Raw genomic sequence first — 72,089 nt, 5'->3', positions numbered from 1 at the left:
GCCACCCAGGGGTGAGCAGGAGGAATGGAATACGAAGGCCAATCGAGTTCAAGGATGCTGGTAAAAAGAGTCGTTAGCTCTGCCTGAGCTCCCATGAGGCTGAAGACAACAGAGTCCATCCCTTCCACCCAACCGAGTTGGCGCTGTTCAGTTATAGCAGGGACAGACTCATTGATAGAACCTTTCAATACATCCAACTCTGTTGGCAGGAGTCGGTCGGGACAGCTGATGCGGTCGCCGTGCAATGAAGCAAATCAAAAACGTGGTGCATAAGGGTTCGGTTTTAGAGACCCTGACAAGGGATACTGGCCTCAACTTGATGAGAGGACAGCTCAGGCCTTGAGGGCGAACAGAATCACCACCTGTGTTGCTGAGCCTTGTGAAGTCTGTGGGAGTACAGGATCGGCAAACCGGTCGGCTGTGTAGCGGTGCACAGGAGTGATTCCTTTACTCCAAGGGAAATTCCTTCTGTTGTCTTTGATGCCCCCAGGCCTTGGGAGTACTTGTACAAAGCACAGGCACAGGCATTGCAGTGAGCTTGCAGGACGAGGAGGCCAGGAGCAGCAGGAAACTTCCCTGATGTGGTCTCCTGCCAAGATTTAATTTCAGCAGAGTCCAGAGTACCCAGACGGTGAAGTAGAAAGGGAGTTGGACCTGAATTGAATCTAGGGACCCACCCACATGTAAACCCTTAGGTAAACTAAGGACAATTCAGGGGTCCCTCCCAGAGGAGGAGTCGGACACTGGGAGGATGCTCCCATGTCCGTTGTCCAGTTTTGCACCAGAGTGGTGAGCCAACGGCTCCATAATCTAGTTTGCACCAAATGTGCCTTTCCAGCAGACTATGTGGCACTGGCAAGTGCCCCACCCCAGCCCAAGACACTAAGTCCTGTCTGGGAGGTGGTGACACCTCCCTGTAACAAGAAATCCATTGTCCTACCTTCCTCTGCTCTGGCTTGGCCCAGCAGCAGGAGGGCAGAATCGTGTCTGTGGTCGGCAACAGCCCTAGATTGCTGTCAAGATTTGTAAGATCAATTCCAGGAGCATGGAGACCTCCCCGGAGGGGCCAAACCATGGATGGAATCATACCTCCCGGTGTTGGGGTATGATTCCAACATGTTTGATACCAAACATGCCCAGGTTCGTTCCAGCCAGTTCTGAGGTGTTCATTGCGTAAGGACGCATTGCCCCGCTATATCGTAATGGCTGATTCACTCACAAAGCCTGGATAATGCACTCTGGGGTTTGTATAATGCAGGGCCGCCCTCACATTTAGAACTGAGCACCCTGCCTTTAGTACTGAAAGGCCTGCTAGAGGGGTGACTTAAAGCTTCCAAGTGTAGTGATGGTAAATAAGGACACATATCTTTTGTGAGAGGTGCATATACCAACTCCCACAGGCTGCAATGGGTGGCATAACATATGCTGCAGCCCATGGGTGATCCCTTGTGTACCTAGGCCCTAGGTACCTTGGTACCATATACTAGGGACTTACTAGGGTATACCGACAGCCAATTAGGAATGTACCAAGATACTTACCATAGCCAATTTAGGGAGGGATCCTGATTATCAGTACCCCAGTCAGACTAGTCAGAAAAACAGTATGACACCAGCAAAAAGTAGGGGTCACCATGAAAGCAGATCCCCGCTATATCGTAATGGCTGATTCACTCACAAAGCCTGGATAATGCACTCCGGGGTTTGTATCATGCAGGGCTGCCCTCACATTTAGAACAGAGCACCCTGCCTTTGGTACTGAAAGGCCTGCTAGAGGGGTGCCTTATAGCTTTCAAGTGTAGTGATGGTACATTTAAGGACACATATCTTTTGTGAGAGGTGCATATACCAACTCACACTGGCAATTTAGGAAGGGATCCTTATTAGCAGTAGCCCAGTCAGACTAGTCAGAAAAACAGTATGACACCAGCAAAAAGTAGGGGTAACCAGTAAAGCCGATCCTACTTTCCTACAGCTGCCATCCTGCCAAATTAATCTCTTTGGAGATAACGTCAACAGCTAGCACCAAGAACCTACAACGACAACAGAGATAGCCTTCCTTTTCCCAGTTTTCTATGGGAGAACTACAAACAAAATAAGAGCTGGATATCGCACAGTACCTTGAGGATTGTGGATGACGTGTGCAGGAGGACAACAAACCAGCCCAGCAGTTAAGGGGTAAAAAAAAAAATCCTGGTCATTTACATGAATTGGTTTTCGCCTCTCAGCTCTTGGCTGTTCTAGTTTATCCAAAAGTAAACAAATGGCCAATGCGTGTGACTTTTTTCTAAGAAAGGTGGCAAACCTAGTTACCCGTGTGATTTTGGTGATTTTGGTGAACCAAGGTAAATTTGGTTGTGTTATAAAATTCACCAATTGTACAGTTTTTTAAATGTCATTGGGGTAGAACCCCTTCAAACCCTGCCAATAAATAATGATTGCTTCGGGACCTCGCTGCCATGTGTGGCTATGGGTCCCCAGGGCTATGAATGAAACTGTGAGCCTTGAAGTGTCCGAGCGCCTACATGAAGCAAACCAGTGCTCAGGGAGGAGAGGCCGGAGTTTGACCAGAGTGAGCGCAAAGTGCACACATGCACGGTTGGAGACATTTGGAGGAAAAAGATAGAGGTGAGAGCAGTGGACACAAACAAAAAACAATGCCTGCTGCAACTCAGTGTCCCTAGCAGCACCGTCCACTAAAAGGCCAGACGAGAAAAAGCAAGGGACTTAAAGGCTGGGTTCAGCTGCTGCCTCTGGCCCTTGAAACTTTGCACTTTTATATTTTATAGAAAGCTTTATTCGTATTTTCAGCAGATTTACCATAAAAGCCTGGGTGAAGACATAAGAATGTGTATCTTAAGTGAGGTACATGTCATTAGTTTCTATAATTAACCCCCTCCTCTATAACAGAGTATTATGCAGCTAATAGTAAAGATGATCAATAGCAATACCTCAAGATGCACATTAAAATTGTCGAGCTCAAAGTGTGATTTCTAGGGACCCCATAACTTCTCATGCTTCTGATGACACTCTCTGGCTTCTTAGAATGGGGGTTCAGTGGTTTTGATTTTTGCATTGTGTAAAATGCATTGTCACCTACGAGTTACCATGGGTGGCAACCAAACTTGTAAAATATGCCTTCTGTCTTTCACCAACCCTAGGGTAATCAAGCTTTCACAATAGCTATTACACACACTCTCTTTTTCTCTCTCGGCGTGCAGAATTAAACTGCTCCCTAGGCTTGGGGAAGCTGGTTGTTGGCCAAGTTGGTCAATCTGCTCCTCCTATGTTATGCAGATTTTTAGAGCACACTATCACCCCGGAGGGTATCCTGGTGTTGAGCAGGTGTGAACCTAGCCAAGCCTAGGGCCTGGTGGGATCTGCTTTGTTCGCCATAAGATGGCAGGGTATGCTCAGACGTGAGTCCCTTGCTCACTTTGCCACTGGATTCAAGCAAGCCGGGCTGAACACGGCTGTAATGCCAGAAACCGGTCCTCGGAAGCTTGTTTCCGGTCCAGGGAAGGCATGGCTTGGCAGTTCGGGCTGGACAGTTCCCATGAGGCAAATGGTCAGACTGATTAGCATATGGCCATGTCTGAACTGGGGTGGCAGAGTGGGCTAAAGAACGGTGATGGATTAAACCCAGATCTGTTGACTGGGTGTGAGTGTTTGATTGGTTCAGATGCTCGGTCCATCACCACCTCCTTTTGTACCGCTTTGTTCGCCATAAGTTGGCAGGGTATGCTCAGACGTGAGTCCCTTGCTCACTTTGCCACTGGATACAAGCAAGCCGGGCTGAAGACGGCAGTAATGCCAGAAACCGGTCCTCAAAGCTTGTTTCCGGTCCAGGGAAGGCATGGCTTGGCAGTTCGGGCTGGACTCTTCCCATGAGGCACAGGGTCAGACTTATTTGCATATGGCCATGTCTGAACTGGGGTGGCAGAGTGGGCTAAAGAACGGTGATGGATTAAACCCAGATCTGTTGACTGGGTGTGAGTGTTTGATTGGTTCAGATGCTCCGTCCATCACCACCCCATCTTGTACCGCTTTGTTCGACATAAGTTGGCAAGGTATGCTTAGACGTGAGTCCCTTGCTCACTTTGCCACTGGATTCAAGCAAGCTGGGCTGAAGACGGCTGTAATGCCAGAAAGCGGTCCTCGGAAGCTTGTTTCTGGTCCAGGGAAGCCTTGGCTTGGCAGTTCTGGCTGGACTGTTCCCAAGAGGCACAGGTTCAGACTGATTTGCATATGGCAATGTCTGAACTGGGGTGGCAGAGTAGGCTAAAGAACGGTGATGGATTAAACCCAGATCTGTTGACTGGGTGTGAGTGTTTGATTGGTTCAGATGCTCCGTCCATCACCACCCCCTATTGTACCACTTTGTTCGCCATAAGTTGGCAGGGTATGCTCAGACGTGAGTCCCTTGCTCACTATGCCTCTGGATTCAAGCAAGCCGGGCTGACGACGTCTGTGATGCCAGACCCGGTCCTCGGAAGCTTGATTTCAGTCCAGATAAGGCATGGCTTGGCAGTTCGGGCTAGACTGTTCCCATAAGGCACAGGGTCAGACAGATTTGCATATGGCCATGTCTGAACTAGGGTGGCAGAGTGGGCTAAAGTACGGTGATGTATTAAACCCGATCTGTTGACTGGGTGTGAGTGTTTGATTGGTTCAGATGCTCCGTCCATCACCACCCCCTTTTGTACCGCTTTGTTTGTCATAAGTTGGCAGGGTATGCTCAGACGTGAGTCCCTTGCTCACTATGCCTCTGGATTCAAGCAAGCCGGGCTGAAGACGTCTGTGATGCCAGACCCTGTCCTCGGAAGCTTGTTGTCAGTCCAGAGAAGGCATGGCTTGGCAGTTCGGGCTAGACTGTTCCCATGAGGCACAGGGTCAGACAGATTTGCATATGGCCATGTCTGAACTAGGGTGGCAGAGTGGGCTAAAGAACGGTGATGTATTAAACCTGATCTGTTGACTGGGTGTGAGTGTTTGATTGGTTCTGATGCTCCGTCCATCACCACCCCCTTTTGTACCGCTTTGTTCGCCCTAAGTTGGCAGGGTATGCTCAGACGTGAGTCCCTTGCTCACACTGCCCCTGGATTTAAGCAAGCCGGGCTGAAGATGGCTGTTATGCCAGAAAACGGTCCCTGGAAGCTTGTTTCCGGTCCAGGGAAGGCATGGCTTGGCACTTCGGGCTGGACTGTTCCAATGAGGCACAGGGTCAGACTGATTTGCATATGGCCATGTCTGAACTGGGGTGGCAGAGTGGGCTAAAGAACGGTGATGTATTAAACCCGATCTGTTGACTGGGTGTGAGTGTTTGATTGGTTCAGATGCTCCGTCCATCACCACCCCCTTTTGTACCGCTTTGTTCGCCATAAGTTGGCAGGGTATGCTCAGACGTGAGTCCCTTGCTCACTATGCCTCTGGATTCAAGCAAGCCGGGCTGAAGACGTCTGTGATGCCAGACCCGGTCCTCGGAAGCTTGTTTTCAGTCCAGAGAAGGTATGGCTTGGCAGTTCGGGCTAGACTGTTCCCATGAGGCACAGGGTCAGACAGATTTGCATATGGCCATGTCTGAACTAGGGTGGCAGAGTGGGCTAAAGAACGGTGATGTATTAAACCCGATCTGTTGACTGGGTGTGAGTGTTTGATTGGTTCAGATGCTCCGTCCATCACCACCCCCTTTTGTACCGCTTTGTTCGCCATAAGTTGGCAGGGTATGCTCAGACGTGAGTCCCTTGCTCACACTGCCTCTGGATTTAAGCAAGCCGGGCTGAAGATGGCTGTTATGCCTGAAAACGGTCCTTGGAAACTTGTTTCCGGTCCAGGGAAGGCATGGCTTGGCACTTCGGGCTGGACTGTTCCAATGAGGCACAGGGTCAGACTGATTTGCATATGGCCATGTCTGAACTGGGGTGGCAGAGTGTCTAAAGAACGGTGATGGATTAAACCCAGATCTATTGACTGGGTGTGGCTGTTTGATTGGTTCAGATGCTCCGTCCATCACCACCCCCTTTTGTACCGCTTTGTTCGCCATAAGTTAGCAGGGTATGCTCCAACGTGAGTCCCTTGCTCACTTTGCCACTGGATTTAAGCAAGCCGGGCTGAAGACGGCTGTAAGGCCAGAAACCGGTCCTCGGAAGCTTGTTGCCGGTCCAGAAAAGGCATGGCTTGGCTGTTCTGGCTGGACTGTTCCCATGAGGCACAGGATCAGACTGATTTGCATATGGCCATGTCTGAACTGGGGTGGCAGAGTGGGCTAAAGAACGGTGATGGATTAAACCAAGATTTATTGATTGGGTGTGAGTGTTTGATTGGTTCAGATGCTCCGTCCATCACCACCCCCTTTTGTACCGCTTTGTTCGCCATACGTTGGCAGGGTATGCTCAGACGTGAGTCCCTTGGTCACTTTGCCACTGAATTCAAACAAGCCGGGCTGAAGACGGCTGTCATGCCAGGAACCGGTCCTCGGAAGCTTGTTTCCGGTCCAGGGAAGGCACGGCTTGGCACTTCAGGCTGTACTGTTCCCATGAGGCACAGGGTCAGACTGATTTGCATATGGCCATGTCTGAACTGGGGTGGCAGAGTGGGCTAAAGAACAGTGATGGATTAAACCCAGATCTTTTGACTGGGTGTGAGTGTTTGATTGGTCCAGATGCTCCGTCCATCACCACCCCCTTTTGTACCGCTTTGTTTGCCATACGTTGGCAGGGTATGCTCAGACGTGAGTCCCTTGCTCACTTTGCCACTGGATTCAAGCAAGCCGGTCTGAGGACGGCTTTAATGCCAGAAACCTGTCCTCAGAAGCTTGTTTCCGGTCCAGGGAAGGCATGACTTGGCAGTTCGGGCTGGACTGTTCCCATGAGGCACAGGGTCAGACTGATTTGCATATGGCCATGTCTGAACTGGGGTGGCAGAGTGGGCTAAAGAATGGTGATGGATTAAACCCAGATCTGTTGACTGCTGACTTTACATAGTAGACATTCTCTGACTTCACGTTCAATTTCTAAATCCATACCGGGCCTCCAAAAACTAGCTCTTAACCTTTCCTTAGTTTTAACTATACCTAAATGGCCCTGATGAGTTTCCTCAATTAATCTCTTTCTTAGTGACAATGGAGAAATCAACTTATCACCTCTTAACAAAATACCATTGTCTATAGACAATTCATCTGCAATCATGCGCCAGATTTTTGTTAATGAACTGTCACGTGTTATTAGATTGAATCATGTCAATAACTTTTGCTAACTTTGAATCTTTTTCTAATTCTTCTTTCCATTCTTTTTCATTAACAATACCAGAAATTATTACACACACACTTACTTCATCCTCAAGATTCTTATCGAAATCTTGATCTTCTTTTACATTACAAACCAACCGAGACAGACAATCTGCTGTTACATTCTCTACTCCCGAAAGATGTTCAACATCAAAATCAAAATCCTGTAAACCAATCACCCAACGCCTTATTTTTGATGAAATAAAATCAAGACCTTTCTTCTTAAAAACTTCTTTAAGAGGCTTATGATCTGTGCATACCTTAAAATTAGTCCCCCAAATAAAATTTCTAAGCTTATTGAGAGCCCAGTAGATAGCTAATGCTTCTTTTTCTATGACGGAGTAATTTAACTCCACACCTCTTAGACTCCTAGATGCACATGCAATAAGCTGTTCCTTTCCATCTCTTCTTTGTTTGAGAATCGCACCCAAGCCTGTTGAACTAGCATCTGTAACCACAGTAGTCTCTACACCCGGTATAAATGCCTGTAATTTGGGTGCACTTCTCAAATTTATTTTTAATTCTTCAAACTTGTTATTTTCTTCGACATGCTGCTGAATCAGAGACTCGTTAGAAAAGTCTCAGCTTGATGTTGAGGTGTTTTTCTCTATTTCTCCAATTTCACATCCCGCAATCGTCGCCAGTGTAATGTTCTTAAGAAATGAAGAACACGTAGTTATAAGTTAACATGGGAGTTTAATCCTTTACGCCTCAGCCACCAGAAGCCAGTTAGCAATTGACTCCAAGAGAATGCCCACAACATCAAACCATGTTCTATATTCTATAGAATCTTGAACGAGGAAAATGGAGAAGGAGAATACCACACCACGTCTTCAGCTTTATGCGGAATTCAAGAAGTGAGGAGGAGGCTGTTATGTGTAGTGGCAGGTCGTTCCAGGATTTAGAAGCAATGTAGAAGGATCAACATCTGGATCTGGTTTTCTATATGTGTGCAAGTAGGAGTCTGGAGGAGCCCGCTTTTCTGGAAGGCTTGTGAAAGCTGATGTGTTTGTTGAGGTATACTGAACCAGAGTTATGTAGTACCTTATAAGTGCGGGTGAGGAATTTGAATTGTGGTCATTTGTGTATAGGGGCCAGTGGAGCTCCTTCAGGTGTGGTGAGTTTTTTGTTGATCCCAGCATAGATGATGTTCTTGTAGTTCCACTTGGTTTAGACCAGGGCATGCATGGCAGTTTTCCCTGTGCTGATTACAAGTCATTTGGAAATCTTCCTCAGCATCTTCAGGATATGGAAGCATGAGGCGGTGACAGCATTCACAATGTCATCTTTTCTGTTGATAACGATCCCAAGGTTCTTGGTGTGGGTGGTGATGGTGGGTGTCAGACCTAGCTCTGTTGATCTCCAGGTAGAGTTCCAGGGTGAAGTTATCATCCAGAAAATCATGATTTCAGTATTGTCGGTGTTTGGGTTAGAAAGTTCGTCTTCATTCAATAGGCAATTTCAGTTATGCAGGCATTGAACTTGATCTGGTACTGGGCTTCTTATCTGTGAGGGAGAAAATAAACTGTGTAGGAAAGAGCATTGATCTCGTTGGAAGGGAGGATAAGTTGATGAGGTTCGGGTTCAGGCAGCATCCTTGCAGAACTCCACAGATGAGATTGCCGGAATCCAGGTGTACAGTGCCAGGCTGACTGTCTGGGTCCTTCTAATCAGGAAGGAGCAGATACATCTGAGTGCATGTCCTAGGATTCTGATGTCCTGCAGATGCTGAATGGGGATAGGGTGGGAGAACATGTCAAATGCTGCAGAGAGATCCAGGAGGATGAGATTCACTGTGTCTCCTCTGTCAAGAGTCATGCTGAAGTCATATGTGGTGGGATGAGAACAGTTTCCAGGCTATGCTATGCTGAAACCAGACTGAATGGTATCAAGAGGTTTGTGGATGTTGAGGTATTTGGTAAGACGTATGTTGATTTTCTCTCAGACGTTGTCCAGGAATGGTAGCAGGGAGAACGGTCTATAGTTGGTGAGCGGTGGGGGGCTAATGGAGGAACTTATTCAGCAATTTAGCAAGGGCTGGGAAGTGTTCAGGTGTCTGGGTATGTCCCGGAAGTGGTTGAGACATTCAAAATGGGTGTTATCATGGTGGTGATGGGTTGCAGTTCTGTGAAGAAGACATGGCGGAGGCAAAGGTCTGATGGGGCCCCAGGGAGGATGGATGTCATGGTACTCCTACATGAGTGGTGCAGCACAATCCCAGATGACCCCAAGGTGCAGTCACCCACTGTTGCTTCCGATTTCACTACTATGGGCCATGGTATTGATTGTTATACTGTGAGTCTCATATTTGTGGACTGACAATGTCTTCAAGCGTGCACAGGTATATTCATTGCATGAAGGTCACACTGTGAACCTCTGTCAATGACAGATTAACCAGGTCTCAATGATTCTTTTGCTTAGCCTGTTCATTTGAACATCTATCATCATGCACAAAAGTTCTCCATAAACAAAACAAGGACTTTTACCCTGTTTGTTGTTAACCACCACTATGCCACTCTGCATGATTTCTGCACCGATGAACTACAGCTAGTCTGATCCCATGATGTTTGCACCTATGACCCACCAAAGGACAGACACTCATCACTTCTATGCTAAAGATCCACCACTAGACAGCCCACCATTAGTTCAGCACCTATGAACCACCACCTCACTGACCCTATGATTTCTGCACCTATGAACCACCACTACTTGCATCCCCATCCCTTCTCTACCTATGAACCACCACTAGAAACCACCCCATTATTTCTGCAGCTGTGAACCACCACTAGCCTGCCCCCCACAACACTAGACAGACCCCACACCACTAGACAGACCCCCCACACCAGTAGAGAGACCACCATCATGTTTGCACCTATGTTTTCACCTCTGAACCACAAATAGAAAACCCCCATCATTTCTGCACCTATGGGCATTTAAACGTATGGATTTCTAGAGTGAATCCTGACTAAATAAATAATGTAGACTGGAATGAGGAGGCAAAGGTATTTTTGTTCCAAATGTTCCTGTTTGAAAGAACTTTAAACTGTTTAGGAGGATATCCTTAGGCGTAGACGTTTACCATCGATAGAGGATAATAGTGCTCCTTGTGTACCACTTGTGTGAATAATCAATATCTAATTACACAAGTATTTATCGATTTATTTTTTATTGCGGCGGGTACTATATAGTCCTGTTTATGCTTGATCCGTGTATGAGTCAATTATAGCTGATAAGGTGTCACTGCTTATTATTACTTGTTGCTAGGGGTTTGCCCAGCCATAGGTTGGCGACAGTCATTCTTACTTAGCCATCTGTGTGCTGAATGTGGTGTATTTAAGCTGACTACGCTGCAGACATGTTTCAGCTTGAAGTTGTTGCAGAATAGGTTAAGTAAGGGTGGAGAAGTAAATCAGTGAGTAAAAGACTGCGCTAATAAAAGCCAAATCATAGGCCATAAACTGTGCTCTGGCTGGTACCAGTTTCTGCGGTTAAATTCGAGAAGGAAGGCGTTGGCTGTATTTTTCAGCAAATGCTCTGACTCAGTAAGTAATTAAAATAGGTGTTGGTTTAAGGTCAAGTACTCATCCAATTAAACAAACTCTATGCTTTCGAAAGTGAACAGTTTGGGCCCGATTCACAGAACTAACTTAAGACAAAATCCTAAACTTACTACTTTTGGTATTCAAAGAAGTTAGGATTTTGTCTTAAGTTTGTTTTAAGACAGACTTAAGACAGACTTAAGACAAAATCATAACTTAAGTCTGTCCTAAGTCTGTCTTAAGACAAACTTAAGGCAAAATCCTAACTTCTGTTAATACCAAAAGTAGTAAGTTTAGGATTTTGTCTTAAGTTAGTTCTGTGAATCGGGCCCTTTGTGTATTGGCTGAAATTGTAGAATTATTGAGATTCGAATGACCACAAACTCATTAGACATTATACTAATTTAGTGTGTATCTCTTAGTTCTATTAAAATTCACATCACAGGACTAATTAAAGCCTTGCATTCACTGAAGGCAATAAGGCATTTAGTAAACATGATATTCTGCAATGCCTGTATTAAAAGCTGTCTCCAACTTCTGTATATTGGAGGCTTGTGACACACCCAGTTGCCAATTACAATCAAATGATGTCAGACCTCAACTATACTAACTTCAGGGGCGGCTTTAGGCATGTGCAAGCTGTGCACCTGCACAGGGCCACCAAACCCCAGGGGCCACCACGCCAATATATATCCTTAATATAATAATCCTCTGAGGATGTACACATATTTGCGTGGCGGCCTCTGGCAGGGATTTGGCAGCCTCCGGCTTTGTTCCACTTCCAAACACCCTGACCCCCCACGCCCCTCTTCACTGGCCTCCACGCTCCGCCCTGCCCTGACCCCCTCTTCCGGGGCCCCCTACCTACGCTCCCTGCCCAGGGCCGCCATGAGCCTAGAACCACCCCTGCTAACTTATTACATTTGAGTCTTGATCTCACAATGCCTGCGGCCAGAACCAGCAGCCATGCCTAAGGCGGGTCTGGTCTTTTTTTCTAGCTGTATAGTCACAAGCAGAAAGGAGATATTTATAGCAATATGTTTATTTTTTCAATTCCCTAGGTAATTACCGAAACATTTGAATCTTTCTGCATGTATCTACACATTTCGAGCTATTGTGCCTTTAAAAAACAACTGACTCACAATTAACTGAATCTAATATTTTTTAGGAACAAATATATGAGCTTTTAAACATGCTTTCTCTTTCATATGAACGTGCTACACATCAAGAAGCTAAGTGGTTTGTGGGAAATGTGATGGTATTATATGGAATAAAGTACCCCTTGCTGTAAATATAAGGATATTGTAAGTCACCGCCTCTTTCCATAGCCTTCTAAAGAAACTCAGCCTTTATCTTCTTTCCTCCACATTGCCATGGTGCACCTCAGTGACTTACAATAACTTTATACTGTACGGCTGGGGGGAAGGGGGTACTTTATCCCATTTATAGTACATGAGATTTCTGCAAAGCGATATTTCTGCACAGATCATTTAGTGAAAATGTAGCATCTACACTGGCTAAATGGTGCATGTTAATGTTTAATTACACTTGAACTAGTGCAATCGATGCAATTTGTAAATGTTAGTTTAAAAATGCTTGACCACAAATGCAATCTATGCAAATCTAGTTGTATATGTATTAAATGTCATAGTGCACAGGTGCCTACATGTCCCATTCTTTCTTGAAACTCATGGCACAGCAAAAATAGGAAGAGTGTGGAAACCAACAAAAACAAAAAAATGCAACACTCTTGGCACTAAAAAGGCAGAAAAAAGATCCACAATAGTTGTTGTATAAAACAAAAACACATAACAAAACAGGCACATCTTTAGGACCTTGCAGAAAACAAATGTGTATCCAGTGTTAATAAGTTACAAAGCCAAGGACATGATTAGAGTTTGGAGGTTGGTGACGGAGTACCCTGTCTGCCAAAACTCTCTGTACACACCCCCTATCTTGAGTCAGACGGATAGCCAGATTTACACAGATAGAGCAAAATGTACTTAATCGCCGCAAACCTTCCCCAACAGCCCAAGAGAGTGCGGACCATCGAATATCAGCCATTTATGGTAGCCATTAGGATGGCTTTTGTACTGTCCATCACCTCCAGGCATATTCTGAAGGTTCTAAATTTGGCAGATGGGGTAAAGGCAGTGTGGCAGACATGACGTCTCCACCACCCTGGCAGCCTGTGCTCTATCTGCCAATGGTCCTTGGATGCTTGATTCCGGTCTGGGAAAGACATGGCTTGGTAGTTTGGACTGGACTGTTCCATGAGGCACAGGGTCAGAACTGATTTGCATATAGCCAGTGTCTAACCCAGGGTGGTGTGGAGTGCAAAAAAACGATGGATTTAGGCCCAGATCCTTGTACTGGGGTGAATGTATGACATTGTTCTACATTCTGTCCATCATCTGTGTTTTTTGCTATCTGCCAATGGAGCAGGCTTTTACTAATGAAAGGGGTGAAACTTTTCACAGAGCGAAGAGCAGGCTGGTGTGTATGAAAGTACTACGTATTTTTTGAAAGGTTTGTGTGACTTCAGCCCTGATTTAGAGCTTGGCTGACAGGTTACTCCATCACCAAGATGATGGATCTCCCATCAGCCCTATTATTAATGCGCTGCATCCTATGGCACTTGCAATAAGATGGACGGAATATATATCACATTTGTGGAGGAGTAACTTCTATTCCAAACTTTAAATAAGGCCCATAGTTTAGAAGTAAAATAAGCTTGGTCTAGGATTTTTTGTGGTGTTTTATTTGTCTGGGAGGGGATGGGTTTTGTCTATTACTCAGCCAGGTCACAATCCAGGTGGCTGTCTATAATGCAATGTTGAGGACATGAAGATGTGTTAAGTTTATGCTATTTTCAACATGTTAATGGTGTGTAAGTTAGTACGGTGTGTGACATTGATTTAACATTCCTTTGACAACTTCATGCTTTTGGTTCTAGTTTGTGAACATAATGTGAGAAGGTTCTGTCTAGCCTGGCAGGGGCAGCTCTAGGCTCATGGCGGCCATGGGCAGGGGGCGTAGGTAGAGGTCCCTGCCTGGCCCCCGCACCATTTCTTAAGAGCCTCAGGGGCCCCGGCCGGCGCCCGCACCATTTCTTAAGAGCCTCAGGGGCCCCGGCCGGGGCCACACACCATTTCTTAAGAGCCTCAGGGGCCGGGGTCCCGCACCATTTCTTAAGAGCCTCAGGGACCCCGGCCGGAGCCTGCGCACCATTTATAAGTGCCTCAGGCCTGGCGGCCCCTTGGTTTGGCGGCCTTGTGCAGGTGCACATGCCTAAGGCCGCCCCTGAGCCTGGGTAATATGAGCATGACCAGTGGCAGGCAAGAGTGAAACAATGGTGTGCAGTGTTCTTGCAACATATAGATGTCAAATGTGAGCCCAAGTATGGCATACCTGATATCTCTCAAATGTGCAGCTTAATCCCTTAGCAGGAATCTTGCAAAAATGTCTTTAAGGAGTGACTTGGATTTCAAAATCAGATGAAACTTAATAGGGAAGAGGGGAAATAGGAGAATAATCTGAGATTCTCTTGGGCTCCTGGGCAGAGCATCATCTGCGACTATCTGGTCGGCCAGCTCCATGGGTATGCAGCCTGCTTCTCCAGAAATACCGGTTCATGTTGTGTGATTTTCTGAACACTACTTCACCCCTTGCCCAGAACCTCCATGGCCGTTTACAAGGCTCGCCACCCTCACAGGAGTTGGGTAAAGCTGAAATGACTGCCAACATGCAATGCCAAAATGCAGAAGGACCATGGCAGGGCTTAGACATCCATCATCTACCCTCTCCCTAATTAACCGTTGCTAGGCTTCATCCCTAGGAGCCAAAGCAAAATAAAATTTCTGTTATGTGCAAGTAGATGGTGAAGAGATACGTGATGTCCCTTAGGTAAGAGGAACCGTGATGCGTGCAAAAGATCTGAACACTTACATGTAAGAAATGGGGTTGTTAGTTGTTTGAACTGGCACTTTCTGCTTGCCTGAGGTAATTAAGCATGAGCGAATTTTGCGGATCTCGCGTTCGCGAATTTTGCGGATTTGCGGATTCGCAATCCGCAAAATCCGCGAATTCCCGCGAATTTGCGGATTTTTTTTTTTTTTGTGTTCGCCCGTGTTTCTGCCAGTTCGCGAGGGTTTTTACAATTTCGCAATTTGCGAACTTACCTGTCGGGTCGCAAGTTTTGCGAACTTGTTGTTTCTACATGTCCAGCCTGTTTGGGACACTCTTCTTCATCACTGCCACTCTCTGTCACCACTGCCACTCTCTGACTACTCATGCCACCCTCTGGCCCACCCATGCCACCCTCTGTTTCATCACCACACCCTCTGGTTGTCCAGTGTACATTATTTTCGGCAAAGCAAAGCACACCTTCCCTGCCTCAAGTGACCTGAATTAATTTGGGGCTGATTAATGTGTCACAGAATATTTTTTTAGCTGGCACCTGCTTCCTTAGTGCGCCCTGATTAGTGATCTTTTGCACTTGCTAAGTGCTTTCATTGTTGCAAAATTAGTTACAACACCTGCCCTGCCCCAACTGACAATAATGAATTAGGGGCTGATTAATGGATTTTAACTTCCAGCCTGGCTCCTGCTTGTCTCCCTTAGCTGTAATTCAGGACCTTTGTGGCATATGTGTAACTATTCTGAGGTTCAGAGCAGGGTCACATAATAGTTTCAACTGGCAACTGAACTCTGGAGGGGCCCCTCAGGAAGCACTACAGGAAATGGCTACTAATGATGAGCCTGAACTTTTGAACCTGGTAAGTAGTTACTTTCAGTTTTGCTAAGATCGTATTTCTGCAATTTTGCACTTATTCGCGGGGCGCGAACTCACGCGAACAGTGCGAGCAGTGCGAGCAAAATCCGCTGCTCGCGGATTTGCGGATTTTGCGGGAGATTCGCGAATCTCGCGGATTGCGAATTTCCCGAAAATCCGCAAAATCCGCGAGCGGAACGGATTTTCCGCCCATGCCTAGAGGTAATGCCCCAGCCAGGCAGAAGCTACCATTTCCATCAGGGCCAGGTGATTACACTTACAGTATAACCTGCGCTCACCCTGGGGTAGCTTGGCACTGAGCAGCCAGGCTTATCACAAAGGCGATGTGTAAAGCATTGGCACAGCACTCCCACACAATAAATACACTGAGCATCTCAAAAGAGGTTTCACACTTGGTGTATGTAAGTAAAGTTTATATTCAATACAGGCATTAATTAACATAACATGAACATCGTGTTTCTGGGCATAAATGACACTCAGGAATATTAGTAGCAGTACTAGGTCCAACCCTGCTAAAATGACATCAGTAGTATGCACACTTGGGAAAGATCCTACTTTACCCCCCCCCCAGCACCCTTATGCGGTGCAAAACGTTGTAAATCCTAGGCAATCATTATAATGCAATACCACACATTTATAGGTTGCACCCCAGATCATAATAATCATAATTATGTACCTGCAAAGAACTACAACTCTTTTAAGCAGCACCGTGGGGCAAGGCTGCATGGGTAAAAAAAAATTCAGACATAGTATTCTTTTGGCAAGGAATCAAAGTGTAAACCAACACCACTGGCCGGTGTACTGAATCCCAGCCGGTTTGCAGGCATTCACTCCCACACGTGATGCAATAGATATAAGGCAGTTTTCGTATGGAACACACTTTGCACACATACGCACACTGCAATGCGTGCAAATGATATCCGGAAGGTCATTGGATAACACACTGCAGACCCCATAGTCCAAGCCACCCGGACTACCTCACGCCAACAAGTTGGAGATAACCAGCCCTCCCGCCCAGATACTAGTTGATTGTGGTCAAAGTCACATTTAAGGTTCCCGGGAAGAAGATGAGGGTAGGTAGCAGGACTGATTCAGGTAGCAGGAGGCTGTCGTCAAATGAGGATTTGGCCACTATTCTGGAAGTTCGCCCACAAGATACGGAACAGAAGCAGACTGAGGGCAATAGTCAGCCACTCAAAAGGGTTTCACAATATGCCTTCCAGCACAAGCCGCATTCTGTGAAGCACAGGGGGGTCACGCAATCTCTTGACCTGATTCGAATCGCTCTCAGATGCGCTCCTTCTGCCAATGAATCCCTCTGATTGCCCATCCTGATCCAGGCAATACTACCAGTCAACACAATGTTATCAGGGCTGGGTGAGGTGAGGGCAGTTGGTCCGCTGCACTGAGTGGCCAAAAGGAACAATCAATGAGGGAAAATGAAGCAGGGGAGCCTCTTGGAAGAAAGAGGCAACTCATCAAGCACAAGTTGATCAGAGTAGCACCCAGGCAATCCGGGCACAATGTCTGGTGTGCAATGATTCGAGCCGCACCAGGCAATTCCGGTCTCACACTTTGCAGAGTAGCAAACTCACTACCTCTTTGGAAATGAGGCTCAATGTTTTGGGCGCGTTGATACGGGTCGTACCAGACAATACTGGTCACACACAATAAAGAGTTGAAAATTCTGGACCTCCCAGGAAATGAGGCAGTATGTCTGGTGAGCATTGATATAGGTCTCACCAGACAATCCCGGTCGCACGAAATGAAGAGTCACAAAGTCTGTACCTCCCTGGAAATAAGGTACAACTCCTGGTGCACGTTGATACTAGTCTCACCAGACAAGCTCACGTTTAGCAATGCCACACTCTTAGAATGGGGAACTACTGCGGTTCTGCCCTCACCTCGGAGTTTGGCAACCTGTGAATTGGACATTGCATACATTGAGCATGCATTCAATGTGTCCTACGAGAGAGATGCAACACGATCGACGAAGCGGGCAACAATGGATCCTGCAAATGCTGAATCCGCTCACCACCAAGAAGGCGCTTATGTGTGTTGAGGGCCCAACATTGCAGGGGTCCCACTCCTTAGATGTGGGCAATACTTTTGAGGCTCTGTACAAGGCAATCCAATCTCAATTCTTAGTTCAACACTCACGCCATGCTACCAGTTGTGATCCAGCAGACGATGTGGGCACTTAAGAGGGCACCACTCTGCAGATGTCACAGGTATTTATTTTGTATTTATGTATGCATTTTGATATAGCGTGAACTTTGCCCGAAGGTGTCAGAGTGCTTTGTAATTCAACCATGTTACATTACAGAAGGACTTCAGAGAACATGAATTACATAAAAGATAAACACAGATAAACTCTAAACTGACATAAGAATGGTAGTAAGTACATATGTCTACTACCCATACTAGCGGTTAAAGTTACATTTTTACAAGTTGCAAATTCAATCAAGATTACATTTTAAGAAAAGTTGAAGTGATTAGGGTTGGAAAAATATATATCACATATTTACACAGCAAGATCTTCTCTCCATTGCTGGGGTTCTTGCTTTCAGCCAGGCCTTCAGGGTGCTGTTTCGCTCATGGGCGGTGATCTTGGGTCCGGAGGGATCCCTGACCTAATGATGACCAGATATCCTCAACGCTTGTAAGGTAGATGGTGTGGGTCCCTCACTGGAGATCTTTGATGTCCCTGAGACCTCCATAAAAGAACAGAGGGCAAGCCAACAAGCCCTTGGAGAGCACACCTCAGGGTGACACACAGAAGCAGGTAGTCCACCCAGGCCAGCAGTAATCCTCTGTGTGCACAACAGATTACTCTGGCAGTGTGCACCACACAGATCCAGGTTCTCTGGTTCCATGTCCCTAAATCCCCACAAGTGTATTCTTACCCCGCTGAAGTATGGCACCAGTAGTTATGTTGTAGTTTGCCATTGAAGTTGGTGGTAGTTCAGGGGGTTTCACTTTGAAATACAGATGCCTCCCCTAAATTACAGGCATGACTGCCATGGAGCCATGGAATGCAGATCTTAATCGTTAGTGCGGCCACGATCTGGCTCCTAGAAGCCAAGTGTCAAAACCTCTTCCTACAGTATGTCCAGCCAAGTCCTCAAATGGCAGAGATCTGTTGTTCCAGTTGCTTGCCCAATGTTTTACAGCTGTTGCTGGGAAACGCATGGATATGCTCTCCCAGCCTCCAGTGTTGACTGGAGTCAAACTAAAAGGCACACAAACATTTTTAGACCATAGAAATGCCCACTTTATAGAAGTGGCATTTCTAAGTTAGTAATGGCAAAGTCTTCTTTACCACAGGAGAGGGTTTGCAATTGTGAATTCAATGATAGGAAAGATTATGAGGATGCTGTACTATTGCAAGTAATTTCAACCATTCCCCTATGTTAACCTCTAGGAAGAGTAAACATGATATGTCGTAAAAACACACATGGGTATTCTTGAATACCTGGGCAGGGAACACAGGTGGACCTGACATTCCTTTTACCTACCACCTGCTTCACACCTTAATATTTACCCTAGGGATCCTCTAGAGGTAGTGAATGGTAACCTCTGGTTTGGCATTTAGAAATACCAACATGTGTGTAAATGCAATCCTGCGCACACAGGCCTGCAATGGCAGGCTGAACACGTGTTTAAAACTCCATAGGTGCAATTGCATACACTCAGGACAGCAATGGAAGGCTTGAGACATATGTTTAAAACATCAGGTAAGCACCACTTTCTAATTTGTGTAAGAAGGGTGTGCACACTTCAACACTGCATTTATAGTGGGAAAGTGCCCAGAACCCTAGGGCCACAGACAGAGAATGAGCAAAACCTAGAAGAAAAACCCAACAGTTTAGGAAAACACGACCTGCAGATTATCAGCTCTAACATTGGTTGCCAGGGGTGTGAGCCCTGGCCAAACAACAACCACAATCCTTGTCAGGGTGAAGTCACAAGCAAAGCCTAAATTAACCCATGCTCAAACCTCGGGTAGCATGGCACAGAGCAGTTAAGCTTAACTTAGAGGCAATATGTAAGATATTTGTGAAACACTTCAAACAATAATAAAATGAAACCCCATCATAAATGGGATCTCACACGTGATTTGAAATACAGAGGAATAAAAGATAAATATTAAAAGAGCAAAATGACAAAAAAAAAATAGTAGTAGGAGATATCCAATTCGAAAGATTTTAGTACAAATAGTGCCACAGGTGCAAGTGCTAACTGTGGATATCTGGTCACACGGGAACGGGGCAATGTTACAAGTTCAGTGGGACTGAGGTGGAGCACATGTAAGCTACAGAGAACGAGATAGGCCAGCTGAACAGATACCTTAAATCCTGGGTTGCAAAGCTTTGCGAGGATCTGCTTCGAAGATGTGTGGTGCAGCCAAAGCAATGCATCGGTTCTGAGATGTGGCGAGGCTGCAATTGGAGGTCATGCGTCTACGTCAAGGACTTGCTAAGCGAATCGCGGCATCGAAGGTGCGTTGTGCAGTTGGGGTTACGCATAAGTTCCGAGGAGTTGCAAGGCAGCAATGTTGAATTCGGCATGGTTGTGGAGTCTGCTGTCGACAAGGGATGCGCTGTCCTTTACCGAGGATGTGATGCACAGTGGTGGTTCCGAAGAGGTTGCGGCTAAGGTGGCAATGCAGGTCTTTATGATGGGTCCGATCCGCACAGCAGCGACGATGCATCGGTTCTGCTTGGGGTTGTGCTGTGCAGCAAAGGATATGTCAAGGTTCTGCTGGCTCTACAGAGTCATGACAGTTATGTGGACTGTTTCAAAGATATCTTTGACAGACATTTGGTAACCCTGCCACAGGTAATTCAGGTTAAGGCCTCATCCTTTCTGCTTCTGTAGAGGTTTGTATGACAGGATATCAATTACAAAAAAATTGTGTACACAAATATTATAACCAACATAACGAGTACCATAACATTGTGATGGTATGTATAGATAGTTAAGAATTGATGTACTCTTTTTACTTCCTTCTTTGTACTATAGGTGTCTTGCTTAATACCATTTGTAAAAAAATTATGTTTTAAATCATATTTGTCTGAAATGCTTTCTAGCAAGGGGAGATATGTTCTTTTCAGGATGCTAATACATTTGCATGTTTTAGAGTTAATAGGAAAGGGAAATAGAAGAGAGCATGCATTCAGTCGAGATTATATTGTACTGTGATTCAGATCAGATAGAGAATGTGATACATGTAACCTGTGTGGCAGTTTGTACCAGATGACACAATGTAACCACAATCTTCAGCACATTTTGGGAGATTACACAATCTGTGGTCAGCATCGCACCCACCACACCTAACATGACAGTGGTTATTGTTCTGGATATATTTACTCAGGAAATGCAAAACAATAGCTTAATAAGCAGGCTCCTCACGAATGCGCGTGTTTTATATTTTCTCTCTTACAAATGGGCCTTTGGTACTTGCAGTCGGTTTATGACAGACGTGTACCGTGCAGACTGTTCACAAGAAACCTACACAATTGCACAATTCCTTTCAGAAGTCCTAAAGCACCACTGTGGCACGTGTTAAAATGACTATACCCAAGAGGTACCCTAAAACCTCAAGCATGTTTGAATGTTTGTACGAATTTCTTTATATTTGCACATTTTATGTAAATTCATGTGGCACAGTAACAACATTACATTGCCCAAAGGTCCTGTGTAGAGGATTTTACTGACTTTTCTTTACCAACATCCACAATAAACATGTACTCAGACTTGAACTGAAAAAAAAGGTATCTGATGGTATGCATTTGTTACCTTCTAAGTTTCTTTTTATGTATTTTCTCTTTTTTATTTTCATTCTGTTTCAAACTTAACATTACCATACAAGTGTCATTTAATCTAATTTAGTTTCCCATGCCATTTTGTTTTGTCTTTGTCATCCTTTGACATTTATATCTCTTTATCTTCAAATGAGCCTCACCATTTCTTCATTGTTGTCTTTGTTCTCCATGTCTTACTTTACCTTTACCTTGGTGATGCGTCACACAGGTGGAGTGCCATGTGCTTCTATTCCCAGGTCTTCCAGGCAGCCTCACCCACTGAAAGACAATTAACCTACATTTTCATCACTGACTGCCTTATAAAAGGACACAGGCAGCCTTTAAATTCAAATAAGCATTTGAAGAGCATCAACACTGTTCCACCTCCAAGAACTGAGCTTCAAGCCACAGGTAAGGAAGGTCTGTATATATTTTTTAGAATGGGATCTGTAATTCTCAGCTTTGCAGAGGAATACTTGCCTATTCTCACCATGGGCCTAATTAACAAAGACCTCTGCATCATTAAATCTGTATTACTAGCGCCAACAGGCACATCTACGGCTTGCAAGATATATGCAAAAGATAACTCTCTCATCTGTCGTAATGGGACTGCAACTTTTTAACAAGAATTAACACTTTTATTGAGCCATGTCCTAGGTTTTTCCTCCAAAGGAATTTGAACCTCAAATTGAGGCTGAGCCACATTTTGTTTCAAGATCCTTAGAATTGAAATCGCAGAAAGGCCAGAGAGTTTATCCAAATAATCAATCAATTTAACTTTATTTCAGTCATTGCGACCATAAAAGAGCAAGGCATACAGTTGAAAGGGAATAAAAACAACAACTGTAGGTTAACCATACCTCCATTATGACAACCAGAGAATTATGTATTTAAACGCAATGATTAATAGCTACATGGTTTAAAAACTGAAACAGTCTTCAAGGTGCAAATTCAGGTGGAAGAACCAAAAAGTGCAAGGGCATACAGAATAATGGGAGAATAAAGCAGCATACTAAAAACTAGTGGTTAAAGTCTATCTCTGTTCAACTAAGTACCAGAGTAAGGCAGATAATAACTGCGTTGTACTATTAGTCGGAACAATTGATAATCTGCAACCTATGGTGGAAGGACCAGAAAGTGTGTGTGCACATATATCGACAAAAAGATAGAGGATCATTTGCTAAGGCTGGTAGCCAAGACCTCTTGCAGACCTTCTAGACCATTGATCGACAATAGTATAATGGTAACCGAGGTTTTGATATGCCTGTAGTACTAACAGAAACGCAAGTATACGTGCAGAGACAGTAGATCAAATTCAGAGTTTAACGCTAAGCTTTCTTCTTAAGTGCAAATTTGAGTGAGGATGAATTTTGCGTTTGATGCACAGTTGAGCCCCACCTTCAGATACATAATAGATTGGATCTTATAAGTTGTTGCTCCCTCAATATTGCATTGGAACTTTCTGGCTTAGAGTGAGTATTTTGTTTTCCTTCATATTATTACAAAGATTATTCTCACAGTTATGTTGTTCCAAAGATTGGAGAGTTCGCTGAGGTCCTACTGATGTCCTGGATTACAGTCTGGTCAGGATATCAGAGGATGTGCATGCTTGTTTTACCAGCTATGGGGAAGAAGCCAGAGCCCTTTCATGCTGTCCTCTCAGCATCCATGAGTGATGAAATCCCACGCCCTACCAGCAAATGCACTTTAATCACAAAGATCACTGCCAGGGACACGAGGACCTCTAAATGGGATGGGCAGTCCTGTGCCAGTGGGACAGGGCCCCACAGATCTGGCAGGCCACCCCTAAGCCTGTTCGTCATTTTAGTTCTTTGGCTATCAGCTTCTTTTGAGTCTTTAAGTTATTCATAAATCAGTAGTTAAATAAACACTAAGGCCTAGATGTATCAAGCCGTTTGCGAATCGCAAAGGCTGAAATTCGCAGAATTTCAGCCTTTGCGAATCGCAAACGGTCTATTTGCATGTTTTGGCATGCATCAAAAAATCGCAAATTAAGGAATTGCAAAAATTAGCAAATCCTTATTTTGCCATAGGATTTAAGGAATCGCAATTTTGCGATTCCTTAAATGCTATGTATGTAGCATTTTTCAATTGCGAATTGTTGTTAAGAAATCGCAAATTAACACTAACTTGTAGTTGATGTTAATTTGCGAATTCTTTTAAAAATGCACAATTTGGCATTTTTTAATGTGGCATGTGATGCACACCTATGCCCATAGGGGCATGTGTGTGCGCCATATGCACACACATGTACATTTCAGGGGTGCAGCAGGGTGTCCTTGAGACACCCCTGCACCCTTGAAATTATTCTCAATTTGCGATTAGCAAATTGCGAATCGTAAATTGAGATTAATTTCACAATCATTCCTATGGGCCTCCTGGCCCATAGGAATGAATGAGAAATTATTCCTTAATTGTGAATTCGCAAATTGCGAATTCGCAAATAAGGAAGATTAAGAAATTGCTAAAAAATAGCGATTTTTTACATACATCCCATTTTGCGAATTCTAAATAGCCATTCCTTAAAAATCGCTATTTCGAAATCGCAAAATGGAATCTTGATACATCTGCCCCTAATTTCCTCGTTTGCGTCTTGACCTTCTTTAATTGACAGATTCTCTGCAAACCTACTTGAGAGAGTCTTTCAGCTTTGTGCATGGCTCCACTTCTAGTATACCTGGGCTTCTGAAGGACTGGCCTGTCCTATCTTTTTATGTGCAAAGTTTACCACCCTAACTGATTAGTTTCTGCATTCGTAAACTTACTAATAGCTCGTAGTGTGTGAACACAAATATAAACGCAGAGACAAGTAAGGTTACCTTTGTGAACCCGGCCCTGCAAGTCAGAGCATGTTTAGTGGTTTATGGTACATTTTCAGGGAGGAGCGCTCCGCGTGGGCGTAGGATTTCCAGTTGTGCAAGCTCTATGAGCCTGGATGCACATCTTTTGCTACGGTGTCCCGCAGTAGTCTAAACGGAAGAGCATGACCATTCTTTAGGGCTTGTTAACTAGGGTGTTTGCGCACGGAACCACGTGGGCGCATCTAAAGAATGTAGGGCCTCATTTATGGGGTTTTGGCATAGGGCAGTGGAGCAAGGCACCGTGCTGCACTGCCCTACACCCGAGTGAAAAGGGCAGGAATGCACCGTATTTAAGGAATATGGTGCATTCCTGTCGTTTCTGCCTCGCTGGTGCCGTTTTGGCAGCCTATCGACAACGAAGGCAGACTTGCACCATGGTGCAAGGGAGCCTCCGTTGCATGCAGGATTGTTTTTGTGCAGGAAGGCACTTTCTACTATCTATGAGTGTTGCAGAAATCAGCACACACAGAAAGAGGAAAAACTAGGAGAAATAAACATATTTCTCCTTGTTGTGCCTCACCTCAGGAGGCCGATGAATTCAGTGCATCTCCAGGATTACATCACTTTGTAAATCTGGGGAAGCGTCACATTTCATGGGCGTTGCGTGGGAAACCCCACTGCAACGCCCATGGAACGCCTCTGGGGCGCAGAGTAAGGTGACACAGAAATTACTCATGATTTATGAGGCCACTGAAAGCCACGCAGGGTGGCTTTGCAAAGTTTTATAAATCGAAACGAGAGCCCTGGTCATGCGTGCACTACTTTACGTGGTGGAGAAGTGACACAGGGCTCTCATAAATAAGCCCTCCAGCGTCTAAAGGCAGAATTGGGCAGGTGCCAGTTGTAATGAACAGCTGAAGAGTGGGAGTGGAACAGCTGATGACAGCTAGGGAAACATTATTACATTTTGTAATTATCCTTCCGTGCGCCGATGCAACAATCGAGAGTGGTCATAGGAGACACTAGTGAGCCAACCAGTTATTAATGCACGTTTACACAACTATAGACTCTTAGTTGCATGTGGGCAACTCCCTATTCGAGCCAGTGTACATATAATTATGTAAACAAGGTATGCATGTAATGTACTTTGGATTCTCCTGTGCACTACCCTTATTAATGAACAGGTTTACCGAAAATCAATCCTTATTTTGTAGCAAATAGGCACTTCCCCATGTTGGACCCCAATGGGTGTTGGAAGTCAAGGCCAGGTATAAAAGGTGATACGGTGCATATACTGTTAGACTGAACAATAATTTTAGGGCAGCGCAAATCATGTCTTCGTCCAATATTCCTAAAACATGATATAAGGTCACGGACACAGGCAGTCAACCTACTAACAGAAATGCCTCCCCTGGAAATAGCAATCTCATTAGGGAACTATATAAAAGCAAGACAAAGATTCCTAAAAACATATGAGCAATAACATTTAGAAATGTTTATAAACTAGATGAATTATATAGTTTTATGAGAGAAATTGTTGTTTTAAGTGTATATAATGTTTTAAAGGGCAGGGTTGCCCAAGAAGAGATGTGTTGACTGTAACCCCATCCTTTTTAACTAATGTTTCTATGATCGCGTACTTTATATAAATGGTGCTGTAGAATGTTTTAAATGGTAACTATCTTTTACCTTGTTTAAAGACCATGGTCTAAATAAACGTAATTTTGACTGACTGACACTCCCCTAATAAACATTCACTTATTATATTATTATGCAAGTTTTTCTTAGTGCAGAAATATTTTTGGGGTTCAAGGCAGGTAAACAAGAATATTGTGAGAATGGTTCATCAATGTGTATGAGAGAAAGGGTCGGTAGTTTGAATTGTGGTGCCACTTCCGGTAAGTGTTGGCATCAGACCGGAAAAGGATATGGAAAACTCAGTTGGAGACAAGGACTGGTGGTGAGTGCATGACAGGGAATACCCCTCTCAGTGTTAGGTCACATGGTGCAATTAGAAAGAAATGTCCAGTCCAATAGGACCTTGGCCAAAGAGATACAGGATTTCATCACCACTGCCTCCATTCAGCATCACACAGATAGAGCTCGGAGGTGTCGGTTACCTGAATGCAGTCAATGCTTTTCACTTCAGCAAATGCAAAGTACCCACTGAATATAAGCTTTGCCACTGATTTATAGGGAGCAAGAACCCTTTGCAAATGCAAGGCAGCACTCCTACATTAGGTCACAATTCACAATCAGGACATTTAGGGCCCGATGTAGGTAGCCAAATACCGGTCGGTAACGCCCGATTTCGGCCGTTACCGACCGGTATTTGAAGATGGAGATGTAGGGGCATGTTAAAATACAGAATCGGTAATCTGTAAAATATTGAATTGGTAAAATTATCGATTCTGTATTTTGGCATGTAGGTAGCACTTAAATCAGTGCTACAGGGGTTTAAGAAGTCGTTATTTACCACCAACTAGAAGTTGGTGGTAAATAACGTAAACCCTTTCAAAAGCATTTTTTTTGCTTTTAAAACGGTGCCATGTTGCAGACATACATGCCCTAAGGGCATGTATGTCTGCAACATGTGCACCCATACACGATTGAGGGGTGCAACAGGGTGTCAAAGTGACACCCTGCCACCCTTCAATGTTTCCCTCAATTACCGAATCGGTATTTACTGATTCAGTAATTGACATTCATACCTATGGGCCTCCAGGCCCATAGGAATGAATGGCAATTACCGAATCGGTAAATACCGATTCGGTAATTACCGAATCTTACCGATTCTGTAATGAATTCGGTAAAATTACCTAAATCCCGATTGCCAGTTCTTAAATACCGAATCGGTATGATTTGGTATTCAAGAATCGGTAATCTGGGATTACCTACATCGGGCCCTTAGTGAGCAAAAAAGCTGCACTCACATTTTCAACCTTGCCTTCCTTCTATAGCAGTGCAGTGGTCCTGCACTCACTGCTCTGTTATCATTGCATCACATGAGCCATGTGAGCATTGGGAAGGGGCCGGCTCCACCTATATCTACCTATGGAGTACATAGATCGACAAGGTACACAGATGTGAAATTAGGAATAGCAAATCTATACTTCCCTATATGCACTTACCTTCTGATACTCTGTCCTCGATATCAGTATGCCTCAATAGTATTGGTGTCTATATTCAGTAGAACAATCTCATGTGTTTCATGAGCGGTGTAAATTAGGTTTATAATGCAGACATACGACATTCCCGGCTCCTGCTTCCATTCCGCCCTGATCTGCAGCAGTCTGGCAAGGGATAAGGCTGATGTAGTGAAGTGGGAAGCCTGCCAGGTGCTGTTTCCACTCCCCTCTGCATGAGCAAGGGATGCTTTGGAATCTGCTCCTGTCACATCTCTGAGGCAGTGCTTTAATCTCATCATGAACATGTACCGCCCCCTTCTGGCCATGCATGTCAGGGCTGCTTACACTGGTACACTGGAAACCTGTGTATGTAGATGAGCTTGCTGATATCCACAGTCCCCTGTCCCTGTGTCCAGGTAGCTCATGGCAGGGGATACATAATAGAGTATTGGACATGCACGCTTCTTGGTATGCAATCCCGGTTGGCCTCTAAACTGCACACATGGCCCATTATGCAACTGAGCTCTTCTGAGTTGGAAATGCTGCCATGCATTCGAAACTGACAAAATGACCTATGCAAATATACAGTCACAGCCTCATCACTCAAGGAAGTACTAAGGGCACCTGCCTCTCTTCCTTCTCAGGCAATGTAAAGAAAGCTCATTATGATAAACCACATTTGGCATATGCAGCTTCTTCACAGAAAACAAGCCCAGGTTTTTAAAATAGCAACAATGCACATACAAATTCATATATTGATGTCACCCCCTCAGTGTTGAAGGACATATATGCATGTATACATAAGGTATTTCTATAGGACAACCCTAACCAGAAGGAGCCTGAGACAAATCAGGAAATTGCATCTGACTTGAGAGGGACACCTGGTATCAAAGTAAGGTACTGCAGCCCTCTAAAGACAAAGGATGGATCAGACTCAGAAAGAGTGTCTAGCCCTTGATATATCACAGCTTTGTAAAAGAATGATCAGGCTGTTGTAGCTAACTCAAGAGGAACATTCAGTCACAGCTGCCTGTACTGCAGGCTTTGCAAGTCTTCCTTACCTCATGTTGTCCCAAATAAACTTGTTTTCTCACATGCATCAGTACAGTTCAGCCCTAGCCTGTGCTCACTCTAAACAACTCTGAGTTTGATGCCACACAGGTGTATCTCAGTTTAAACAAGGTACTTGAAATCACCAGTGACTGCTGGTGCCTATGTACACATAAGGGTTTCTTCTCAGTCTTCAAGACAGTTATTCAAGTTACAATAGTGACTCATCATCTTTAACCAGTGTTGGCATTTTTATTTAACCCATAGAAAACAATCACAAATCATTAGTGTGGCAAAATTGTCAATGCATTTTATTTTTATTTTGAGTACTGCGATTTTGTGAACGAATGTGTACTCTCATTTGAGAGAGACATCTAGTGGCCACTAGAGGGGCTGCAGTCCTTAGTGACGTCTTCAAGTTGGTTCTCACCCGAGAGGGACATATATTATTGGCTTGATATATTGCACTATGTGAAAGGCCTGACCCATTGACTTTACCAATGCTTTTTTAGGGTACAGTGCAGAGTGTGCAAAAGCATCGCAGCCATATCCAACATCTGCTTTTGCAGAAAACCTAAAGTGCGTTTCTCATTCTTCTTTCCATTAGAAAAGCTTCTCCAGCTGAGCCACATCTGCTGCTCCTCAGAAAGCCATGGACACCAGGAAGTGGGTCACCCTACTGGCTGCTGTGCTGGTCCTTGGGGCCTGTTCCCCTGCAGATGCCTGCAAATGTGCTAATATCGATCATCTACAGAGCCGCTATTGCACTTCAGACGTTGGTAAGTAACTATATTGATCCATTTTTCATGATATAGTTTTTTGCTTTGACAACCCAAGGGGAAGCAGCCATTTTCAATAAATGACAGGACGCCTGGCCACTAACCGTGGTTGTGGGTAGACATGGGGCAGACTGGTTTCCCCCTTTAAATATGGGTACAAGAGGCTGAGGTCTGTTTATCTAGTCTTTGCGAGACCAGGGAGGATGGATATTTACCAGATACTGAAAGAAAGATGAATAGATGAACTGTAATTTATCATTTGTTTTCTTTCGAACCTTCCCTTCAGCTGCAAAACCTTGGCCTACAAAAAAACACGTGCTTCAAAACTTAAAGCCCAGCAAAAAAGAAATCTGAAAATAGGTCCAAAAGTTGTTTAATGGATGTTGTAAATCCTCTCATTAGACAATACAGGATAGTTTGCCTATTTTTACTAATATCGTAGAATGGAGCAGATTTGTAAATATGTAGTAGTGCTTATATAGCGCACGTATCTCCCCCGAAGGGGTCTCAAGGTGCTGTACACATACCGCTGTGGAACCCTTCCTGGCCTTTCCCTGTGAAGAGCCCACTCCTGGGCACACCCAAGGTGAAGCCAGGCATCCCAGCGCTGTTGGGGCCGTTGTGGAGATTAAGCAAGCTATTGCCCAGAGTTGCAGAGTGGGACTCTATGATTGGAATAGGCACCGAGGCGAGAATTATCAGGTCCGGGGAAATTGAGCCCAAGACCCGCCGAGGCGGGAATTGAACCCTGGTCCGGGCCAGACCTCTGCATCAGGGTCTATTGCTCTAATCATTGAGCTACACTTCTTTTAATTAATGTGTGCGCTATGGAAGCAGGGGTCTAGCTATCAATAGTGCAGCAGGTGCAGAAGCACCAGGCCCATCAGTCAGAGAGGCCTACTCAGAGCTAAATTTGTAAAAAAAAAACATAAATGCCAGGGCTCTCGTCAGGAGGCCACTGCAGATTGCATCACACATTGCCCCTGCCATGCTCTCAATGACAGTACCAGCACAACTACTAACCCTCACAAGCCTATAAGTGTGAGGATTCGGACTATTTCAGGCCCCTAAAGTTATAAGACTGACTAGGGCTGCAGGTAATAGTCATTTATTTGTAATGCATAATGAGTTATTTTTTAACTGTGGTTGTGCTCATCTCTAACTTAGCCAGACAGCGCCACCTTGTGGCAGACTGTCACAAGCACCGGTGTTGATATTTAATTGCCGGTGAAGAGCACCTGCTCAAATTAAACACTAGGCCTATTGCAGTCCAACTCTTGCTAATTTTTACTACGAATCCAGGGGATGGGAGTTCCAGTTTCCTTCATTGCACTAGGATCTATGCTAGACCACTGTTGGCAGCTGTTCGGTTCTAATAATAGCATTTAGTGAAATTATGGGTGTGCAAAGTTGCGAGTTTCCCACCTGTGATTTAGGATTTTTTCAAAGTTTAATCTTTGCAGCTTCTGAAGCTTACTTACACATTGATGCAGTAGTAGATTTATATGTGAGTAAACGAGCATATGTCAATTCACCTTTGTGAATCCGTCCCCACGGCACATACCCCACCTGCATGGAGCAGAGCAGCCTGAATCTACGTCGAGCGCCCCAATATTGCCTGAACTTTTTTGAGCAGCTGAATGTTGTAAAGTTTTGCAACATTAAAGGGCAAGAAGTTCGCAGCTGCGCAATAAAGCAGAAAAAAGTTTTTCGCAACACCATATTCAATATTGTTTATCTGCTGCTTCTATCGACCACGTTCTGCAACTGCTACACAATTACACTCATAAATAGAGACACAAAGCGAGATGCCTCTCTGTTCACTAGCCTCTTGGGTGTGTCTGTGCTTAAAATTAATAACCATTTTCTTTGGTATTGTCATTTGGTTCTAATTGTCTGTCTTCTTTCTGACAGTCCTCAAACTCCAGGTCCGCAAACCCACCACGCAGGACGGGGTGAAGGGCTTCGAAGTTAAAGTGAGCAAGGTAATTTCAAGGGAGGCATCAAAATGCATTGTCAGAAGGGCTTTGCTCGGGAGATTTACAAAAACTAAAGCAAAGTTGGCATCTCAGGTCATGCACCTCTTAACAGAGTCCGCGGGATTTATGGGCCATGTTGGCCCACCCCCTCACCCTGAAAGATGCCGTGTTCTACCAATAGGAAGTCTCACCGATGTTGACTCATCATAATGCCGTGGTATCAGAGACATAACACAGCATGCGCACACAAGAATGGTATTTTTCTGAACAGTAGATATTTTTCAAAATACTAAAATAAAACCTATTGTGTTGTAGGTTACCTATGGATGCAAGACCATGAGCATTTATTAAAAAATGCAATATATAATTATGATACCCCCTGAAGAAGGTTCAAATCGAACCGAAATGCATTGGGATTCTTCTCCAAAGTTCTGATTTCTGAAAACAAAAATTGTTTCTTTTCATGTTTAATTTACAAATGCAATAGAAAATGTAAATGACACATTATACTATTGAAAGTACAGACATATTATGCAATGTGATAATTCATGTTGATAAAAAAAAGCACGTTAATGTAAAAGATTAAATACATGTGTAAACAGAGAAACCTATGAGAGTTGACATAATAATTTGTTGTTGAATTACCAATTGAAAAATGTTTCACTGAAGTGTTTTTGACAGTATTGAGATCAGGAACTGCTGAATATCAGAACAATGGAATGTTCGGAGCTCCCTCGAAAACAATGTAGTGCTCCGGGATTCTAATGGCAGGTAAAGGCTCGGAGCTCCAACATTCCAATGTTGTCATTCACAGCGGTTGTTGTGAACAAAGACCTCAGGGGCTCAAGGGGATTTCAATCCATTTGGGCTCTGTGAGGCCTTTATTTTATTTGTTAGAACATTCTGCCATCTAGTGGTGTAATGTTCTAATACCCTTATAGCCCTACATAGCTGGGCTATACCGGCATTAAATCCTGCTCCCTTGTTAAAGGCCCTGAAGGAGTGGGCCTTTCATAACCAGTATAGCCCGCTACTGTGGGCTATAAGACTATATTGTAGACTTAGAAATAGCACCCCCATGCTTGACTGGGTCAAGTGTGGAAAGGAGTGGTGACTTCTTAAAGAGCAACTTTCCATATTTCACTGTGTCAGACGTTTTAATGTCATTAACAGTACTTTCATAAAGCATTGACAAAGTCAGCAGTTCTTATTTAACTTAGGTGTGAATTTTGTATGGTAAACACTGCAATGAATGATGTAACTACCTTGCCTAATGAATATATTTCAATGTGTTTTTATAAAACTAGATAGTTTGTGATGTTTTTCAGTCGCAGCAGCACAGATGGGAGCTGAGCAGTTATTAACCTACATGGATATTTAGGTCAGGACTAGCATAAAGTATTGCTGTTTTATATACTTTTAAGGGAGCTAGCAACAATGCAGCAATGTAACAAAGATTAATTTTCATGAATGCCCTCTGCAACAGTTATGCAGGGGGGGCATTTCTCCTAAGGCAGAGGAGCACCCCTCCACTGCTCTAAGTGCAGAGCAAAGTTAAAAAAATGATAATAACAGAACATTATTATCATTTTATTTTTAATCTGCCTTCAAGCTCCAGGTTATGGCGGGTGGGGCAGGGCTGGGCTAGTGACGCCAGCAGGGGGACGAGTGGTGGCGGCACCATATCGGCGCATGATGGTTTTATCGGCCGTCTTGGGCTGGTCACACCGTCATTCGCCCTTTGCTTGTTCTCCATCGGCTGTATTGTACTGCCTGGATGGAGAACATGCCCAACCTTCCAATCCCTCTCTGAGCACCAAACCCTAGCCTGCAGACCAGTCACAGCGCTGTTGTAAGGCAGCATCGTAACTGACTAGGGGTATCTGGGAGCCTGGATGCTTCCGGGAGGTAGGATACTGCGCTGACGGAGAGATGGTAACCATTAAGAAAATGGGGTGACCCATAAGGCATGGACCTGGGTATATATTGATATAAACAGACAACGGTCCTGAACCTATAGATTCTAATGATTGACTTAATCAATTGTTAATCAATACTTCATGTGGAGCAACACTGTCCAGTTTGCTCTATAATACTCAATTACTTAGTACAGTGAGAAAAACCTAGCACCATGGTTAAGGAAAAATATTTTTCTGTTTTATTTTTAAATTTTCATTTCTATTAGTAGTTCATATTTTACAATATATTTTTTCTTAACCGTGGTGCTAGGTTTTTCTCACTATACTAAGTAATTGAGTATTATAGAGCAGAATGGACAGTGTTGCTCCACATGAAGTATTGATTAACGACGGAGAGATGGTGGCAGTTGGCGACCCCCATGTACGTCTTTTTTTTTTTCCACCCGCTCTGCTTCCACCAACCCCTACCAGCTGCCACTGCAGTTATGGATAACTGAGGTTATGTAACACATACAGAGTGAAATATGTAGTGACAGTTTCACTGTACCGAAAACTTCATTTTCAGTTTTGTATAGGCACTCAACATTTACAACAGGCCAGAAGGGCGATGTAGGTACCACTTGTCCTATATGCGACGACCTGAAGGAAAGTGAAGCACATGTTATGTGTGCTTGCCCGGGTTACTTATCTCCCCAGCACAATTGGTTGGCACAGAAATGTGGATCATTAGGTGTACGGGACTATCAGGATGCCCTCCATATCCGTAGGTCAGACTCTTCCATGCCAATGGTTAACTCTATTGCAAAATGTTAGGGTGCATTGATTTATATTTCTGCTTGTCCCATCTGAACCTTATTGAGGGAATCCATTTAACATTTCATTTTCAATTATATTTTTCATTTGTGTTAGTAAGTGTGTATATATATATATATATATATATATATATATATATATATATATATATATATATATATATATATATATATATATTCAATGAAAAAACCATTGGTTTTAGGCCATATATAGTTAGGGATTTGCATTTAAAAAACCTTATTTTACTCGCATAAAACCATTGAAATTCCATATATAGTTAGATGCGCTAACTATATATCGCGCACCCGCAATCCACTGCTGATGATGTCACATATTACATCATTCATGACATGGTCAGTGACATCACTGATGACATCACTGATGACAACATCCAGTGACTATGTTTCTGTAAAGTTTAAATATGTTTTACATATTGAAGAATGAGTGGATGTATAAGTGTCTGGATGAAGAATTTAGTAGGTGCATGACTGACTGTATGAAAGAGTGATTAAATGTGTCTCACTGAGTGCATGGGTTAGTGACTAAACTGTCTTAATTTGTGCATCAGTATGTCTGTTGTTGTGTAAGCTGCTGCATGTGTTGATCAGTAGCTATAAGAGTGGCTATATGGGTTATTGATTGGTTGCCCAAGTATTTGAATGGGAGGCTGATTGTGTGTGTGGGTGGCTGGGAGGTGTGTGACTCTGTGCATAGATGTGTAAGCAGTTGATTTACTAGGTGTATGAGTTCAAGAGTGCATGTGGAAACAGCTATATGGGCGGTTGACTGTGCATGGGTGTGTTGGTGAGTGAATGGATATCTCAGTGCTACATGTGCAAGTAAATACGTATGTAAAACACAATACATGTGAGAGTTGACATATATAAATAACTGTGGATAAGAGCCAGTGAATGTGTGAGTGGCTGTATGGATCACTGTGAGCTTGTATCAGGGATTGTATAAGAGAGTAAATATGTGTTAGAATATGTTTGAATAAGTAAGGTGTGTATAACAGTATAGTTGAGGAAATGGAGGTGTGATTGATTCTTTGCATGACTGACTAGGTGTGTGAGTAACTCCATGGATGAGTGACAGTCTGTGAGTGTCTGTTTATACTGAGTGTATGTAAGGTTATATTAGAGTCTGAAGAGGTTCATTGTATTATCACATGAGTGATGTCATCAGTGATGTGATCAGTGATGTCAAATGAGATGTCATCAGTGATGTCATTTCAGTTGTCATCAGTGATGTCATCAGTGATGTCACTGACCATGTCATGAATGATGTAATATGTGACATCATCAGCAGTGGATTGCGGGTGCGCGATATATAGTTAGCGCATCTAACTATATATGGAATTTCAATGGTTTTATGCGAGTAAAATAAGGTTTTGTAAATGCAAATCCCTAACTATATATGGCCTAAAACCAATGGTTTTTTCATTGAATTTTCAAGGTTTTGTAAATGCAAATTCCTAACTATATATCGACTATAACCTATGGTTTTTTCTGTGAATTTCAATGGTTTTTTAATAGCAAATATCAAAAGCTGTCAAATGTCAAGTACGTGATAGGTAAAAACGTTTTCGTGTTTATGCACGCTGATGTGCTTTGAACGCTGCCCCCCCCCCCTCCCCTCTTTTCTCTTAGTAGTACTCTCTCTTTGCAGATAGTGAACGGTAGTTAACGCAGACCTTTACCCCTGTTGTAATCCGTCGTACCTGCTTGTCGCTCCATTTGATTGATTGTTATCCAAGCATTTACTGTTTTAGAATTGGTTCTCTTTGGATCATTCTCTATTTACAAACAAGCACAAAGTCGCAATACTCTGTTTAGTCTTTGCAGATAGTGAAAAATCGTGTAAAAAAATAAAAGTAATCGAGCAAAATCAGTAGACCACTAATTCGATCTCTTTTTGACCTCGGTAAAATACAAACATTAGGAACAACCCTTCATGAGAAATACGAAAATAGTGAAATGAACTGAGCTCCACACCATGAGGGCTGCAAGACAGCTCGACTCCACCACCCACCCCGCTCAAAATAACGACAAACCCTATGCAAATATTATAAATATAGACAACACACCAGCAAAGAAACAGGGTAAAACATTTTATTGAATAACTATTTACATAACTATTTTATACTTTTTATTGCCCGATCCGGCTAGCTCAATCGATCGAGCATGAAACTCATGCACTGATAGCAAGCGTTGAGAGTTTGTAGAACGATGGCTTCAGATTTTCCACATACGGTGTAGTGGCGCGAACTGGGAGGGGGCGTTTGGATTCTACCCCTTCCCCAAATAAGATTTTCATACGTGAATGTTCGTTCATGCTTTTTGTCCCTGAGTTGCTTCGATGTCACTACCTTACACAAATGGCATAAGTCCTGGATGTTGAGTGCCATACTTCAGAGTTCTAAGCAGCGCTTGTAACACTGTTTAAACCTTATTTGCACCTACTGCAGCTTCACTATTCAAAGTAAGTGGGGTCCTTTTGTGGACCTGACTGCATTGGAAAACAATGTGATACGGTGCCTCCCTAAACCGCTTGACGGAGGCCCCCGAGGGGCGGTGAGATGGCGCGGACTGAGAGGGGGCGCTTGGCTCCTGCCCCCTCCCCAAGTCGTGTTGCCCTAGTGTGGCCTGAGATCGCCCCCGGCATAGGCGGCCGGCTCCCGGGGTCCGGCGGAATTTTTTCCCTTTTGATGACTCTTCCATTCTGGACCTTGTCCCACAATCCGTTTGACCTGAAGACACGCTGTCGTGGGGCGCCCCTTTACCGTTTTAGTTGCCATTCCGCCCGCTTTTGGTACTCTGTGCCTCTTCCGCCATTCAGCTGTTTACCGCCCGCTCTTGCGACTACAGCGTCTCGCTCACCATGTAGTTGAGTTGCTCCCGCTCTTAAGATTTAACCGAACTTTTTGGACTGCTGAAAGCGGTTGTATTCCGACCGCTGGTTGGTGGAGACATTTTGACTATATTCTGGACCTGCATTGTCGCGTAATGCGTCATATGACGCGACGCGTTAGCGCACCCGGAAGTGCTCCGGTGCGCAAGGCGCAGCTTCCCGGAAACGATCCAGAGCGCGCCGCGCAGCGCGTAACGTAAGCATAACAGGTCATGTGACTTGTTAATAAAACTTTTCATTGGTTCATTTTACTTTTGTTTTCCTAATGATGTAAGACTAGGTCATGTGACCTAAAAATAACACTTTTCATTGGATTAAAACATTTTTTTTCCCAAACGATGAAAGCCCCACCTTGTTTCTGGATGTTTCAGACTGAAGCTGGCGTCACCATGAGAGCACCACCATCTCGTAGCTCCGTCGTGGCCATTCCGCAAGCAATCATGGCAGCCGCTCCCCACCGGAAGCCTGCGGGAGTCGACGGCCCCCAAGACTTTTGTACAATCTTCAAGGCTGAGGGGACGCTTTCGAGAATGGAACCCAAGCCCTGGCAGACAAGCGTCCGAGTTCCAAGGTGTCCCAGGGCCATTTTACTGGACCAGGCCCAAATCCGAAGAGCCGGCCGCCATTTTAAGAGTCCTGTGGCAGCCGCCTATCGCTGCACCGCAAGAGTGGGAGCAACTCAACTACATGGTGAGCGAGACGCTGTAGCCGTAAAAGCGGGCGGTAAACAGCTGAATGGCGGAAAAGGCACAGTGTAGCAAAAGCGAGCGGAATGGCGACTGAAACGATAAAGGGGCGCCCCACTACAGCAGACGAGCCTCCGCCATGTGCTTCAAAACTGCATATGTATCTCGTGATATCAAGGTTGGGCAACCAGTACACAACAAGCAGTTACGAGTCCCATTTACACCGGCGCCATTTTGGGCGCGGCCGGGCAGGTCCAGGATCTAGTCAAACATAACAAATGAGGCTGACGTCTCTGAAGCAGTTGACGAACAGCAGGACATAGCAAATAAACATGAAGTCTCTAAAGCTGTTAACTCACTGCAGGACAAAACAAGTGAACCTGAAACCTCTGGAATAATTGTCGCTCAAAAGAACAACACACAAAACTCTGTAGAGCCTGAAGAAAGAAAAACAGAAGGGCACTGTAGTTTCAGACACACTTAACACTAATGACTAAACAAAGATATCGTCTGTTTATGAAGCAGTTATCATGTTCACAGAATTGACAAAGAAGTGTGCAGACACCAATGCTATTAAGAAACACAAGGAAATCCCTAACGCATTTGTCAGTCATTGGTTAAGCAGCTAGGACCTGTTCACTCTTGACACCCCAGGTGCTGTGTATGTTGCGCTATAGTGCTGCATCGGGAAAACGGACAACCCTATTGATGTTGATTTTTCATTATTGATTATTGTAAAGAAATGGCGACTCCCCCCTTTAGCAGATTAGCTAAATGTTTGCGTAATTTAGGCATAAAAGTTATATTATTGTTGTTGTTGTTGTTATCGTTATAGTTCTGGTTAATTTCAAAAAATGTTTAAATATATTTACAGTTTTTGTTGCGTTCGTTATATTTAAAAGTTAATAAAGTTTTAAAATCCAACTTTGTTGGAGTGCTATATATTTTTAAAAAATCGGGTGAATGGGGCCTTGAATCGGGTTATTGTCATGTGTGGGCTTTGCAAGTGTACTGCTACAGGATCGGACATTTCAAACTCAAATGCACGTTCTTTTTCTTACCTTTCCGAAGCATGGAGCGCAATAGCAGGCAGAGAAAGGGTGATGCACGTGTTGAACACTACCTGACCTGGCAAGTTGCTAGCAGTGCCCCCCCCGCCCGCTCCTGAAAGAGGGCACACACACACCGCCGCCCGAGTACTTCACAAATCTTTAAAAGACCATGCGCTTGTTCATGAGGCTTAAATGGTTTATCACCCCTTCTAGAACCCCTGCATCGACCCTCTGACGTTTCCTGGAAGAATTAGCACGTAACACAATACCAAGCCCTGTCAGCTGAAACCCCCGAGAAATCGTGGGGCATATTATCAAGGGGGTTTATTTCCGCTTTTTTGGCTTTAAAAGCCAAAAAAAAAGAAATAAAATTATCTCCCTATTACCAAGCTGTCGCTAACACCAGTTAGTGACAGCTAAAAGGAGATAGCGACCATCTTGGGCCCCGCTTTGCATGTCAGTGATATTTATCACTAATGACATGCAAAGTGGGCGTGCCAAGATTTTAGCGACTGGAAACAGTCCCTAACCATCGCTATCTCCTATTACCAACTTTTGGAGATATTCGCGCTAAGCGCGAATATCTCCAAAAGCTAACACCTGCCCTGAGCAGTTTTTAGCCATGTTATCCAATGGGAGGTGGATAACATGGCTAAGAGCATTTGCTGGATAATGCATGAATATCGCTGACTTTTCAGCGATATTCATGCATTGCGGCCGTTTTTTATCGCATTTGCGATAAACCTTGCTAATAGCAAGGTTTATGTGCGATAAAATTCGCCGATGTGCGGCGATAATTTTTGTCTCTAAACAAGTTAGAGACAAAAATTATCGCTAGTTGTTGGTAATATGCCCCCGGGTTTTTGCTTGCAGAAATCGGGAGGCGAAAGACTAGCACTGAAATCAGTAGTCTCACGCCTGAATCGGGAGGGTTGGCATGTCTGGATTCTCTACAGCTGGGGCCATAAACAACATCCGCAGGGCTAGGTGATAGCCTGGGTCCGGCCTGGACAATCGGACACAGAGGAAGAGGAGTGTCAGAGGGTGCGGTAGTGAATAGGGTGAAAGGGAGGTGTCGGGCGGGCACAGGGTGTGATTCTCAGAGAAGAGCAGCGCAGATGGGGGGAAGTATATGGCCCATGCATGAGAGAGAGAGCGGGGGTGACCAGTGCGTGGGGGAGATGCTTGCGAGGGTGGGGAGCCGTGCTGAGAATCGACGACGTGCAGAGAGTGGGCCTGGTCAAGGCATCTAAAATGGCTGCCGTGCACGACAAAATTGTGGCATTGGACAAAAAGGCAAGATGGCGCAGACAATGTTTATCAATAAGGATTCATTTATAACAAAATATTTTATCGCAGTGACAAATTGGCGGTCAACACTTCCTGATTTCCATCGAATCGAACGTTAACAGACGTCACGCAGCAAAAAAAAAAAAAAGCTCACGCACAGCCGCTGGAGGAGATGTATCAACATATATGAGCCTCCTCAGCCACCCTCAGAAAACATAAGGGGTCAGGATACGTCTCCCGCACCCCCTTATACCTAGTAATTTAATTAAAACGAAGCACAAAATGGCGAATTCCCGTTTCGCTACCAGTTTGCGGCCCAGTTCGCGGCCCGTGAAGCGCTTCTACCGTGAAAAATCATTTTTTTTTTATTTTCCCCACGGGACCCTTTAATAACCCCAACAACATTCCTAGGGGGTCAAGAGGGGTATACCTTGCCCCCTTTCATTAAATTCCCCCTTCGTTTTTCACCTCTTCTTCTCTCTCGATCCTACCGAGAGATAAGATGGCGGCCGCTCCGGACTGTTTAGAATGTTGACAGACACCGGTGAGCCAATCAGCTTTCTGCACGCAAAGTTCCGTTTCGCGAAAAGTAAGCGGACCGGAGCGCAGCCCGGAGCGCTGTTACAGATATATATCTTGTTTTGAACGTTAATTTCTCAAAAACTACTGGAGCACATATATTGAGACCTAGCAAAGGCACATCGGGCTAACAGTCCCTACAATTTTGCCAAGTTTCGTGCAAATCCATTCAGCCGTTCGAGCTAAAAGTGAGTCCAACCGCCCTATGGAAATTAACATGGGAAAAACGCGTTTTGGGACCCCCCTTTTTTCTCAGCCCCCCCTTGACGAAACCCCCCAAATTTTCAGGGGCTGCTCAGAAACAAAATGTGCCATTTTCCTGAAAATTTCAGCCGATTCCGTCCACAAACGCCAAAGTTATTAGACATAGAATTTTCAAAAATCCCATAGGGAATAAATCCTAACTATATATACCTACTGGCAATAGCCAGTAGGTAATATATATATATATATATATATATATATATATATATATATATATATATATATATATATATATATATATATATATATATATTTATATGTTTTGTTTTTAGGTACTATTGAATATATTTATACTATTTCAGACATATGTCGTTAGTGTGATGAATTGTATTTTTATAGCAAAGGTGGCCGAAATAAAGGGTTTTGAACTGAGTGAAATATGTAAAGAGTACTGATTTCTTCAGACTTCATTCTCAGGTATTTAGTCAAATTGTCTCGTGCATGGAGTGCCTGATTGATCAACAGCAAACTCCAAAGGATAAAGCTGGAGAGACTTGCATATAAACTCCAACCTCTCCCACTCAAATGGCTTAAATTCCTTTCAATCTGTAGTTGAAATTAATCAATAGAGCAGTGGGTTCAGTGGCACCGGGCTTAGAGTCTTCTGGGATAATGAGACTTTCACATCTGATGAAGACACACATTGGCGATCATCAGATGCACTGTGCATGTGCTACAGGCTCAGACAGTGGCATAACATAGGCCCCCGCTGTGAAGGGGGCCCCCTGAGCACAGCAACCTGGCCTGAGAGCTACTGGTTGATTCTGGAGGGTGACCCTCCATGTTCCATGCAGGGGGGGGGGGTAAAGTTTCTTTACTCCACTGGGCTCAGGCATCACAAATCATGATATTTACGTCGGATGGTATTCCTGATAATGATACTCTGGCACCATCAGTTTAGATATGAGGACACTATGAATGCATCCCCCTTTTTTGGGGAACAATTCCATTGTGTACATTTGATGTCAGAATTTCATCTAGAGCATATTCTTCCTACTAGAGTGGGTCTTCCCATTGCAGGAAATCTGGCCTGGTGGAAAAACCTCAGCTTTATTTATGAAGACCTCTGAATTTGGAGATTGGTTGGTAGAATTCCCTCTCAATAACTGTAAATCAGGGTCTAACTACTCAATGTAGAGGGAACAATAGACGAATTAGTAGTGGTGCTTCCAAGTCATGGGGAACGATTAGCAAACCTGGACAATAAATGTTAGCTATCTATTTTAAAGGACGGGCATCCTCCTTTTTAATAAGTTTTTAAAAAGCCCATTGGCTGCAGCATGGGTTTCCTGCAGTAATACTGGGCGGATCTATTGCACTCGCATCACCGCTGGCTACATCTACAGGCCAATGAGGTGGCGAGGTGATCAGTGCTCAGCCAATGGCAGCCGGTTGTTCTTCTGTATTAACTGCATACTCTCAGGTAGGGTCTACTTACAGGGACCTAAAAAACCTGGAAAGGATTGGTAATGTAGGGTGCACAGGGAGGGTGAAGGAATCTCTGAATAAGGGAAATAAATATTTACTTTTTTTCATATGTGAGGAAAAGGGCTGAATGGATGGAGAAGACATGTTTATTTACTGTTAAAGTCAAATGATTCATGATTCATTTCTAATTAAAAATCCTCCACCATTTATAGTCTCAACCACATATAGCATTATTGATCAGTCCTCAGTGGTCTTCAACACATTACCTTATTTCTCAAGGAATCTTCACCTGTTAACCTTGCCTCCATGACCCCAGTAAAAGAGGGCGCTTGGAATGCCCACAGAAGACTGCAGCTTAGATTTCAAGAGGTGATCATTTGATGGCTGCTCCTGGTCCACATTATTATTCATGTCTTTTGCTAGGTACTGAAGGGCACTGTGAAACCGGAGTCAATAAAGTTCATCACCATATCGGCTGGGACCAGTTGTGAATACTCTCTTCCTCCCACCGAGTTCAACAAGGATTACATTATCACAGGTAAGCCCCCTCTGGGGGTGCTTGTGGAGAAGACAGCCTTATGCAGTTCAGTTGGGGGATATTGGGTATTGGTTTTACGAGATTTTCTTTGGAATTTCGCACGTTCTCAGATGCGACAAGAACAATTTAGAACATCAATCAATCATAGCATTTGTATAGCGCGCTACTCACCCGGTAGGGTCTCAAGCCGCTGGGGGGAGAGGGGTCCGTTACTGCTCGAACAGCCAGGTCTTGAGTTGCTTCCTGAAGGAGAGATGGTTCTGGGTCAGCCGAAGGTGGATGGGGAGGGAGTTCCAAGTCTTGACTGCCTGGTAGGAGAAGGATCTTCCTCCAGCAGTGGCTCTGCGGATGCATGTTACGGCGGCGAGGGCGAGGCTGGTTGATCATAGCTGGCGGGTGGGCATGTAGAAGGTCAGGCGGTCGCTGAGGTACTTGGGGCCCAGGTCGTGGAGAGCCTTGTGTACGTGGGTGAGGAGCCTGAACGTGATCCTCTTGCTGACGGGGAGCCAGTGCAGGTCTTTCAGGTGGCCGGAGATGTGGTTGTGTCGGGGGACATGGGACAGACCTGTCATAACGCACTTCTGCTTGGCACATGGAGCTATTGAGAAAGTTTGTGGCATATTTACAATGGACTGGCAGAGCGTGGCATCAAGCACAAAAATCTAACGCCATGCTTTGCCATTCTGAAAAAGCAGGGATGAGCCATATTGACAAAGATACGGCACATCCCTTCATTTTCCCTAGCGCTGGTGCTAGATTTAGTAGCCTAGCACTAATGCAGGTACCCTTGCACCATAGTGTAAGGGTGCCTGCATTGAGTGAATGATTGTTTATGTGCAGGAAGATTTCCCTTTCTGCCCATAAACAATCACAAATGGAAATTTGATACTTCGATGTGTGCTGCATTGTGCAGCACACAAATAAAGTTGCAAATCATCATCTTTTGTTAATGATTGTTTATGTGCAGGAAGGTGTACCTTCCTGCACATAAACAATCATTCATGACTTTTTGCTGTGCAGCACACATAGAAACAGCAAAATTGAGGGGAAATAAAACATTTCTCCACGTTTCGCCATGTTAAGATCAGGTTTTCCCTGGTCTTAAGTTTGGCGCTGCCTCCTATTTAGGCCACCCCTGTAAATAGGGGGGCAGCGTCAAAATCAATGGGTGCCGAACGCCCACCCCAACACCCATTGTCCACCCCTTTCACGCTGAGTATAGCGTGAAAGTGGCCCTTATTTACAAGGCAATGTTAATCCACAATAAGTGGCATAACAATACCTTGTATAAAAGGCGGTGCCCCTATCGCCACAGGAACATCATCAAAAGTTATGTTCCTGTGGCAATAGGAGCTTGTAAATATGCCTTGTTGTTGCTAGTTAAAGAGTTATGAACTGAGACAAGAAGTCTTCTGAGGTTGACCATGACCTGTGATCTTCGCCCAACATGATAGCTTTGCTCATAAACTGCAATGCTGTTTTGATTTATAGAATCCTCCTGCAAAAGTGCTAATAATCACTAGATCTTGGACTCAGAAGGTGTTTTTTTAATATGTACTTATTTTTAACTGCTCTCCATTACTTACCCATAAACAAAGACCTAATATAATTTGAAGACATAGCTATAACTGTTTACTGAAAATTCATGATTATGATTACTGTGAAAAATGTGCCGTGTTGCGGCCTATTTACAAAGCGACACATCTAGGCAGATGCGTTGCTTTTTAAATCCCTGGGCTACATTATAAGTTTGTCAGGTATAATGAATTGTGTCCACCACAATTGTTGACCAGCCATTCAAGACATTTAGAAGTTGCCACCATGCTTCTAGCTCTCCATCAGTTCATGATGCAGAAAGAGTCTTTGCCTCCCATATAGTGGTGGATCCCAGTGCTAACCAGTCTAATTAATGTACTATGACATCTCCATGGAGTGTTTCTTAACCTAACTAATTCCACCTTTAATCTAATATGATTTGTAGAAATTGATGGTCCTTGTGATGGAGCGCTGTAGTCCGAGAGGCTATGGTAACAAACACTAATGGAAGTATGTTGTTTTCTCCTCTGTCCATGAGCAGGTTCCATTAACAATGGTATAGTCTCAGTGGGCGGTTGTAGCTACAGTAACCGCTGGGAAAAGCTGTTGGATCACCAGAAGAAGGGCTTCGAGGGGGCCTACAGCAAAGGATGTTCTTGTGCCGTAAGTATGCCTGCGAAGTTGGGTCCTGTTTGTGCTGCTAAATAAGTGGGAAAAGAAAAGACATTCAGGGAAGAGGGCCACTAGTGGACACAACATGGAAAGGAATTGGAAAATGGATTTACACCTTCTTGTGAGTGCAAATGTACACATTTCTGAAATTCACAAAGGTTTCCTGGATGCCTAGAGTACTAGAAGCCTAGAACAGTTGCAGGTTTCCAGGCTTACTCCAGGAAAGCTTCCAGAATGCCTATGTTTTTGTATGTGTAGGGCTTTCCATGTGCCTCATAATTTATAGTGCACAGTTGTGCATGAGGAAATGCTGTCACACTTGTGTAATTTCACCATTTTTGATATTTTTTTTAACGAAGGGGAATATATCTTTCCCTACGGAGAAACCCTTTTCCCTTGGATCTGCCAATTTTGAGGATGCTCTCTTTCCTATTTCCACCTCGAAAAGGGATTTTCTTCTCCCTTGACAGACGTAAATCTGTATTTTCAGGGTAGTTGTACATTAGAAATACAGTTGTAACTACCAACAAACTAAATTGTGAGGGTTATCCTAAAGACTCCAGGCAATCACCACCCACGATTTCCCACTCCTCCACCCTACAGTAGAATTTGCTCCTGCATTTTCATAGGGTGATAGTGTGTGTGCACGGTGTAATATCACATATGGTGGAAAGCGGTTTCCGAGTGCAAGATGTCCTCTGCGAAACCACCCCGTGGGCTCATGTAAATTCAACTTGTAGACTCAAATGCTGCTTATTCATTGGTGTGCGCTTCTAACACCCTTCTGTAGTCTCCATATGTAGTTGTCCACTACAACATTGCAGCCCAGCCTAGTATTAACAAGAAGGATGCGATTCCCAGTGCAAGGCTAGACATGGTCCAAGATGCCGAGCCTGAAAGCATCATTTCATTACACAGCGGCTCACAACTCATCTGGGTTCATTTTAACTGGATTGATATTGAGTGTACCTCAGCTGTGCACCCCTTCCTTTGTATATCTTGTAATTGAACCCACTGAACTTCAACACAACACAGTACTTACTGTCTTTCACATTCGGAAAGTGAACAAAATACTTTGTTCATTTCTTATGTAACACAGAAACAATTATTGTGAAATCCTTCAGTGTCATGTTTGCAAAGCTGCAAATATTTTTTTCAACATTCCCTGTAAGTCCCTTTCGCAATTTGCGGTTGCATCAGTTGCCCTAGTTGTGGTCATCAGACCGCATGTCACTCCCTCCTCTGACTCGGCGCCCTGCTATCAACCCTACTAGTCAGACCTGCTTGCAAACCCTAAAGATAACACCCCCGCTCTTGTGCCCTAATGGGAAACACCCATTGCAAAGCAGTCATTACAACGCAGCTGTTACAACGCAATTGCCTTTACATTGCATGCCATTACAACGCATGCCAGTACGACGCATGTCACTACAACGCATACCATTCCAATGCATACCATTACAACACATGCCATTACAATGCATTATAAGGTAAGTAATGGGGATTGTTTATTTTTAGGGTGGATATGGGTTTTGGGGTACATGGGGATAGTATTTTCACCCCTACACTGTACAACACTTACCCTACTGTTACACTCACTGGAGTGGGAATAGTAATTTTTACCCCTACACTTTACAACACTTACCTCACTGTTGCTCCAAAAGTATTATCTGTTGTAATGGTAGTTTCTAATAATACGTTGCGAAACATGCGTTGTAATGGAAGTTGCAGCATAAACTATGTTATAAAGGCATGCTTTGTAATTGTTTGCATTGTAACTTCATATATTCGTCTTAAACCCTATTCCATTCAGCCCTACCAGTCTCCTCCTTCTCTCAAGCTTTACTAATCATTCAGTGATCTCATTCCGTGCCAGTCACTCCTTGCTCGCATTCCCTTTTGTCACTCCCTGCTCCATGTCCTACTGGTCACTCCATGCTCTCATTCCCTTACAGTCACTCTGTGCTTCATGCCCTTCCTGTCCCTCCCTGCTCTCATGTTCTATTAGTCACTCCCTGCTCTCACTCCTTACAGTCCCTCCCTGGTCTTACGCCCTCATAGTCAAGCCGTACTCTCATTTCCTCCCTCCCTCGTGCGCCTCCTGTTACCCCCTGCTGTCATACCCTACCAGTCTCCTCCTGCACTCATGCCTTACTAAGTACTCCCTTCTCTCATTACCTGGCTGTCACTCTGTGCTGTCATGCCCTTGTAGTCACTCACTTGCCTACTGCCCTTCCTAACACTCGCTGCTCTAATGTTCGACCAGTCTTTCCCTGTTCTCATGGTCTTACACATCACTCCTTGGTCTCATGCCATCATAGTCACGCCATACTCTTATGCCCTCCCTGCTCTCATGCCCTTCCTGTCACTCTCTGCTCTCATGCTCTGCCAGTCCCTCCCTTCTCTCACTGCCTTATATTCACTCTCCACTCTCAAGCCCTCAGTGATGCCATCCCTACCAATCATGTCACACCAGCCACCTCAGTAGCATCACAAAACCTGACAGGGCCCCTCTGCAAAGTACATGGAGGGACCCCCCAGCCCTCTGGACTCAGTCAGGAGCTCCCAGACCATGGGCCCTCTGCTGATCGCAGTGCCGGAAAGGACCCCTGGAGCCCCCCTGCACCGCAGGGGCTGTTGTTACAACACTGAGTCACCTGCTTCCTCTGCTGAACCCACCATCAGGGAACCAGGGCCTGTGTTGCCAAAAGAGCACCCTTTCCCTGTTTGCGCCAACGCGCACCTTTAAAGTTGCGCCGGCTGCGAACAGGGAAAGCGTGCATTATTAGAAAGAATGCACCCCACTTGGGGCGGCATATTCAAGCAAAATACAGAGCAGCCGATTGAAAGCTGCTCAGTGTCTCACAGTGCAGGTTCAAAGGGGTCAGAGACCACTCTGCAGGCAGGATGTCTGGGGAGGGGTCCATGCAATCCCCCTTTACCCTTCAAGATGGTGTTCCTTAGGGGACGCATTCACAGGTGCCGCCTTTTGTTGTGGTGCACTGTCAGTGAGGGCATGTTTGCCTCTGCGCGCATGTCAGTAATATGCCACGGGTGCAGGGGCAAGGTTTTTCTGTCATTTACATGGGCCCAGACCAATGCAAATGAGGGAACTCCCTCTTGCCATAGGCCAGGTGCTACATGTGTGCCAGTACTATCCTTATTACCGAAGAGTAATACTTTCTGTAATACCAAAGTGCCCTGGGGGTGCATAAAGAGGGCACAAATACCCGGTTCGCCCTTGGGGCACTTTTTGTACTATAGTTCCTGATCACAAGACATCACAAGACCTGATAAAGGTGGCAGTCCTGGGGCACTCTTTCCTCCTATCCCAAGCCCCACTATCAGCCTGACTACTTACCAGTAATCTTCATTACTCTAAGTCTTTCATTCACTCCTGATTCTATGGGGACCCACTTTCATAGATTAAGGACAGTTAAGCAGGGAAATTCAGAAGGTGGCAATTGTTATGATCTTGTCCCCTGGGCGCCACTGAATATCATCCATGGAGGTCATCAAAGTAACATCAAAATCAAAGAACGTAGCTATGTTATGAGCTGTGTATGAGTTTGGATTGGTGTCAGATGTTATGCTTTCTGAAAAGAGACATGCTGTAAGGTGAACCTTAGGTTCAGTTCATCATAAGATGCCTCCTGAATCTGGCACAGGATCCCCCCTCGAAAGCACTGACATCTTTCAGACCCTGATCTATGGTTATACAAAGCTCATAAATAAACCAATAACCAATAATGTCTGACCTCACCAGAACAGAAGTAGTCAGAGAAGCTGGATGTCTTGGGTCGTGCTACTAACCAGACCCTTTATGCTTCTAGCATGATAGTCACCATTGGATGCTCCAGCCTGGTCTTGGGTGGGAAAACAGTGTTTACAAAGCATGTGCTACAACGCATGTGATTACAATGCGGTCATTACAACGACTGTGTTGTTGCAACGCAAGCCATTGCATTGTAAGTTGTTTCTATGACTTGCTGTAGGGGGCACGCTAAACCAAGGAAGAGTATAATTTACTCTTCCGACACCTTCCCACTGTTGCACATGCTGGAGTTGAATAGTAAGTGATACTATTCCTAAGTCCAGCGCGCCCCCTACAGCAAGTCGTAGAAATGACTTGTGATGTAATGGTTTGCTTTGTAACAATGCAGTCGTTGTCACAACCACATTGTAATCACATGCATTGTAGCGCATGCAATGTAGCATTGCATATTCTCTTGAGTGGAGTTTCATTCCACAATCCCAAGGTTCTTTCTAGAGTTACCCGATAAGTCATCGTTTTCACCCAGGTGCAAATTGCAAACTCAAAAACACTCTAGCACACATAACATTTGCCCTGGGAAGCAGGTCTTATAACAGCTGATTTAAACCTATGCACAAACAGATGGGGTAATGTGCACAAACAAGTTAGGATGTGCTGTCCCTACTTGTGCTGCGATGGGGAGCACATTAGTGAAACATGGAGAGGCTGATTAAAGTAGGTGGTCTGCCTTATACAATTAAGATGGCGTCCGGGCTGCATTTTCAAGTGGGGCAGAGATCCCCCTGCAGGTTGGTGCTGTGACTGATTGAACCTGTCCGCAGTGGGCATGCCTGAGAGGGTCAATGGGACTCCCTTCTTCCCTCTGGATGTGTGCCCTGCGGGGGACACCGACTGTGTGGGATATCTGTGTGGTGCACAGTCAATGAGCCTCCTGACAGTCACTTTGCCTCACCCCCACAGCCATCTGACCCCAGTCCCTTGAGCAACTGGGTATTCCCTTACTCTATGTTGTGCATCCATAATATGACATGGGCGCAGAAGCAAAGAGTTTTTTCATATTTGCATGGGGCCACAACACCATGCAAATGAGGGAACGCCCTCTTGAGATAGCACTGCTGCTCTCTGCGCGCAGGCACTATCTGTACTACAGAAGGGGCCCCAGATGCATCTGTGGCCCCTTCTGCAATGCAACGATGCCCTGTGGGTGCAAAAAATAGCCCCATGCCCAGAGCTTTGCAGAGGCAATGGCCACCAGGTGAAACCTTTGAGGCAGTTCACACACACACGCACAAACACACACAAACACACGCAGGCACACACTCATCCACACACTCACATGCACAAACAGACACAAACGCATATGTGCACACACACACGTTTTTAATATATGTTCCGTCCCATAGGCACATACGCACTACAATGCGAGTAAAAAGCATTTTTGTCTATTTTGCCGCTTGCAGACTGGTCTAAAAAATGGAACAAGATGATTTTAGAGGCAGACTTCACCTTCGCTTACCTGTGTGATTCCTTGAGCTGTAACAGTTGTTTCAGAGAAATTAGCAGAATGTATTTTCAGCGTAAAACGATATAAATTTTTTTTTTGAAGCCATTGTTTCAGAGCTCACCTTCGGAAGTCTACTGATTCATGAGATAATCGGAACTTTAAATCGCTTCATTTTGGATAACTGTGCTCCATTTTTCTTCTTTTCCAGAGCTCACTAAACAATTACTGTCTATAGTTTTAATGATAGAAAAGTAATTAAATGATCCTAATGACCCATCACTTTTATTTAACAAATCGTTAAACACTCTAAACAAAAAAATATTTTACATAAATCAATTTACATCCTACATTTCATGAAAGTTTTGGCATCACTTTACCAAAATGTACATTTGAAAACATTAACCTCTCTGTGATTTATTTTCGTACCTTCATGGTATTTCGTTTTAATTTTCTTTTTCAGATCGAATCATGCTCTGCTCAGCCTTGTCCAACAAAGCCGAAGACATGCACAATAGATGAATATACCGGTGGTCAGGCTGAAAAACAGCTGAAGAAACAGCGCTGTGTCCCCGTCAACCCCACCACCTGCAAGTGGGAGGACGTTAAATAGGACTGGTGTACCAGACAGGGGGCCCCACTGTTCAAGAACCAGGCGATGGATGACCACTGCTTGGAAGACGAACAGTACCCCAACTTTTAAGAACAGCCTGTAGGAGAGGGGCAGTTAATGCCCCTGAAATACACAGGATTATGCCTCTGTTCTTTGCAGAATCTTCCTCTGTATCTGATCTCTTCTGTATTTGTGCACACTTCTTAGCTACAATTCACTGTATCTGTATCGTCACTTGTTGGCAATGTATCTTTTTGGTGTGCACAAAATTTTGGTGCTCGGATTGCACGTTATAAATACCCACAATAAAACAAAAAACAAAATATTTCTTATGGGTGTCAGAATCACTCAGTTTAGTCCCTCAGTGTAAGAAGTTTGTCTGCCACCATGTCTTTGTTATGCATTTGCCAAATGACAGTACTGCAACATCTGGTTCGCCTCTGGCAGCCAGTGGCTCATTGATCCCCCTGAGTCCTTTCTCGTCCTGAGGAAGGCCCTTCTAAATTCTACATTACAGCGTCAATCCACATAAACACACTCTTCACTCACATAATTTTAGAACTGTCTTGAAACTATAGAAATTCACACATATACACCAAAGGCACAAGTGCTGCCTTTTGTTTTTCCTTGAAGTATATACAAGTGTAATAACACACTTTTATGTACACTACAAAAATGGGAAGACAAATATGTCAAAAATGTGTGTGCTTAGTTTGAAATCTGAAATGGTTGTAATACTTTTCATTTGTAGAAATTACTTTAAGCGGCAGGGTGCAGCTATCTGACGTCTCTATGACCTTGACATGAACCTCAGTGTCATTGTGAAGTCTAACTTTTATACATAATCCAGTCCCATAGATTTATTGTGGTGTCTTTCTGTTTTGGCTTACATCTAAGGCACTGCTACCTTTGCTTTTAGTAAAGATATTAAAATATCATAGGCGCTGTTATAAATGGGGTTTCTGGTTGGCTTCAGTATGAACCTGAGCCAGGCAGAACCCACTACTCTAATCAGGGCAAGTAATTTACACACCAAAGATAACCTGTGCTCACCCCTGGTAGCTTGGCACAGAGCAGTCAGGCTTATCACTAGAGGCAATGTGTAAAGCATTTGTGTAGCACACTCACACCCGTAACACAATGAATGCACCGCATAAAAACTCGACACAGGCTTAGATAAAGTATATAGTACGTATTGAGTCTTTATTGCGTGATTTAAAAAAAACATTGCAAATACAAAACATTTAAAAAGATTTCAAAATTACATTTCAAATATCATGTTCATAAAAACCAATATGGGTAACAATAACAGATGAAGCTTTCATTTAAAATATTGTGCTCATAAAAAGCCAGTAGGGGTGGCAATAACAAGTAAAGCTTGACAAACGTTATTCCGATGGGGAGTCGCAAACTGTGGGCACCTCACTAAGCTTTTTTGCAGCATGCTCCATAAATCTTACTAGGGCACAATTTAATTTAGTGTTCCTAGGATCAAAACAGGCCAGAACTGCTGGTCTACAGCTTCTAATCATATTTCTATTCCATTGGTGCTTGAGTAGGCCCCATCTCTCTGTCAGTAGTTTTGGGCATAGACAGATGATGTGTATAATGTCTTCTTTGTGGGTCCCACAAAGTCGGCATAGATCACTTCCGTGTTCTCTTTTCCATTTTGGCCAATGAGTCAACAGGTTAATAACTCCCAGTCTCAATTTTAGAAAGCTTAGTTTAGTTCGAGCACTGAAATATATAGTAAGGTACGGCTGTGGTATTAACAAGGCATAGGATTGAAGGGTCATCCACCCATCACTTCTTTTTGCAAGGGTGGCTTTATCCTCCACTATTGATAATTGTTTGGTACTGATTTTGGCTAGCCTTTTGAATTCCTTCTGACTAGCATGCAAGTTCCAGAGGTCATTTAGGCATAGGGTTGTTAGTCCTTTTGACCAGTAGTCATGTCCTGCTCGCCATGAGTTGTTGTCAATACTGGCCCACAAATAGTGCCCTAGACTTCCCTCTTTTGATAGCCTCAGTTTGTGACAGCACACAAGAAAGAACATGGCTCTGGCCAATGGTTGTTTGCAGATGCCTAGTTCCAACCTAATTTGTGCCGGTGATGTATGGTTTAGTAATTTGAACACTGACCTGTAGATCTTGGTGAAGTATATAGTATATTGTGCATATAAACATAGACCAAAATGGCATAATCATGAAAACTGTAAATATTATGCCAACTCTGAAGTAATACTCGTTATACTGACAGTGCGAGGCTGAAAACAGTATACATTAGGACATAGGGCCTTATTTAGATGTCTGACTCCGTTGCGAATGCTGAAGGTCGTAAACATCCTTTTCTGTATGGGAGCTTATGCTGCAGATGGAAATGGGCCACAGCACAAGCTCCCATGCAGAAAAGAAAGTTTGTGTTCATCCACGCACCGCAGGACAGTTAAGTGCCTGCCATGCAGAGCAGGATGAACATCGGCCCCCAACCAGAGGCCGCTTCCTGAAGAGGGCCCTGCTAAGGGCCCCTAAAGTTAATTTCCTACAGGCATTCTATATCCTAAAGTTCAGAATGGAAAGGCCGCCAGAAATTAACATCATAATCTAGACGGCATAAAACCCCTTCCGTATGTATTACGTGCCGGTTCCGACTGGCAGGTGGGCTACTTGAGCCCGTTGGAAGCCAGATGGAATGTCAGGCCGGTTTCTAACTGACATCCTCGATGGTAAGGAGGCTTTTGGTTTTGAAACTGTGATGAGGCTCATAGTATCAACATAAGTACCTAAAGCGTGATAATTGTGCAAGTAATGTAATTGCGTCCAGGGACGCATACATGAATTGCAGTTTATCAGAACAAAAGCACATGCAGTATTAGAAAACCCCCAGGGCAGAGTGCATATACTTCTGTGTGTACCACTTGTCAAAAATAAAAACAATGCACCCCCAATGCTAACAGTGCTAGCTTTTGTTCTCCAAGCAAATGTATAACAGGTTGGCAGGTATAAGAGCCCTGTATCCCCTTTGATCAGGACGGGCGCATGTTAAAAATGAGGGAAATTAGATGGCTTCTACCACTTCTTTGTTATGTTTATGTTATGTTAGAATATTTGTAAAGCGCATGGCTGCTCCAGCAACAGGCGTCCCAGTGCTATTCTAGGGAGATGACATGGCAAACGGAGCAGAGGATCAGATAGAGAACAACCAAGTATTCACGACCCTTCTGAAAGCCCATGATTAGAATAGTCCTAATAGACAGAGGCAGTGCATTCCACAGGTCAGGGGATTTTGCAGAGACAAGCGGCCTCTGGCCCTCACTCTTCTCACCAAAATGTAAATGTAAATGTTGTATACTTGTAAAGCGCACAGCTGCCCACACCGGCGGCGTCCCGGCGCTGTATACCGCTGGGGAACCCGTCCTGGCTTTCCCTGTGAGATGGTCCCTTCTGGGCACCCCCAAGGTGAGTCCAGGCATCCCCGGTGTTGAAGGGGCCGTTGTGAAGATTAAGCAAGCTATTGCCCAGAGTTGCAGAGTGGAACCCAAGGTTAGAGTAAGCGCCGAGGCGAGAATTATCAGGCCCGCGGACATTTTGACCCAGGACCTTGCCGCGTTGGGAATCAAACCCTGGTCCCGGGCCGATTTCAGCTTCCGGGTCTGCCGCCTCTAACCATTGAGCCACACTTCTCCACCAAGGGACATGACCTGAATTTAGCTTAGCAGACTGTAAGGCTCGGAGGGACACAAGGACTGAGAAGATTGGCTAGAATGAGGAGACCCTAATGAGTTAGAAATTTGTGGGTGAAAAATAAGGTGTTAACAATAATTATTTGTTCCACCGTGAGCCAGTGCAACCTAGGGTTATAGCCAGAGATAAACATGATTTAGGAAGAGTGAATAAATCAGAGCCGCAGCATTCTGGTCTATCTGAAGCCTTTTGATCACTGTCTTATTGGAACCCCAATACAGCACATTTCAGTAATCCAGCCTAGAGTACGGCAGCCTGGACAATCATCTGGCGAGTGTGGGATTCAAATAATCCCAGAATGGGTTTTAAACCACGTAGGAGTCCAAAGAAGACGTCTACCACCTATTTTGCTTGGGCTTCAAAAGACAGAGCATTGTCGACCCAGACAATATAATTCTTTACCCCTATTTTGGACTGAGGAGGTAAACCTAGTGTGCGAGGCCACCAGTGATTGCTCCACATATGGGAATCTCTCCCTAGGAGAAGGATTCCGGATTTGCTGGAGTTGAGCTGAAGGCAATTGGCAGCTATCCACTCTGCAATGGCCGTCATGTCCTCTTGGAATTTGACTAAATTCTGCGCAAAATTATTATTAGCAGAGAAGACCACCAATTGCATGTCATCAGCATAGGAAACTAATGTGATATTGTGTGATTTTGCCAACTGGGCTAAAGGGAGAATATAGATATTGAACAGGGTGAGACTCAAGGCATAGCTTTTGAATCTGGACTGATAGGGAGAGGAAATAACCTAGAAATATCTATCAGTTAAAAAAAGATGTGAACCAAGTCAGTGCCGCTTCACCAATGCCGATTTCCTGAAGACAATGCAGCTGAATCTCATGTGAAACAGTGTCTAATGCAGCACTCAGATCAAGCATAATCAAGGCAGAGGATTCGCACTTGTCCAGGGTGTCGCGCATGTGCTCTGTGACCGCTAGCGGTGCGGATTCAGTGGTGTGTTGGGGTCGGATGCCATTTTGTGAGGAATCCAAGATCTGATTAGCCTCCAGAAAATTTCCTAGAATAGCATTAATATGTGACTCAGTGAGTTGGGCCAGAAAAGGTAGAAGAGAGATGGGGCGAAGATTTTTAGGCTTGGAAGCACCCATGTGGGCTTTTTTAGTAAAGGAATAACTTTAGCATGTTTCCACGTAGCTGGTACCGAGACTAATGATAGTGACAGATCAATCATTTCCAGGGAAGCCGGGGGCAGACAGTCCTGAAGCTTTAGAAAAAGATCGGGACTAAGCGGGTCATCTGGAAAACCTGATTTTACTTTATTGCAGAGGATAAGAAGATCTCCAAAGGACAAAATGGGTATCGCATGTAGGAGTGTGGGGGGATGGCTAACAGGCAGCTCTGAGTGTAATGATTAATGTCTGAGCCAAAATTCTCATAGATCTGTTCTACTTTCCTAATACAATATTTGGCTATTTCTTCGCATTAGATATAAGAGGAAATATTGGGATCAGCTGTCAGTGAGGGTTTAGTCAAGCCCTTCAGGGGAAAAAAAATATTTTTAGAGAGCTTATTACTGTTTTTTATTTTGTCCACAAAATATGCGGCTCTCGACTTCCAAATCGGTTTGTGATATGCCTTAATAGCCTCTCTGTAGCAAATTTTAGCTGCGGGCTCATACGAGCGTCTTCAAGCATGTTCTAGGACCTAGCTGTTTTTCTTAGCTAAGGTCAAAGACTCACTAAACCAAGGGTTGACCTGGATTTTTTTACTGTGTGTTAGTTTTGCTGGAATACAGCCGCCTAAGGCTTCCGTGATCCAACCATGGAGGAGACTGTTAGCTGCCTCCATGTTGGTGGGCAGTTTGGGGCTCTGTATGGAGAACATTGCAGAATTTGTTGGCGCTTAACAGTGAGAGTACGATGGGGCTCCGTTTTAGAGCCTTCAAGACATATAGACATAGATATAAGAGAGTGGTCAGACCAAGCCATAGGGAGAAGAACAGAGAAGTTTAGCGAAGGGATATCAGAGAAAACAGGGTCAAGCAGATGACCAGTGGAATGCATGGCACCAGGAAAGTGTTGCCTCAATTGACATGCTCCCAAATCCCCTAAAACATTATTACTAACAGTGTTGTGTGCTGTTTCCAAGTGTAGATTCAGATTTCCTATAATGTTAACATTGGCTGTCTTTATTGCCAGCTTCGCTGCCAAATCAATCAGAGCTTCCTTAAAAGCTTTGGCCAGGCCAGGAGGGCGATGGATTAGCAGCCCTGAGTACCTAAAATTATCATTGAGTGCAATTTTAAAGAGAGAGCTCTCACAGTCTGAAATATTCTCAGGAGTGAATCTGCAAGTATAAGACTTTAGAAATCACTGCAATTTTTCCTCCTCTCCCACCCACTCTGTTTAGGTACTTCATAGAGTAACCTTGGGGAAGGGCCAGAGAAGGTATTGCGGGGGAGTGCTGGGTAAGTCATGTCTCAGTTAGAGTTTGTGAAGGAAGTCCATCGTAAACAAGACAAAAATGCACCCAGAACTAGAAGAGCTAGCGTGCTTTTGTCAAGTAAAGCGGGAAGATTGGGATGCTGTTTTATGGGGCAATACGTGTCACCACTGAAAAAAGTAAGCCAATGAGACTGGGGTCCCCCAAGCTTAGGAATGTGGACGCTCCCTTTAGGGAGGTTATGGCCATGTCTTGACAAGTGCTTGGGGGCACACTAGAGAGTGGGATTCAGATGCAGGCCTCTGTGCAGACGCTGGGTGGTGAGAGTTGTCCCTGGGGACCCACTCTATGAGTCAGTGGTGGGGACACCAGAAGAGATCTTCTCCCCGTGTTGCACCTTCCTTGGGGGAGGGGGCCCCACTGAGGGGTTCCAGACAGACAGCTCAGGGATCATTCAGGGGAGAGTTGGGGCCACTCAGTGTCTTCCCACAAGGCTGCCCATTGCCCCCCCCCCCTCGGCTGGGGGCTGTAGTTTAAACAAATACATTTATAAATGGTCGGAGTCTGATATAAACAATAGGAAAAATCTCAAAATAGCACTTATTTTCTCAGTGAAATACTTTCATTCTATCAAGGACATCAATGTTGCTCAGCAAACGAAAAACAAGTCAATACATTCGGTGCATATTTATTTAGCACATCTTATGTTTGTGAACTGCATGAATTTCAACCCAAAAGGTAGATGATATTGCAATTAATGCATTGGCAATATAAGCTTAGAATCAACACATTTCTATATATTAAAGTGAATTCAAAAACGTGTCAATGCGCTCAAGGTGCATAGAGAAAAGGTATTTAGAGGGGATGGGTAAGTGGGGGTGAAGGTGGGGACCGGGTAAAGGTGGTGTGACTGAGTTAAAATCACAGTGAGAAATGAAAAACCTTTACAGCCTATGTACAGATCTAAAGGTTCCAAAAACAGTCTCAAACATAGGTTCCGTAGTTATCCATTATTTAGTCCTATGTTTGGAACAATGAGAAGTAACGATGGTCGACGTTTCGACCCCTGACAGGTACGGGTGATTCAGAACCTCAGGATGGGGTCTTCATCAGGACGTGGGGCTATAACAGGAGCGCTTCGCATGAGGCCCGTTTGGGCCTACAGCCTGGGGACCTTCCAAGGTTCCTTTGTCGTATGAGAGGTTGGTAGCTTTTCTCAAGGTCGTTCAAATGCGTGGGATTCTGTTGTCCACTAGACCAGCCGGTCCGTGATAGAACGCCGTATGTCTCTGATTAATCGCAGCGCTAGTCTGTCTCTTTCCTCTCCTCTGGCTGTCAGCTGCGCCCCCCCACTCGGCTGGGGGCTGTAGTTTAAACAAAAGCTTCTGCTGGAAAACAAGCTCACAGTGCCAGGAATGAGGCACTCCATATCTTCTCACTTCCCCAGCAAGGAGGTGGCAACCAGCGCTGTTCATGAGCTGGGGTGCATGTTGGCCACGTACTATTGTGCAGCTTAAAGAGTGAAGAGGCAGCCAATCATAATGCGCTCCACACGCACAGGTTTGTGGCTTAAGGAAATCTAAGGAGCTGCAGATATCGCCGTACACACTTGTGCCACAAATGGAACACTCCGCAAGCGCTGTGGGGTAATAGGTTCCCATGCAGCACATGCTGCTGCTGAACTCAAGGGCAATGTAGTCCCATGGTGGAGGTGCTTGGCAGAAATCTTTCATGGCCTTGAGATTGTGGTAGAACAGGGGGCAAGCCAGCCTGCCCTTGGAGTCACAGTGGGTGCAGTATTTGAGCCCTTCTTGGTGGGGCAAAGTTCATCAGCCATCAGGGCAGCACAGCAAAGCAGGGCAGCAGTTACTGGGAACAGTCAGTCACAGCAATGAGGCAATTCTTTGGGAGCAGCAGCCTTTACTCCAGCAGAGGTTCTTTCAGGTTCAGAAGTGATCTAAAAAATGTGATGTCAGAGCCCTGTACTTATTTTCAAAATCTCTTTGATGTGGAGGTAACTTCAAAAGAACCTTAGAAGTGCACAACACACCCATTCAATCGCACCCCTGACTCCAGACATCAGTAGGGGATAATCGAGCCCTTTGTGTGTCCCAGTCCAGGTAGACTATTCAGGGTGCAGATGTACCCAGTCCATCCTGTGCGATGACTCTCTGAAAAGTATGCACAAAGTGTACGTGCCCCACCCAGACTCGAGGATCAATATGGCAAGTTGGGATCGGCAGGCCGCTGGATAATAGACCGAAAGGGCTGTCAGATCTCGGGCAGCACCAAAAGAAGGTCGGGTAAAACAATTCCCAGCTGCACAAATGTTTTGAAGGAGGTTGTTGTAGACATATTTGAATGATGTAGTTCGACTATAATCTAGACAATTCAGGCAGATGAGATTTTTGGTTGATTTCTCCAGTAAAGCTGTTGCTAAATCCAGAAACTTTGGAAGTCTAGTCAGAAACTGCACATTTATTCCATGGAGACATTCATGGAGGGCTGCTTTGGTTGATCTAACGCCTAAACAATAGAAGCAGGGATGTAATAATTTTCTTCTAAGATCTAGAAGAATTGGACATGACTTATCATGTGAAGTAATAATTCAGAATTGCTTCTGCCGTGTGAGCAGTCATCTTTGAACTTCCATGGTTGAGTGGTATTTAATGGTAATACATGGAATCTGTCGTATTTGATATGTTTCAAGAGCTTCTGATTGATCAGTAAATACTGAGAGAGAGAAGTGAAGAATGGCAATAGGAGGTGTGCTTTTTGTACATTTCTACAGGCCTCCAAATTGATTCTGAATCTTAAGTTTGTGACAGCCATTTAGCCATTATCTTAACATGGTTGTAGTCCTGACTCGACTCCGACAACTCCCAAACCTGGGGTCCGATTCACAGAATGAACTTAAGACTCATTCCTAAACTTACTACTATTTTGGTATTCACAGAATGAACTTACTTCTTTTGGTATTCACAGAAGTTAGGATTTTGTCCTAAGTCTGTCTTAAGTCTGTCTTAAGTTTGTCTTAAGACAAACTTAAGACAAAATCCTAACTTCTGTGAATACCAAAAGTAGTAAGTTCATTCTGTGAATGCCAATAGTAGTAAGTTCATTCTGTGAATACCAAAAGTAGTAAGTTCATTCTGTGAATGCCAAAAGTAGCAAGTGCATTCTGTGAATACCAAAATAGTAGTAAGTTTAGGATTGAGTCTTAAGTTCATTCTGTGAATCGGGCCCCTGGTAATTATGCAACATATCTTCAAGAAGCTGCAACCCATTAACTTGGTGGATGTTAGGAAATTTGCCAGTTTCTTCCAGATCAAGTTTTTTAGGGACTCCTCAGGTGCCATTTTCAGCCTCTAACAGTAACTCAAAAAGCCTAGGCCAGCTAGTGTGGTGATATGGGATAAACTAAATTCAAGTCTTAGCTTGCTTTTTGACAGTGGAAAGATAGCCCGGATTAGTCCTGAGTAAAACTTCTCAAGGTTCTTGTGCAATGATGAAGGTCAAATTGAAGCTCCATATAATAGAGCAGGAATTACTTTGGCTCTAAATATTTCCAATATGTTTGCGTCTTTCAGGTATTTTAATTGCTTAGAACATAAAAAGACTAAACAATAAAATACAAAATCAAATCTCACAGTAATATAGCACCTTTTTTCTCTTACCAAAACTTACCATTCAAAACAACCCAGAGATGAAATCTTGCCTGAGGGCAGCAAGCGACCTGGAAGAGAAGATCAAATTCCCAGCTAAACCCAAACACACACAGCCAAATGTAATGCTACCCTTGAGGGGTTTACACCAACTGTACATTATATCACTAATCCAGCAACTCCACGGGCGAGTCTTTACCCAGATGCCGAAAATGTAGAAACAAACCTCAAAGTGGAAGACTCCTATAAGCGGAAATTCTAAATAGCAATATTACCTCCCTCGTCAGATTTAACATCTCAGGCTGTGGCGACCACTCTCTAGAGAGGGTAGGACCAGCAACCATGCCCGAGCAGTGACAAAGCTGATCCTGCCCGTCGAAATACAAAGGGGCATATTTACAATAACTGGCGCATCCCTGCAAATCAGCAGGGATGCACCAGTTATTGTGCGCCACAACTCCGCCATCATGGATGCGCCGCTTTTACAATGCGGCGCACCATCGTGCAAAAACCGCACAGATGCGTGACGCATCTGTGCCGTAAAAGTGCCGCATTGCTGGAGATTCGTCGCAAGCGCGACGCAGCTCCAGCAATGCTCTGGGGGCCCTATCTAGTTAATGCTGCGTCAATCCTTACGCCTGCTTCAGGCAGGCGCAGGGTTTTGACGCAGCATGGGCCTAAAAGTGACTGAGTGAAATCTTGTAGATTTCACTCAGCCACTTTTAGGAGGCGTTCCTGTGCCGGAACGCCCCCCCCCCCCCCCCCCCCCCCCCCCTGCGCAGGAATGCCTACATGTGGCGCAGGGCATTACAACGTGACACATCTCCCAGATGCGTCACGTTGTAAGTACCCCGCACCATGGAGCAGGATTTGTGCCGCCGTTGCATCACAAAAGTGACGCAACGGCGGCGTAAATGAGGCGCAAGGGGCTTGTAAAACTGCCCCAAAGTGACCTAGGACAAGTGAAGGGGGAGGTCTTAGCGCTATCTGGCAGCGGTCTAGATAGGATGGGGAAAGTGTCAAACCACTACGATTCCTTGGCACCTGTGTGGGGGCCTGCAGTGCCTGTGCTATCTATCTATGATCAATGACGACTCAAATAAGAGGGTCACGCTGGATACCGGAAGTAATTTAGATTATGGCTCTAACCTTGCCACAGGGAGGTTCGGCACTGAAATCAGCTGCAGCAATCAGAACTCAGCCCACTGTCTCAATCTTTTTCTATATAAATGCAATAACCAGCAACAACTGCAGGGAGTTCCCCTAAATTGTTCTGGCCTCTATAAAACAGGAGAGCCCTCTTGATAGACTAAATCTGAGAACTATCCTACTTCCATTTGCTGCCGTTCCAATGTTGGAAACCCGAACTTATGCTTAACAAAAATGGCTTGCCGTAAGGAAGACATCGCCTCCCTTAATAAAGGCTCACGGTCAATACTCCTTGAGTGGGATATTGATATTCACAGGCGGCTGAGGCTGAATACCCATTGCCCTTCAGGAAATTAAGTCTGAAAGGATTCAGCCCCTCTCAGGTGACAAATTTCAAACCTGTAACCATTTAGAGGTGCGCACAGGGTCCACCCAGAACCCCTGCGTCAAGAGGATACATATGAGTCATGGTAACCAACACAGCAAATGCGCCAGCTGACTGCTATATTATGAATCTCAAAGTAACTCTTGGGGGCAGATTTACAAGGCCCGTGACAATTTTACGCTTCCGTTGCGCCACTTTTGTGACGCAGGGGTGTCGTAAACAATGCGCCACATTGAGACACATTTACAACGTGACGCATCTAGGGAAAGCCCTGTGTGACATTATACCTGCGTCAGGTACACTGAATGCAGGGTGGGCACTCCGACGCAAGAAAGCCTCAGAAAAATGACGCAGTGAAATCTACCAGATTTCACTGCATCACTTCTACGACGCAAATGCGTCAAAACTTTATGCGTGCTTGAAGCAGGGGTAAGGAGTGACGCAGCACAATAGGAATCATTTCAGAAAGCCCATTTTGATAAAAAGTGACAATTTTTACCAAGAGGTCATAATTGACTGGAGGCCGCAGCTTAATGGTACTCTTAAACAAATTATTTCTTCAGAGGAAAAAAATTCTTCAGCCATGCAAAATAAAATAAAATCTACACACGCAAACTAAGGGGCCTATTAGGATGGCGGACGGACCTGCATCCGTCCGCCACCCCCGAGGTGGAGGGACCGTCCGCAGGGGCAGCGGTGGTCCCTCCAGTGCAATTAGGATGTGACCGCCACCCTGGCGATCACATCCTGTATCTTTAACCTTGCGGCGGGTGCTGCTTGAAGCAGCACCCGCCGCAAGGTTAAAAATCTATGTATTGCATTTACATGCACAAAGTGGCAGGCACCACGTGGTGCCTGCCGCTTTGTTCATGTAAATGCAGGGGGGTACCATAGGTACCCCCCATGTGCACACCCCACCCCCTGACACCGGGGGCCCGCAACGGGCCCCCAAACTCAAAAGACCACATGCTTTTCCACGGCGGAAAACCCGCCGTGGAAAAGCATGTTTCCTGCCCCATCCTAATATGGCTGGCGGTGTCTGATAGTCACCGCCACCAGCCAACATATTAGAGCTTTTCCGCCACGGTCGGAAGGCGACCGCAGCGGAAAAGCGGCGGACGGTTTTCCCGTCCGCCGATGAACCCCAGCCATCCTAATCTGGCAGGGGGTCTTTGGAGGCACTGCTGCGGGGATTCCACATCCTCCGGGCCGGCGGTGGCTTCCGCCGGCCCGAAGGATGCGGAATCACCACAATCCTAATCGGCCCCTAAATACGAAGAATGGAGCCAGGCTAAAGGAAGTACTCTGATCATTAATGTAATTCGGCAAAAGGGGAAGGATTAAAGGAGCTTATCTGTTCTGGGTGGCCCGAAAATGTAATATCCATGGTAGATACCCGTAAAACCAAATGTATCAAAGCAGAACAATTATACGGGACCTAAGAGAGAAACGCAGAAATATGACCTCCAGCGCCTGGTATTGTTTGAGCAAAGAGATCTCTGTAGAGCAATCAAAAAGCTAACCAGAAAATCCCAAAAAAGGAGGAGCAAGAGCTGATATTAAAATACAAATTTAACATTTAACAAGAACTTATAATGTCAAATGTTAGAAGGCAATACCCTGATTTTAAGGTAGGAGGTGATTTGACATCAATAAATGGATTAATACGAAGGACAGCACAGCATTTTGTAACTTAATTAATAATTTAGCTTCACCCGAGAAATCAACAAATTCACAATATAAATAAACCTGCAAGGCATACATATTAAATTTCAACCATGACCACCCTACAGAGAAAGTGTGCCTGCCATTACCTAACCAGGCTCATAATTGAACACCTCTGCCAGAAGCTGGATAAATAACAAGCAGACCAAGTCCCAAACTCCTGAACTATGCCTATAAGTGATAAAATGACTAAAGCGCTCAAGGCATCTTATACAAACAGCAATCTCAGCCCAAATGGTGTCCCTATGGCAGTCTTCAAGCTAGATGAAGCCCAGTGGACCACCCCGCTACTGATTCTTATTCAGGTATATTATCTGATAATATATTTCCTGACAATTGGTGAGTCTCAGTCCTCCAACCCATCCAAAGGAAGGGCCCAAGAACAACACAATTATGGAACTATTTCTGTACTGGATGCTGAGGCAACAGCCTGAGATAGGATATTGCAACATACCACATAGCAACAATCTGCATAAAAACACTCCACAGCATACTACACAATTACAATCAGCTTGATTTACCTTACAGCCACACAGTTCCAAGCCACACCAATCACCCCAACACTTTTCCATCACACACCACATAATTCAACCAGAAACCACATAATACAAATCAACAACACAATTTCATAACACACTACATACATACATCCACACCACACAATTCCGCCTCACACCATAAAATTAAACAGCACTACACATATTTAAACTCCACTACATACCACTCCACCACAATACCATACCACGTAATTACTCTCCATAAGACACAATCCCACTCTGCATATTTCCAATACACTAAATACCACATCATTTAAATATACATAATTCCATAGCACAACATACCACATAATTCCACTACAAACCACATACATCCACTCTAAAACACATAAGTAAAAAATATTCACATTTACAACGCCAGCACCTCCAACTTTTGCAAATACGAGACCGATTGCATTACAAATGCTTGTTTGAAAATGTGTTGCTGTTAATTGAGTTGTTTGACCTGCTTTCAAGTTTGAGTTGGGTAACTCCGGGCAGTCCACTTTCAAGATGATTTCTTAATCTTTCTGGGTGCGGTTGTTTTGCTCATTGGTGGATGTTACCCTTTGGGATGGTGATGCTGCAGTGTTGACACTCCCAGCCGGGTGCATGCAGTGAGATGAAATAGCGTTGCCCTTGTTACAGACAGTTAGTTGTTCACCAATTTGCTTAGTCTATTCCTGGTTAGGAGGATCAATGAGCACCAGGATTAGTATCACTTCCCTTTGGCATCTTGTAGGTGATATTGGGTCCTTAGTTCCCAGAGTAGTGCTTAACTGGTCTGCATTGTACTCACTGTTCTCAGAAGCTATTAGGTACATGTCAGATGACATTTGAATGAGAAAGTTAAAAAAAGTAATTGATTGTGAACTGTCCCTATGTATCTCGGTCTTAAATATTCTGAGGTTCCTTGGGCTTTGTTGCTAATGAAGGAACAGGGAGATATGTGCCAGCTACAGGGCTATCACTTTAAAATGCCTTCCTTGATTTCATGTGGGCTGTTAATCCCTTGATAGTGCTGGCTGTACTCTTAGATGTTATAGACTTGCACTTCCAATAACTTTTCAGAGAACGTTTTGCGGCGTTAGGTCTTGAGGATGAGAAACTTGAATAGTTTCCGGTGAGAGGAGTTAAAAGGTATCAGAACCTTCGCTTGTTAGAGGTTGTGGGCACTGTTGAATTGCTTGATCGCTTATTTTGTTAAGGGATTTCTGGTGCTATTTTTGATGCTGTCTCTCACTCTATTCCACCCTTGATTAGTAGGGCCGCGGAGCCATAAAGCTGAGTAGTCGTGAAGGCCTTAAAGGTCTTGGAGATCCAGAATCTGGGGCCTCTCATGCCCTTGCCTGTCAACGTTTACTTGCATACGGTTATGATTCTCTTAGGGATCTTGAAGGAGGCTTCAGGGGGTGTATGAGGCTGGGAACCACTTGGTCCATGGATGCAATCTGCACCAGACCCTAAGCTGGCAGCGTCTGAAAGCACCTGCCTGGGGTATCTGCTGAACCCAGGCCTAATGCCTACATTAAAGCTACCGCCCATACCCCTTTTGCTTGCATTGTGGCCTTCCTGCCATGCGGACCCCTACTCTGCTGCTCTTCAACTCCTCACCTATTGAGGTTCTGGATGCTCTCAGCGCCTCATCAGCCCGTTGACTAGCAGGGCCTTGCCAGCTTGCCATATTCCTAACTCTACAATAGCCTCAAGATTTAGTAACCCAGTTTATGATCACTAAAGCTAGAAACACTACTCTAAAACTGAGATTCTGTATTCTCCAACAATTGTATTCTCTTTATTAAAAAATTAACTACTATAGTACTTAAATATTGAACAAATCAAATACAACCATAGACCTTTCAAATGACTTGCTCAGAACACTGTTTCCTAATACATACACTTAACACCAAAATGTTTTGCTCAATAAACTATAAAATGGACTTACAATATCACAAGGATAGTTCAGGGGACATATAATAGAAATGTACCCTAGGGGCACAACTGGCATGTGCACCTGCTTTATGCGCCCCCGGTGCATGTTGGAATTACAGAAGGGTCTGCAGACGCTTGTTGGCCCTTTTTGTAATACAAATAGCGGTTGCACACATGTACCACCAGTGATATCACCAGAGGGTATTCCTACTTTGCATGGGGGTGTGGCCCCTTGCAACAGAGAAAATCTCTTTGCCTCTGCACCTGTGCCATGTTATAGACACGGGCACAGAGGCAAAGAGGCTGTCAGGATTTGCTCTGGCAGTGTGCAATCTAAATGATGGTGCACTGTTAATGTTCCCCTGCTACTGGCAGCCATTTGGAGGAGGCAAAGGTGGTCCTATGGACTCCCCAGACCTTCCCTTACAAGCAGGTGCAGTCACTAACTGTACCCACCTGCAACAGGATACCTAATTCCCCTTAAAAGTTCAGACGAGTTGCCACCTGCACATGGAAACACAGAGCAGCTGCTTCAAATGCTAAGTATTTCACTTTAATGTGCTGCCCTCAGGGCAGCACGACTTTGAGGTTGCTCTGGGGGCAGTACATTCAGTGTAATAGGTTGCACTTTTCCTATGTGATTCCAGCGCACCAGTTTCTTACTTTTGCTGGCTGGGTATTTTGCCAATGTTAACCAGTGCTAAACTGCATGTTCTCTCTTTTTAAACCAGGGTGACTTTGGCTTATCCATAATTGACACATTTAATGTACTTATAAGTCCTGAGCTAAGTACACCACATGTGGCCAAAGCCTGTAAATTAAATGCAGCACTGATTGTGCTACTCACTTTTGAATCCCTTTAAATACCGTCTCAGGCCTGCCATTGCAGAGCCTGTATGCGCTGTTATAAACTGCCATGTCGACCTGGCAAGCTAACCCTCTTGCCAGGTGCAAAACTTTAATTTCAGTACAAATAAGTCACCCCCTAAGGTAGGTCCTGGTACTGGGGTTAGTGACATCTGGGCTTTTTGTGTGTACCCTCTAGACAGCCACACAAATGGAGATGGGCAAGATGGGAGAGAGGAACTGACATTTACAACAGAATAGGTAGTGTCCTGTCCCCACAAAAAGGGCTGCATATCCCCCTGTAGTGAGTCAGGAGACAAGACAGGAAGGGCATCTCTGTGAAGTCTACCCCACTTCAAAGGCAAAGTTGTATATAAGTTCAGGACCTCAGACACTACCACTTCAGTTCACTTCTGGACCTGTGTATACTATGCTAGGAATAAGGCTTGCTGAGCTGCTGGAAGGACTGACACTCTGCTGGACTGCTACTTTGCTGGACTCCTGCTTTGCTGAGCTGACCTGCTGCCATCCTTGCCTGGGGGTGTGAAAATTGGGACCTGCATCTCCCCAACCCAGAACCAAAGTGACTCCAAGGGCTTATTGGCTTGAGGTCTGAAGTCTCAAGGACAATAAAAACTTACAACTCACCCTGCTCCAGCACCTGCACTCTGCCATCTGAAATCTTGCTCTGCCAAGTGGTGTGAACCCAGTCCTGGACCCTTGCAATTTTGTGTAAAGTGCTACTTCAGCAGAAATCCAATCATCGATGCTGTTGTCCGATTCAGAATTGGTGCATCTCCATTGATGGCAATTTATCACTGTTGTTGCGATGATCGAGAGCATTGCATCGCATTGCCGATGGCACAGTGCATCTGCTCCATTTCTGATGCATCTGGGACTTTCTGAGTCTCAGAGCTGACGCATCGCCTGCATCCTGCCGTTCGATGATGACACTTTGCCTTCATTCTAAGGATTTTCAACGAAACATTACTTCTTCTGCTCCTCTCATCTTGTCCTCGATATAGACAAGGTACTTTGCAGCTGGCCAAAGCTGGTCCCTGTATCCAACTCATACTCCTTCGTGGGCAACCTTAACTTTTAGATGCACCTGGTCTGGCATGTCCAGATAACTGTGGGTCTTGCTTCATGCTTTTAAGCACTACATTTTAGTTTATTCTTCGAAAATTCATAATTCTGGTTCTACTTATTGGATTTTGTCTTTTGTTCATAAGATAAGCTCTATTTTTCTAACCAATTGTGGAATCTTTTTTGTGGTGTTTTCACTGTTTTACTGTTTGAAGTGTTACAAATATACTTTACACTTTGCCTTTGCTTTCGAACTGCTCTATGCCAAGCTATGAGGGGGGTGAGCACAGGTTAATTTAGGGTGTGTATCTGACTTACCCTGACTAGGATTGTAGTTCCTGCTTGGACAGGGTTCATACCTCTGCCAACCAGAATCCCAATTTCTAACAGCGCAAATATTACTACTGCTATATTAACTTCGCCCTTATGCCCCCCTCAAATAAAACCCAACAGTTATGGTATTTACTAGCATAAACAGGGTGGGAGGTAAAGAGATTCCTCAACACAGGCTGTCGATGCATTTGAACTTATTGGTGTACTGGGTTTGAAACTTTTTGGAATATATATCAAATGGTGCCAAAGTTATTATATAGAAGTAAAGGAAAGTCCCTTTGTAACCTTGACTAGGTTAAACCAAGAACTAAAAACTGAAAGCACACTCCCAAACCCAGTCTCAACGTCACCACATGTTAAACAAGTCACAATAGAAGGAAATCAAATCAAACCAGAATTGGTGTATATTAAAAAAGTTTTTGTACAATTTATTCAGCTCAACAAATACATATTTTTGCAAAAAATAAACAGTGCCATTAAAAACAAGGTAAAAAAACAGAGTTTTTTTTTAAAAATGTGTCAAATACCCATATGTAACAGATTTAAAATTCACACAGTTGTCGACGCAGCGTTTCGGTTTTATGATCACACCTTCATCAGGACAGGGTTCTGATTAAAGAAAAACATACAGTTACATATAATGAATGATACTTTCTTTTTTAACAGATGACATTGAACACTTTACTTTTTTATGTATTACAAAAAATACCCAACTGTATTTTTTGTAATACATAAAAAAGTAAAGTGTTCAATGTCATCTGTTAAAAAAGAAAGTATCATTCATTATATGTAACTGTATGTTTTTCTTTAATCAGAACCCTGTCCTGATGAAGGTGTGATCATAAAACCGAAACGCTGCGTCGACAACTGTGTGAATTTTAAATCTGTTACATATGGGTATTTGACACATTTTTTTAAAAAAACTCTGTTTTTTCACCTTGTTTTTAATGGCACTGTTTATTTTTTGCAAAAATATGTATTTGTTGAGCTGAATAAATTGTACAAAAACTTTTTTAATATACACCAATTCTGGTTTGATTTGATTTCCTTCTATTGTGATTTGTTTAACATGTGGTGACGTTGAGACTGGGTTTGGGAGTGTGCTTTCAGTTTTTAGTTCTTGGTTTAACCTAGTCAAGGTTACAAAGGGACTTTCCTTTACTTCTATGTACTGCTCCTGGTCCCCGATTGGATTCTAAAGGAGACCTCCCTACTTTTTGTATAGCCAAAGTTATTATAAACACTTATATATATATATTACCCAGTGGCGATCACATTTCCATAAGAAATGCATTTTTTGTTTTGCTAATAACTTGGGCCCTGTTTGCGGAATCTCCATGAAACTTTCCAAAAAGATGCTACGTTTCAACGAGTTTGTGCATGAAATGTTTTGGGGCGATCTGTACAGCAGGTGGCAGAGAAAAAAGGAATTACCAAAATGCAACACCCTGTGTATTTTCCATAGACTTCTTTAAGTAGCACTGGCGCAAAAAATGCTGAACCGAATTACACAAAATTTAGCGGGAAGCTAGATCTTGGTGCTCAGATTGTTCATTTTGTGATTTGATGCAAATTGGTTCAGGTTTTGTGAGAAATTAAGGTTCTAAATTATTTGTACATCTGCATGGTTGGGTTTGAGGGACTCTTCTTTCTTCTTTTGGCCCATCTCGATCCTTTGGAAGTCAGACTCCAGTGGGAGCGACCTCACTGATTGTTTGACAGCAACATTGGAAAAATATTGCTGGCCGCTGTCCTGAACTTTAAATAAAAAAAGTAACATAAGGGGGAAGGGTAGGGATACCCTCACCCCCTTAGCCTCATGAGGGGGACCCAGAGGGACCAAACCGGGACCCAAATAAATATAAATGTGGCTGTTTTTGTCGTGATCCCGCTCGGCAAAACACAGCCATTTTTTTTCTTAAACTACATGGCGAGGGTGGCATGAGTAGGGCTCCCCTCTTCTTGTCCAATTTGGGCCCAGTTTATTACTTTAGGGCAGGGACCCTATCCCGAAGCAGATTTCAGACCCAGGGACCCCATCCTCGGGCCCAATTACATTTTGTTATGGGAGGGTGGCAGACAGCCCCACACTCCGAGCTGTATTTGGCTCTGGGGATGCAATCTCCATTGACCTGATGTATTTTTTAAGGGGAGGGGAGCCCCCTCCCTAAGGCTTTTATAAGGCGCTGGGGACCCCATCCGAGAGGGCAATGACTTTAATTAAAAGGGAGGAGGGCACAATCATTTCTGCAGTAACTGTCCAAGACAAGTGGGTTTTTCCTTGTCATATCCTGTTCTGAAAGCACAGTTCATGGTTCTCCCTTTTAATTACTACTGCTTTTGCAAAGGTGCCAAATCACCTACAAGTTTTACCTGTTCGGTCCGCCCCTTTAGTTACACCAATATGTTTACTAACTGTTGAAGATTATATTGTAATGCCTTCAGGACTCTATTTCCAAAGATGACAGACAGTAATTTGGGCACCCTGCCACAGAAAATAATTCAAGGTGAGGCCTCTCTGCAGAAAGGTTTGCATGACAAAATATCACCTACAATAAATAGTTTACACACATATCTTCACAAAAATACAGGGATGCCAAAATATTGTGAAGGTAAGTTTAGAAAGCGAAGTTTAGATGTACTCGTTTTAAATCCAGACCCACCTACCTGGGGTGTCTCGATAACGTCATATTTCTCTGAGCTGTTTTTTAGCCCGGGCAGACATGTTATTTTCAGGATGTGAATGAATGTGTATGCTTTAACCCAAATAGGGCCTGTAAATAGAACAGGACATGCAGTAAATTAAGATGAAGTTGTTCTGTGATTCGTATGAGATAGAAAAAGTGAAACATTGTGTTTTGTCATTTAACTTGTATGCCAAATGTATGAGATGACATAGTGTAAATCTAATCTTTTATACACTGTAGGATATTATAAAACCCTCCGGTGAATCCTTCAAGATACTGCATGATGACAGTGGTATTTTTTGCAGCGGTAATCTCACAGGGGGTAATCCGGACAATACCATATTAAGCTGGTTCTCCAGAAATATTCAGATAAGATATCACGAGCCCTTGAATTAGGCTTTACATCTTTGTAGTTGACTTAGATCTATAAAAAGGTGTGTCGCATGCAAATTATACACACAGTAATGTGCACAATTGTCCAGCTCCCTTCAGGTGTCCTATAGAGCAACTGTAGCACATCTTAATATCAATATACTTAAATATTCTATCCCTAAACTCTCAAGGACTTTTTAAGTATTTTAGGGCCTTTTATTTATTTTTGAACTTTTTAAAGTGAATTTATTAGGCAGAATAGCAGCTTTACATGACATAATTATACCATGTGAAGGATTTTACTGACTCTTACTTACCGCTATCCACAATAAACATTCGCCCAGACTAGCATTCTCAAAATATATCTGATTTGCTTGCATTTCAGAGTTTTTTTCTAAGTTTTTCCTCTCTATTTAAATTCGTTTCATTTTAAACTCAATTTCCCCATGCATGTTCCATTTAATCTA

At 44.2% G+C, this 72,089-nt stretch overlaps 1 protein-coding gene across 1 annotated transcript; it reads left to right on the top strand.

Annotated features, from left to right (window-relative positions):
* The first annotated feature begins 21,730 nt into the window (after positions 1-21,730).
* Positions 21,731-51,061, top strand: LOC147684572 (metalloproteinase inhibitor 3-like). The gene is made up of 6 exons (XM_086940415.1): positions 21,731-21,834; positions 29,031-29,202; positions 31,117-31,187; positions 42,546-42,660; positions 44,738-44,859; positions 50,608-51,061. The coding sequence occupies exons 2-6, from the start codon at positions 29,076-29,078 to the stop codon at positions 50,755-50,757; spliced, it is 585 nt and encodes a 194-aa protein (XP_086796541.1). The 5' UTR covers positions 21,731-21,834; positions 29,031-29,075; the 3' UTR covers positions 50,758-51,061.
* Positions 51,062-72,089: the final 21,028 nt, after the last annotated feature.

Source organism: Lissotriton vulgaris, chromosome 10, assembly GCF_964263255.1.
Source record: "Lissotriton vulgaris chromosome 10, aLisVul1.2, whole genome shotgun sequence".
NCBI lineage: Eukaryota > Metazoa > Chordata > Amphibia > Caudata > Salamandridae > Lissotriton > Lissotriton vulgaris.
The sequence above is the reverse complement of the archived record's forward strand: the minus strand, read 5'-3'. Positions and strand labels throughout refer to the sequence as shown.

Bases quoted from the DNA above. Each gene is read 5' to 3' on its own strand.
- LOC147684572 (XM_086940415.1), top strand. From the start codon at position 29,076: ATGGACACCAGGAAGTGGGTCACCCTACTGGCTGCTGTGCTGGTCCTT. The intron at 29,203-31,116 runs GTAAGTAACTAT...TCTTTCTGACAG, and splicing joins CTATTGCACTTCAGACGTTG to TCCTCAAACTCCAGGTCCGC. The intron at 31,188-42,545 runs GTAATTTCAAGG...GTCTTTTGCTAG, and splicing joins TCGAAGTTAAAGTGAGCAAG to GTACTGAAGGGCACTGTGAA.